Below are 66,257 nucleotides of genomic sequence, written 5' to 3'. Positions count from 1 at the left end.
TGGGAGACGCGTGCCCCTGCTTTGCCTTCCGCGTGACTGGAAACATCTGGGGCTCCCCAGAAGCAGAAGCCACTGTGCTTCCAGCAGAGGCTGCGAACCCTGAGCCAGTGACACCTTCTCAGCCTCAGGTATTTCTTTACAGCAATTCGAGGATGCGCTGATGCAGACAGGGGAGGGGTGGTGCTGAGGAGGGGCTGGCTCTAAAACGTGCGCTGGGCAGAGGTTGCCAGGAGGGCCAGGTCCTGGACACGGCAAGACCCTCCTGAGGACAGGGCACACACAGCTGCTCCCGGCAGGTGCGATCCAGAACGCTCTCTCCGGCCAGAGCCTGGCCAGTGCCTGGCTGAGTTAATGCCACCTCCAGCCTCCTGACCACTGGGGCCTTCCTCAAACAGCCCCTGGGACTCTGAAGTGGCACTGGGTGGAGTCCACCCCACTCCACCGGGTCTTGTGTGAAATTCTCAAACTCAGCTCGGCGGCGTGGACCTGCCTGCCATGTTCTGCCTATGCTTGGCAGCCCGTGTTGGCACAGGAGTGGGGACATTCTCCACCTGGGGCCCAGGGCTTTGGGGGCAGGGGTCCGGGGGCGGGGACCTGACTGAGGAAAAACGGCTCCTAAGAAGCAGCGTTTGAGAAAATCTGACCTCGACCCAGCTGTCTCTGCTCTCGGCCCAGCAGCGTGGGAAACTGAAGGTTTTTCTCATTGCATCTTAACGAACACCACCCACGCCCTGCCCGGCCTTCTGCCCGCCAGTGGGAGAGCCACAGACGAGGGGTTCCCCTGAAAGCTGAGCCCCCTGTTAGGGCTGAACTGTGGTGGGAGAGCCACAGACGAGGGGTTCCCCCTGAAAGCTGAGTCCCCCGTTAGGGCTGAACTGTGGTGGGAGAGCCACAGACGAGGGGTTCCCCTGAAAGCTGAGCCCCCCGTTAGGGCTGAACTGTGATGGGAGAGCCACAGACGAGGGGCTCCCCTGAAAGCTGAGCCCCCCCTCCATTAGGGCTGAACTGTGATGGGAGAGCCACAGACGAGGGGTTCCCCTGAAAGCTGAGCCCCCCGTTAGGGCTGAACTGTGATGGGAGAGCCACAGACGAGGGGTTCCCCTGAAAGCTGAGCCCCCCGTTAGGGCTGAACTGTGATGGGAGAGCCACAGACGAGGGGTTCCCCTGAAAGCTGAGCCCCCCCTCCATTAGGGCTGAACTGTGATGGGAGAGCCACAGACGAGGGGTTCCCCTGAAAGCTGAGCCCCCCGTTAGGGCTGAACTGTGATGGGAGAGCCACAGACGAGGGGTTCCCCTGAAAGCTGAGCCCCCTGTTAGGGCTGAACTGTGGTGGGAGAGCCACAGACGAGGGGTTCCCCTGAAAGCTGAGCCCCCCATTAGGGCTGAACTGTAATGGGAGAGCCACAGACGAGGGGTTCCCCTGAAGGCTGAGCCCCCCATTAGGGCTGAACTGTGGTGGGAGAGCCACAGACGAGGGGCTCCCCTGAAAGCTGAGTCCCCTCTCTGTTAGGGCTGAACCATGGCCCTGTGTTAGAAAGGTGGCTTGGGTGAAAGGACGTCATACGGGTGGGTCGTAATCCAAGTGTCCTTACAGGAGGAGGCGAGGACTGACACACGGAGGGCCGCCCCTGTGAGGACACGGAGAGGTTGGGGAGGTGCCAGCCCTGCTCCTGGACTTCCAGCCTGCAGGGCCGGGGGAAGCCCTGTGTCGTGAAAGCGCCCAGGCTGCGGTTCCCTGCTATGGAAGTCCCCGTAAACCGACCCCACTCCACTGCTGCTTTGTGGCTTGAAACAAACAGAAATGTTTGCAAGCTCCGTCCCCAGATGGTAACAGTCAGGCGTTGTGCTGAGCTTGGACGGCGTCCTGAGGCAGAGCCCTGAGGGTGGCGCCGGCTGCAGGGGGTCGTACCGCAGCCCGACTGGGGATCTTCTCCGGCGTCGCCCGGAGCCCGCTGCCATGTAAGTCGGCCCTTTTCTCCCTCCATCCAGGGAAGGCGCTACATTCTACCCTTTTTACCGATGGGGACCCTAGTCCCCAGCCTTCTCTAGAGCCTGACTTTGACCTGCCCTCCAGCAGTCCAGTCTGCCCTGGAAAGCAAATCCTCACCCCCACAGAGCTGCACATGATGGATGCAGAACAGAGGACCCAAGTTGAAGCAGGTGACTGCACAGGTGACCCCCACAGTCGGAGACACCCAGGGACCACAGAGGCTCCCCTTCCCCAGGGAAGGTGCTATCAGGTATGCCCTCACCCAGCCCCTGCCCCGGGGAGCTTCAGACAGAGGGACCAAGCTGCCTGGTGGGAGGCAAAGACCCCTCCCCCCACCAGCCCAGAGGGGCAGCCTGCGACCCTTTCCCAGGTCCTGGGGACAGAGTCCTCTCCCCACCTCCTTCCTGCACCCCTGCACTTGCCGACCCCTCAACCAACATGCACCGAGAGGCTCTTTGGGCAGAATAAGCCCCAGGTGACCTCAGAACACCTGGACAAGGGGCAGAGGGAGGAGGGGCAGTCAGGACTCGCACGGCAGCAGTGGCTCCAGGGCCACCCCAAACCAAGGTGGTGTCATGAGGACATCTGTCCCCACCCACATCCCATGTGGAAATGAAGTCCCCGTGCTGAAGGTGGGGCACAGCGGGAGGTGCTCGGATGGGGCAGAGCCCACCTGGTTTGGTGCTGTCTGGTCGTTTAAAATGTGTGTGGCACCTCCCCCCCACTGCGTCCCTGTGGCCTTCCGCTGTGACTGGAAGCCTCCCGAGGCCTCCCCGGACGCAGATGCCACCATGCCTCCTGCGCAGCCTGCAGAACCGTGACCTCTTCCCGTCGGTCACGCAGCCTCGGGCGTTTCTCCACAGCAGTGTGAGAGCCGCCTAATGCCCACGGCTGGCGGGCAGCAGCTCCTGGGGCATCTGCCTCCCCTGAGGCTGGGATGCGCCACCTACCTTGAACTTCCTCATTAGAGCAGAAGCCGAAAATCCCAACATGTCCAAAGAAGGAAGGTGGTCAGCCGAAACCTCGGCACCCAGAGGGGCCCTGGGAGCTCGCGGAGCATGTGCCTCTGGGTTGCTGGGCCGTGTTCTCACGTGGGCATGATGGTGCCGTCTGCCCCATCTGTGGTCAGCTGAAGGACGGTCCCCACAGATGCCCGTGTCCCAGTCCCTGAACCTTACCTGAAAGATGCGTCAGGACTCTCCAGGGAAACAGAGCCAGCAGGCTGCGTCGGGGGAAAAGAGCTCGTGGGATCGGGGAAGGCCGACAGATCCGGCCTTCTGCCACCTGCAGCCTCCAGACCCGGAGGAGCTCCTGGTTCCTTTAGCGCTGAAGGCAGAGTGAATTCCTTCTTGACTCGGGGGGGTCACCCCTTTAATTATCTGCATGACTCCAGCTGATTGGGTGAGGCCACCCGCATAGCAGAGGGAGGCCTTCTTTGCCCTGTCTACCCATTCAAATGTCAGTCTCACCCAGAAACAGCCTCACAGACACACCCAGGGTCACACTGACCAAGTGTCTGGGAACCCCACGGGCCAGTCAAGTTAACTCATAAAAGTAACCATCACTCCTGGCAAAGGGAACGGCGCAGAGGGGTAAATTGAGGCCCTTGAGGAAGTTCTCTGGGATTACCCAAGGGGGTCCCCATGTGATCACGGGGCTCTCCTAAGAGGGAGATTCTCCCCTCAGCCCCCAGGAGGACCGCGCCCTGCCACACCTTCATTTCAGTACTCAGATTTCCAGAAATCTATCATAAGGAATGTGTGGCTCTAAGCACTACGTTTCCTTCCATGTTTATGGCAGCCAGACGAAAGCACACGTGTCCCATGTTCTTCTTCATGTTATAAGTCATGTCGTTAGTGAATAACGTTCATCTGATGACTGCAACGATTTCTCAGCTGTTCCGGTTCCAGCACTAAATAACACGGCGGCGGACATCTTTGTTTCTGTGGGTTTCCGGAGGCCCAGCCCCACCCCCACCCTGTCCACTGCGGCTGGGGGCTGGCGAGGGAAGGGGGCTGGAGACAGTGCTCATTTGCAGCCTTTCAAGGTGGCCTTGTCGTCTTGAAGGACAGCTTGCCTCAGTCCTGGCCTGGCGTGGGGGTGGGGCTCCATTCTCCCCCCGGGCCTGAGGGGCAAACCCTCCCTCGGGAGCGGTCCTTGTCCTACAGCGAGCCCCCTGAGGTCCCAGAGAACTCTGCTACGTGAAAGGCTCTTCCGTCCGTCTGGGAGCAGCACCTGCTCAGGGCACAGGGGCCAGACACTCCCCTCCTGTCCTGGGGCCACCTCCCAGCCTCCGTCCACTCTGAGTCCCCAGACAGGAGAATGGGCTGCAGCAACCACGTCCTGTGGGTCACCCGAGCAGGGGGCCAGCCCCTCCCCCAGGCATGATTCAACGCTTGTCGGGTGGAAGGGAGACCCCTGTGAGGACGCGCAGAGGGGAAGGTTCAGCCAGAAGGCGCTGATGAAACTTGTGCAGGGGTCAGAGCAGGACCCCTCTGCCCTCCACGGCCCAACATGGCTGGAAGCTGGATGGGGGCTGCTAACTTGGACTCCAGACCACAACCCCCGTGGCCACAGGCTGTGCAGCCTGAGCGTCTCCTGCCTAGTGGCCCTGTCTCCTCACGGCCTGGAGAAGCCCGGGATGGCTGCGCCCTCCAGCACCCCCAAGCCCAAGCCCAGTATGTGGGCCAGGAGGAGGCTCAGTGCAGGCCTAGCTCCAAGGGCGCAGGTCCGGCCTCCACCACCCCCTTCCTACCCCAGGCCCAGGACCCTGTGGCCTGAGCCCTCCCCAGCCTCCCCCGACTCGCACCCAGAGAGGAGAGGGGGTTCCGGCCTGGACAGCCCAGCTGTGCGCGGTGCGCGGCCGCCCTCTGCTGGTGCCCACGAGCAGCGACCTCGGGAGAAGGCCAAGCAGCGACCGCCCCACTGTGGACTCTGGGTACCCCAAGATGCCACCAAGAGGGGCAGGGCCAGGACTCAGGAGCAGTGAGGGTGGGCTCTGGAGGGGCCCCCGATCCCTCCCCCAACAGCCTCGGCAGAGGCATCGCTAGCCTCACTGCACTGAGAAGGAAACTGAGGCACGGCCGGAGACGGCCGTCCAGAGGTGGAGCTGCTCAGTCCCCACGTGCCCACCTCGGGCTGCCCACCTCGGGCTGCCCACCTCTCACGACCGCCTCTCTCCAGAGGGCACCTCTCGCCCTGGACGGGGAGCCACACGAGCATCAGCGCCCTCCCCCGCCACTTGCCCAGTTGGAGACACAGACCTGGAGCCTCAGGCCCCACGTCCCGGCCGGCCCCGGTGGAGGGCTCTTCCTCCCACAGGCCAGTGGTCCGGGGGCTGCCTCGGGCAGGGACGCTCTGGAGGGAGGCCCGGAGGTAGGCATCTGGGGCAGGGGAGGTAGAGGGCTGAGCAGGGCCTCGGTCGGTGGGGCTGGGACCGCCCTTGGACCCGAAAAGACCTCTTCCCCAAATCGGCTAGGAGGTGGGCTGTGGACTTCAATGAACGTAGGCTCTGTCTGCAAGAAAGGTGAGTGTGAGGACCGGTGGCTTCAGGGGCATCGCCCTAGAAGCTGGTTCCCCTGGGCCCATTCACCCATGACCCCTTCCCTGGGGGCCGCATCTGAGCATGTGCGGCAGTGGGGCTCGGCAGATTCAGGTGATCTGCGCTCAGGGCCTGACTCCACCAGTGTCCAGCAGCCACCCCCAAGCCTGCAGACTCTTTCCCAGACTGACATTCCCAGAAGCCAGGAGAGACCTGGCACTGGCCATGGGACCCTCCTTGCCCCCTGAGGCCTGGCTGTGCTGGTCTGGAGCTGAATGCCAACCCTGGCTTGGAGGTTCTGACTTCTGTGGGCCACCCTGGTGCCACCCCCAGCCGCAGCCCCTCCAGGATGCCAGGGTTCCGCAGGTGGCCAGCAGAACTTGCCAGCCAGTGTAGCTGATAGGCTTCTGGCTCCAGAGATAGGGGCTGGTGATCTTGGCGGGAAAAACATCAGGGCCAACTGTTTATCTGTCTTGATGGCAATAGCTGGGCCATTTCCGTCCCCGAACCATCACTCCTGGAACGTCCGTGCAGTTGGACGCTGGCCAGAGCGCAGGCAGGACTCAGAGCCAAGGCTGGGCTCACCTCCACCCCTCACCAGAGGCCTGGTTGCTAAGAATGCAGGGCCACCACCCCACAGGCCCCTTGGCTCCCAGTGCCCTAAAGCTCCCACCTGCTGTTCCCTGACCCCCAGCCTCTCAACCCCTGGTCCCCCAAGATCCTGGACCCCTGGCCTGGCACTTCAGCCCTGCCTGGGACCCATGTGCACAGGGTAGGAGCATGGAGGACGCTAGGCCAGGCCCACTCCTCACAGCTAGGACTCTTAGGACAGCCTACGTGACACTTTGAGCCTCCTAGCTGACTTGGAGTCACTCTGGGGAGAAACTGAATCCCCTGAGGTGAAGGCAGGTCCCGGAGCTGGTGCAGGTCAGGGATAATTAGGGGCGATCAGTCAGAGTTTTTCTCACTTCACTCACTCATTTGTCCTTCTGGGAGGGAGATCGTCATGCTCCCACTTTCACACTTGGGGAATCGGTCATGGGGCAGCAAAGGGACAGGGAAGTAGTGCAGTCAGTCCTGGACGCAGATGCGCTGACTCCAGAGCGCTGTGGGCACGGGCGTGGGCACTGCACCCAGGGAAGAGGCAAGGGTGGGTGGGGCAGGGGAGCTGAGTCCCAGGGACAGGGCCCAGCACAGTCAGACGCAGGAGGAGGGAAGGAGCTGCTGTTTCTGGAACAGAAAGGAGGGGCCGCATCTATCTTGGGGTTCACAGGGTATCCCCAGAAAACATAGCTGTGTGGCAGAGCCAGGCAAGTGTGCCCACCAGGTGTGCTTCTATGTGTGATGGTAGTAGGCGTAGGGGTGTGCAGATGTGTGCATGCAGGTGTGTGTAGCTGTTCAGGTGTGTGCATGCAGGTGTGTGTGTGTAGATGTGTGTGGATGTGCATGTGTGTTCATACAGGTGTGTGTGTGCCGATGTGTGGGGTGAGCATGTGTGTGCAGCAGGTGTGTGAGCAGGTGTGTGCAGGTGTATGTGCAGGTGTGTGCATGCAGGTGTGTGTAGGTGGGTGTGTGCAGGTATGTGCAGGTGTGTGTAGGTGGGTGTGTGCATGTGCAGGTGGGTGTGTGCAGGTGTGTGCATGCAGGTGTGTGTAGGTGGTTGTGTGCAGGTGTGTGCATGTGCAGGTGGGTGTGTGCAGGTATGTGTGTTCAGGTGTATGTGTGCAGGTGTGTGCATGCAGGTGTGTGTGCAGGTGTGTGGGGTGTTCAGGTGTGTGGGGGTGTGCAGGGATGTGTGTGCAGTTGTGTGGGGGTGTGCAGGTATGTGAATAGAAGTGTAGCTTTCAGGCATGTGCATACAGGTATGTGCAGATGTTTGTGGGTGTGTATGTGTGTGCATGCAGGTGTGTGTGGGTGTAGAGATGTGTGTGCAGGTGCCTGCATGCAGGTGTGTGTAGGAAGAGAGGCTGCAATGGTTGGACCACAGAACATCGGTGCTGGTCACATGACCCTGCACAAATTCTTGGACTTCTCTGTGCCTGTTTCCTTCATTTTAAAATGAGAATATTTTAAACCTGGCAGATCGAGGGGAGCCCACTTTGACAGATAGGATGTAAAATTAGGCCTAGTGCCTTGAAGAGGCCCAGGCAAATGAGGACCCTGAAGTCAGCTTTTAATGAATGTGTCCAAATGGGGAAACGGTAGCTCCCCTTGGCGAGTGCCTCAAGATCAGAGGTGCTGCAGGACAGGACTGTGGGATCCCCTGCCTAGGACTGGAGCTGTACAGGGGTTGTGTTTCACTAGCGGGCTGGGGTATACACATGCATATGTACACACATGTGCACACATGCACACTCATGTGTCTAACATGCACCCGAGGCACATATACACATGTATGTATATGCACATATGCTTATGTACATATGTGTATTGCACTTTTGCACACACATGGGCACATGCATGCATGTATATGTGTGTGTGCTCACACCTGAGCACATGAACAGATGTACCTCTGTGCACAGGCACACACACACAGACTCATGAGTATGGCACATACACACAATAGTCATACTTGCACACTCACATGCAGACACAAGCACACAGATGTGCACACACACGTACACACACACACATGCAGAAAGGGCCTTTGTGTTTCTGGTGTCTTGAGAAAGTTTGGGGCTTCCTGGCGAGGAGAACATGAAGAGAACACTTGAAGCCGGAGCTCGGGGAAGGCTCAAGAGCTGGGGTGGGGGAGGAGAGGGCCAGCACAGCAGGGTCTATTTCCCCTGAGCCCCCCACAGAGCAGGCAGCAGGGAGAGCCTGGGGTGCACCCGGTTCCCATAGTGATTAGTTGTGGTGGTCCCACCCACCAACACCAGAAGCCAGGGCCCAGGCTGACACCCTTAGCCCAGTGGGAGCAGGGGCGGGAGGAGCATGGGTTCCAGCCCAGGGCCCTCAGCCAGCTCTGAGCCCTAGAGGGCCTGGTGGCTTCTACAAAATCCGTGGAGGGATGGCGAGCCTGGAAAAGATGGACACTGAACCCCTCACCAGCCAAGGGAGGACAAAGAGGTGGGTGTGTTTGAGATGATTCAGCACACACCAGTGTCACGGGGTCACGGTCGAGACCACCACAGCAGCCCCAGCCAGACCCGAGGCCTCCATGGGCACTGTGGGCCTCGTCCTGGGGCGTGGGAAGGCACAGGAAGGGCTTGGCAGGGGAGCAGCATCCTCGGAACAGGGAATCCTGCTGACTGGCAGACAGAGAACGCAGGGCGCAGCCCAGGCAAGGCGGCCCACTTCCAAGGACACCTGTGTCCTGGCGTGCCGCAATACCATGCTGCCTAGAAGAACCGAGGTCCTAGAGCGTTTGCTGGAATACTGCCGTGATTTCAGAATTTTTAAGAAATCAAAATCCAATCCTTTATATCATGAAACTAGGATCAATAATTCAATTGCTCAATTTATTCAAAAAGACGAACCCATGCAGAGCCTAGAAGCCTAGAGGGTTCCCATCCACAGGAGCCAGAACAAGGGCCCAGGGCGCGGCAGAGATTCCAGCTTCTTCCGAAACAGTGAAATGTGCGCCCAATGGAAGCGGGGTTGATACGGTAATAAATGCACTGGAACCTCCACGCAGACGGCGGAAGCCTCGGACGAAGACAACAGGAGACGTCCTCTAAACGGCGATAGCTTGATGCCAAGAGGGAGACAGCAGTACCTTAAGAATAGTCCATTTTCCTGCTTAGAAAAGAGAAAGTTCAGCTGGGTGCCAGCACTCATTTCATTTTACATAAGCATGCTCTTTAAGGCCGAAACAAATCTGACTGATTTTCAATGTGAAAATAGAATATAAAAGCTGTTCTTGGAGTTATGTCTAAACAGAACTGACATCAGAATCGTCTGAATCATCAGAATCATCTATTTTGGAAAAATCGGATTCATCCAATGACTCTTTGGCCACCAACTGTTTGAGAGCGAAGTCACCGTCACGCATGGGAATGCCACGGCGTTTTCGGCGATCGGAAATTACGACATTCTGTAAATGGAAATGCCACTACTAGAAACAGAATAATACAAACAGAATTTTGTTTCCAAAGTCGATATTCTGGAGAGATGCAAAAATAATTATAAAAGCGAGATATTTTGTGGCAAAGCTGTCTCAGTAAACGCTGCAGCCGTGAGCACTGCTGGCGGGTATTCTCAGGGCAAACTGGAAGAGGGTTAAAAGAATGTCTCCAAGTCCAAAACGCAGCGGCACCTCGGAGCGGCTGAATCTCCATCCTTCCCGTCGGGGCATCGTCTGCAAGGTGGGGTGGCTGCTTTTCCTGCAGGAGATGCAGGCTGACCCCACCTGCTTTGAGTCCGGGCTGAGCACTGGGATACATGAACGTGGCAGCTGACGACTTCACAGCAGCCCCGGGGCTTCCTCCATCCATCTTTTCCCCACCCCCAAAAAACCTGCTTCTGCTCTGAGGACAAGCTCAAGCTAGCCTGTTGGAGGATGAGAGGCCATGCAGAGGAGGCTTGAGGAGCCTCGGCACACAGCCAGTCCAGCCTCAGCCATGGAGAGAGCCAGCCTGGGCCTGCAGCGTCAAAAAACACGGGAACAATGATTGCTATGGATTGTTCCAAGCCACTGACTGTTGGGTGATTTGTTGAGCATCGATCACTGACTGATTTCTGCCACCCAGGCTGGCGTGCAGTGGCACAGTCATGGCTCACGGCAGCCTTGACCTCCCAGGCTCAAGCAGTCCTCCGTATCAGCCTCCTGATTAGCTGGGACTACAGATGCATGCCGCCACTCCCGAATAATTTTTGTATTTTTTGTAAAGACAAGGTTTCTTCAGGTTGCCCAGGCTGGTCTTGAACTCCTGGGCTCAAGCAATCTGCCCGCCTCGACCTCTCACAGTGCTAGGACGACAGGTGTGAGGGCGCCAGCTTTTCTCTTATTACGTGATGTTTAATTTTTTATGACACACTTTGCCTTCATTCATTTATCTGCTAAAACCTTCCTTTAGAATAGTAAATGTTTGATGTCTATAGTTTTATAAACATTTATTTTTGGTTAATGTCATATACTTAAGAACTTTACATCTCAAACGTGGCAAATATTTAGTTGATTTGATTTTTTAAATGACATTTGAATACTTTAAAAATAATATGCTGTTCCAATATCGTGAGAATAGAGAGCAGAACAGAACCATGCGTCAGCTCTGTAGCCACCACGCCACAGCCTAGGCGACACTCAAAAATGTGACAAATTGGGGAGCACTACACACTGGGGTCTGTCGGGGGGAAATAGGGGAGGGACAGCAGGGGTGGGGAGTTGTGGAGAGATAGCATGGGGAGAAATGCCAGATATAGGTGAATGGGAGGAAGGCAGCAAATCACACTGCCACGCATGCACCTATGCAACAGTCTTGCATGTTCTTCACGTGTACCCCAAAACCTAAAATGCAATTAAAATATATATATATATATATATATATATATATAATCTGAGATATGAAAATTTAAAAAAAAATGTGACAAATCCCAGGTCAGCGCCGCCTGACCCAGATCCTCGGGTCCTCGTCCTCCTGCCCAGCATGGGGCGGAGCTGGCTGTGCGAAGGCCAGGGCCAGGATTACAGGGACTGAGCTGTGTGATTAGGCGCATTCCCAGATGACCTCTGGGCAGAGGCTGCAGCTCCAAACGGGAGGTACAGGGACAGACCAGCCTCACCCTTCAGGCCGGGGAGCCAGGGAGTAACCAGGCTCCAGGTGGAGACCCCTGCCTCCTTCCACCGGGGTCCTCCGCCTGGTCCTCCTGCTCCCTGCCCCCAAGCCCCAGCTGCCACCCCACAGGGGTCTTAAAAAGTTAAAAACCCAGTTCTTCCTAAGTTCCTGAGTTGCAAACAGAAATCTTACTATGATTTTATTTTATTTTAAAGTTGCAATGATCATTTTCAGGCCAGGTACAGTGGCTCACGCCTGTGATCCCAGCACTTTGGGAGGCCAAGGCAGGTGGATTGCTTGAGCTCAGGAGTTTGAGATCAGCCTGGGCAACATGGCAAAACTCCATCTCCACAGCAAAATACAAGAATTAGCCGGGTGTGGTGGTGAGTGCCTGTGGTCCCAGCTACTCAGGAGGCTGAGGCGGGAGAATCACTTGAGTCCAGGAGGCGGAGGTGGCAGGGAGCCCAGATCACGCCACTGCACTCCAGCCTGGGCGACAGAGTAAGACTCTATCTCAAAAAAATAAAAAGTTAATTTAATTAAAATGCAATCATTATTAATGGGGGAATAGCTAAATTCCTTTAAACATTTTAGATCCGTATACCTAGAATACAGTTCCATTTTTTTAAATATATATTTTATTGCATTTTAGGTTCTGGGGTACATGTGCAGAACATGCAGGATTGTTGCATAGGTACATACATGGCAATGTGGTTTGCTGCTTCCTCCCCATCACCTATATCTGGCATTTCTCCCCATGTTATCCCTCCCCAACTCCCCACCCCCCTGCCCCTCCCCTAGATCCCCCCCACAGACCCCAGTGTGTAGTGCTTCCCTCCCTGTGTCCATGTGTTCCCATTGTTCAACACCTGCCTATGAGTGAGAACATGCGGTGTTTGATTTTCTGTTCTTGTGTCAGTTTGCTGAGAATGATGGTTTCCAGGTTCATCCATGTCCCTACAAAGGACACAAACTCATCGTTTTTTATGGCTGCATAATATTCCATGGTGTATATGTGCCACATTTTCCCTGTCCAGTCTGTCATCAATGGGCATTTGCGTTGGTTCCAGGTCTTTGCTATTGTAAACTGTGCTGCGATGGACATTCATGACAGTTCAATTTTTTTAAGTACTTCCATCACCTCATAAACAAACCTTCTCAGGTACTTATTAAATACCTCTCAGAATTTTACTGAATTAAATTGATAAACATAAAAGAATCTTTAAATTCCCTTAAAATTCCGAAACAATTTATATGCTTAGTAAAGTTACAAATCTGAGTCAATTCTCTATTACAAATCTTAAACTAGAATTAAAAGGCTAACCTATTGGCTAATGTAACATGCCCCATTCTCTTAAACATTGCAAGTGCTAAAATACCAGAGAGACATGAATTCTAAATTTGTCAGCAATATCTGAACACGATCGTTTGGCCTCCCTGTGCCAATTCTGTGCGTGCGCCTCTTCTCCCAGGGACGGGGCAGTGGCTCCCCGGGCAGATGATGGCGTGGGTCCAAGCTGCCTTTCTCACAGTCCACACAGTGAAGCTCTTCCCAACCACTGTGAAACAGCTCCAGAACTCAACTGGGTTGGTCTCACAGTCCAAGCCAGTGAGTTTAGATCCAGTCATCTCTCAGTGCCCCAGAGGAGTCTGCCACCCTGGCACCAAACTGATATGAATCAAGACTAGATGAGCCCAGCAAAGTCCAGCAGACCACAGTCAACCAGAGGTCCTCATCGAATGTGATCCATAAACAGTCATCATAAGCCACCAAGATGCAGGGCCTGTCAGTGCGATTTCACACCACCGTGAAGAAATGCCTGAGACTGGGTAATTTATGAAGGAAAGAGGTTTAATTGACTCAGAGTTCCCCGTGGCTGGGGACGCCTCAGGAGATTTGCAGTCATGGCCGAAGGGGAAGCAAACACGTCCTTCTGCACGGGGTGGCAGGAAGGAGTGCAGAGCAAAAGCCCCTTATAAAACCATCAGATCTCGTGAGAACTCAGTCACCACCACGAGAACAGCATGGGGGGAACTGCCCCCATGATCTAATCACCTCCCACGAGGTTCCTCCCCCAACATGCTGGGATTACAGTTCAGATTACAATTCAAGATGAGATCTGGGTGGGGACACAGAGCCAGGCAATATCACAACGCTGGTCTGCTGAGGCAGCAAACGCTGGCAGATGTCCTTTTGCTGCTTCTCTTAAAACAAAAATGTCTTGTCAGCCGGTTTTGCAGACACTTGAATGCCACCTGCCACAGCCTTCAGTCCCTCTGTAACTCCGACTGAAGTCCGTTGAACTCGGATTCTTTTGCTCTGCCCTTGTAGAATAGGACAACTCCCTCGGGTGACCAAGTGGCTTCCGGGTGAATTCTGCCTGTCTCTCTCTGCTTGGAATCATGCTACACACAGCTCTCCAAAATACTAGGGGTAATCACGTCAGTCACTAGGCACACAATTCCAGAACTTCATGGCACCCCACCTGGGTGTGAGAACAGCACCTCCCCACCTGGCTCTGTGACATGGGCGTGGGTTCTCTGGGACAGGGCAGTGCCTCCTGGGTAAAGGCATTTGGGCGAGGCTCTGTGCTAGACTTCCCAGGCCCTGGCGAAGGGTCTGTTCCCTACCCTACCTTGCCAGGCCTCCCTGTGGGCAGGTCTTTCCTCTGCTGATCCTGCCCAGCCACCTCCCTTGCTTCAGCGGATAGCATGGGAGTGACCGTGCTGTCTGCCAGTGGGAGTGAGTGTCTCTGCTGTGGCTTGGCTGTGCCCTTCTTGCCCCTGCCCTCACTCTCAGAGACAGCTGGCAGTCCCCACGGAAGGTGACCAAGGAGTGAACTGTTGTAAGCCACCAAGACACTGGGCCCATTTGTTACAGCAGCAAAAGCTGACCGATACAGGAAAAATCACAACTAGAAGTGGGGGCGCAGCCACAGCACCAGCCACAGCCTTGTGCCACTGGCTTCAGTGGCGATAAAACCTGCATGAGGCTGGAAGCTCCACGAAGTGGTCACGAAGTTCAGGCAGCAGCTAGAGGCTGGACCATCATCCCTCCTGCTAAAGCCTGGACCATCATCCCTCCTGCTAGAGCCTGGACCATCATCCCTCCTGCTAGAGCCTGGGCCATCATCCCTCCTGCTACAGACTGAGCCACCATTCCTGCTAGAGCCTGGACCACCATCTCTCCTGCTAGAGCCTGAGCCATCATCCCTCCTGCTAGAGCCTGGACCATCATCCCTCCTGCCAGAGCCTGAGCCACCATCCCTCCTGCTAGAGCCTGGACCACCATCCCTCCTGCTAGAGCCTGGACCATCATCCCTCCTTCTACAGCGTGGACCACCATCCCTCCTGCTAGAGTCTGAGCCACCATCCCTCCTGCTAGAGCTTGAGCTATCATCCCGCCTGCAAGAGCCTGGGTCTGATTTTCGGCCAGGTCTGCCCTGCAGCTTCAGGAGAAGTTTCCAAGAATCTCATCAAGCCCCACAAAGCCCCCAGTGGGCCCCTCGTGCCTCGTCAGACGGGAACCCCAAAACAGTGGCTTTGTCTCAAGGCTTCTGCTGCGGAAAGCAGAAGGCAGCCCTCCCACCGCCCTCGCGTGGTGCAATGGCCACTATCCCTGTGTGTCCCAGGTCCCATCTCCAGCCTCACAGCAGCCCAGTCAGCCCAGTGAAGCCAGGACACTGTGGAGCTGCCTGTCAGGGCCCCGCCTCCCCCACTTTTCACCAGGGCCCGGGTGCGGAGTGGCAGTCTCGTCTGATTTCATCAACCTCACACTGGTTCACGTGTCTAAGTGCACAGGATCTCTTGGAGCGAGTGACCCGGCTCCAAAATCCCACCCTAAGGGGCTGCTTTCCGAGACCACCTTGATCGGGGCTCCCCGGAAAGCAGCCTAATGAGCGGGGGCCTTGGGGCCATTGTCCTAACAGGAAGAACAATCCCAGGAGCAGTGTGACTGACAGAGAGAGGGAAGCCATAGGAGGTGGCCTCAGGGAAGATCAATCACCAGGTGTCCCCCGCACGTGGCCCAGGGAACCCCACGCAGAGATCTGTGCCCAGGACCTTCTTTTGTGCAGCAGAAAAGGAGAGGCACTCACGCTCCCCCGCTCTGCCGGGCTCCTGGGCGCTGACTGCCCTGCGGGCTCTGGGCACCACCCTGCAGCTGCATCCTCAGGGACCCGGGCAGGAGGCAAGAGATAGCCCTACTGTGTCAGATGCTGCTGTCCAAAATTGCCCAGAGCCCACATCAAACGGAGAGAAGGGCAGGTGAGGCTCAGACGGTCTAAGACGGAGTGTGGCAGGTGTCTCAGGTGGCAGGTAGCCGGCCAGATATCTGGTTTTAGGATGCCAACGTCGGATGCCATGGGCGCAGGGCTGGCCCGGTATCTGCATGCTGTCCTCCCGTGGCTACTTTTGTGCTACCACGGCTGAGTCGAAGGTAAACTTTGAGATCCGAGCCTTTTCAAAAAACATCTTCAGCCCCCACTCTGGGGTGATTCACGGCCAGCCTCGCCCCCACTCCACAGCGCTGGGGAGGTGCTGCACGTCGGGCTGATCGAGGCGCTGGGGAGGGGGTGGTCAACAGGCCGCATCCTGCCCCGGCGGCCGGCACTCTCACCAGGGAGACACGCAGGACCACGCCGACGCCAGGCAAGAGCCTGAGCAAAATTCTGTGGGAAAGGATGGGATGGAGGTTGAATGGTGCAGTCAGGGTGGACGCCAGCCTGTGCAGGGCTCTGTGATGCAAAGGCCCTGGGGCAGGAACTGCCTGGCGTGTCCAGGGGCAGCAGGGAGGCTGCATGCGGCATCAGGGTCCAGGGCTCAGCAGCTGCCAGGGCTGCAGGCCTGGGGTAGGTCCCCATCTCTCCGTCCCTGGGCTTCCTGCTTGCTGAAATGGTGACGGTTCCCACCCCCACAGGGCTGCTCTGAAGGTGGGGGAGGGTGGGGCACACGTGTCTGGTTGGATAAATGGCGTCTCTTGGGAGAAGCAAAGCCCCGGTTGACCGAGAGGCTCAGGGCCCAGAAGAGGGCACCGGCACAAAAGCAGACGACCTGGGCTTTGGGATGGGAAACCCAACGGGCTGCCGAGTGCTCTTCTCAATCGGCCTCATCTGGGCCGCTTCAGCCTGTGGGGTCCAGCTGTCTCAAGAGTCCCACTAAGGCAGCTTCGAGCCAATCCCCACCCTGGATATGGGATCACTCTGCCTTGAGCAAGAATCTATGAAGTCAGTTTAGCAACCATCTCCCTGCCCTGATGCCTCCCCTTTGTAATTTCCCATCCATCCACCAAGCCCCTACCCGGCTCCTGGGCTACGAACCCCACTTGTCCTGGCATCCGGGATGGAACCGTCTCTCTCCCCTATGCAATAGTCTTGAATAAAGTCTTCCTTGCCAAGGGTCAGAATAATTTTTCTTTATCAGGGCCCCACCTTTCCTGGTCACACCAACTCAAGCCCCTGGGAAGCCACAGCCCCACCATTCAGGGGCCAGCCTGAGGTCATCGGCTGTCACCTCCTAACAGCACCCTGCTGATGGGCGTCCCAGAGACCACCAAGGCCACCCCACCCCACCCCCACCTCGCAGGAGGGGCAGCCTCGCCTGAATTCATTAATCTCACACTGGTTCACGTGTCAAAGTGCACGCGATCTCTTGTAAAAATGATCCGGCTGCTAATTAGGCTGTTTATAACTTGTTTCCCTGGTCGCTAATGATAATTAACATGCAAATTAGCTCAGGGAGGGGAGGCTCTGGGGTCCCCGGTTCATTACCACGTTAATTACTGTTTGCATACTTAAGTATCACAGATATAAATGGCGGCATTTAGTGTAACGGGCCAGACGATAATTATACCAATGGCATTTTGGAAAGTCACTTCGCTGTGTTATTTTTCTGTGTGATTAATGATTCCGGGTTGCCTGGTTAATAAACTTCGTCAGTTCACACCAGCACCGGCTGTGTACACAACCCGGCCCCCAGCTCCCGCCCCACTCTCATCAGTCTCTCCCCGGGCGAGGCCTGTTGGTTGGGAAGTTTCAGGGAAAGGAAAAGACGAAGGAGAACATGGAGCTTCCCGGGCTTCTCCGCGTGACGGAAGCAGAACCCTGCCCGGCCCAGTTGAGTCCGGGAGGCCTGTGACTCTCGGCCGACCTCGTCCCAGGGAAGCCGGGCTCTCCCCTGCCCGGTGTAACGCAGAGGTCGGAGAAGATGCCCCCATTCAGCCTCCCTCCCTCGTTCCTTCCTTCACTCCTTCCCTTACTTCTCTTCTACCCGCCAGGCACCTGCCGGGGGGCGGCACCCCCTGCCCTCCTCACCCACACACCAAGGAGGAAACGCCACCGATGCAAACAGGAGTGTGGGTGGCAGAGGGGGCGGAGCCAGGGAGCAGCAGGGGGGCTGCGTGAGGCGGGGAAGTCGGCCAAGGTCTGCTGAAGGAAGAAGGACTGAGCCCAGACCTCCAGGCTGTGGGGGCAGCAGCCAGCAGTGCAAAGGCCCTGGGGCAGGAACAGGCTGTGGGGAACAGGATGGGGTCCAGCCCAGGAAGGGGTCGGTGTGGCTGGGCTGAGTGGCCAGGCACTGGGAGATGAGGGCGCAGATCCCGAGTGTGGGAGCCTCGCAGGGGTGGGAGGTGAGAAGCCATCACGCCCAGGGTATGCCTTGGCAGGGAGGCTGGAGGCCTGCGGATGGGCAGGTGTGGGTGTGAGGACAGACGAGGTCTGGGAGGGGCTGTGGGGTTGTGGCCCATTCCTTGTCCTGGCCCTTCCTCTAGGGCTGCGTGGTCAGAGTCCCTGCAGGCCAGGCAGGATGCTGCCGGGCTGAGTGTCCCCCTCGGCCTCAAAAACCAGCCACATGGTTCGGCAAAGCTCCTCCCTACTCAGAGTGCCGGCCCCGAGAGAGCCTTTTCCTCCAGCGTCCCCCAAAGGCACTCTCCAGTCCACGACTGAGCTGTGAGTCCACAAGAACCCCCGAGCCTCCACGGTGCCAGGATGTGAATATGGCAAACCTGCTCCTCCATAAAACAGGCACCTGGCCCTCGGCCTCACCCACAGCAGCCCCAGAATGCAAAGGGGCCCTCAGAGGCCACCCTGCAGCTGAGATGGCAGCAGTGGGAGCAGCTGGCGGGTGGGGGCAGGAAGGATGGGGGCTCCTCCCTCCACTGCATTATTGATCAAGGATGGAACAGGAGCCCCAGGGAATGAGAGGAGCCGGCTCAGGGGTGGAGACGGGCCCTGCCCCTCCTGCCGGCCGGCTGCCAGACCTGCAAGAAGCTTAGCTCGAGAGGGAGGGCGTGGAGCCGAGAGGCCTCCCTGACCCCAGGCTCCGCCAGGGAGGGCTGTGCACTTCTCCGCCTGGCTGTCCACCTGCAGGTCCTGCCTGTGTGGCCCAGGGTCAAGAGGCGAAAATTTCATCTGGTGACAGCCATGTCCCCCAGCCCCACCCTGGTCTCCTGAAGCTGCCCAGGTCTCCCGGACGACACCCCAGGTAAACGCCAGGGCCGAAGGGGCTCCCCTGAGCTGAAGTGCTCCAAGTCATGGGGAGTGTCCTAAGCCCCGATGGCCAGGGCTCTGAGGGGCTCACACACCCTGGGAAGGCAATCTGGGGCACGTGGGCTGGAGGTGCCCGTTGGGTGAGGTGGGCACCTAGCCAGGGAAATGACCAGAGTTGCACCTGCTCCCAGGTCAGTAGAGCAGGGGAGCACCCCGAGAGAGCCCAGGCCAGAGCCGTACTTTTGGGGTTTGGGGTGCAGCCTGGAGCTGTTGCTAAGGCTTCCCCTCTCTAACCGGGGCTGGCTTAGCCAAATTCATCTCCTTCCCCAGGTGAGCGCCTACTGGGGAAGAGGCGCAGGAGGGTGGGGAGGCTGCAGCCCTGGGGAAGCTGCAGGGAAGCCGTGCCTCGCAGAAGGGCATGAAGGCCTGGCTGGGCCCTGGGCCTGGGCTGTGGGGACCCCCTGCTTTGTGCTGTGATGGTCGGGGGACAAGGACACGTGCCCCACCACCCAGAGGTTGCCAAGGCCCCGGATCCTTGCCGCCCACGCTGGCAGCCCCTGGCAGCAGGAGCGTGTGGCCCTCCCCTCAGGCTGCTGGCACTGGCAGGATCTCCAGGGTCCTGCAGGAAGGGGCTTGGCGGCAGCAGCAGCTCACAGCTGGGCCTGCCTCCCAGTTGCCGGCCTGACCTTCGAGGGCACTCAGGTGTCTGGAGGACAGGGGTTCCGCTGACTATGGTGAATGAAGTGCACCTGTTTGCATAAAGACCACGCGCCCTGGATTCCTCCTTCCCGTCCCTCTCAGGGAGCCTCTGAGGCGGCCCTGGAAAGGGTTCCTGAAGATTCCCTTGCCCGATGGGCACACCCGTGCCCGCTCTGGGGGAGCAGAAGAGGAGCTCCAGACAGGTGGGAGAGCCCAGCCCCGGGGCGGGCACCTCGCTGCTGTGGCACCTGCAGAAAGGGCAGAGCGAGTGCCGCCTGCAGCCCACACACGCCCCGTGAGCCAGTGTGAGGTCAGCCGGCTCCCCCAAGTCAGCTGCTCTCACTGCCAGCAGAACATTCTGGAAATGGCCCACAGCTCCTCCCAGAGGGTGGCGACTTTAGCCCAGGCCTTCAGTGTGACTGCGATGGGTCCTGCCAGCGGCGGGCCCTCCGGAGGGCGTCTCTGGTGGGGACTGTGTGCTCCTGCTCAGCACGGTGTGGCAGCCAGGCCCTTTCATTTCTGCAAGTCTGAGTGTGGGGCGTGAGGGGGACCTTGCTAGGGGCTGACGCAGTGTCCTGCCCCTCCTCCCACCCAGCCAGGTCCGACCACGTAAACTGGGGCAGCCGAGCAGGCTCAGAGCAGGAGGCGCGGCCCCCAGGATGTTGGGAGCAGCTCCTGAGTGCTTTTCAGGAGTCTAAGGACTAATGGTTGTTGCAGGTGGGGGCTGATTCCTGTGGGTGGGGCCTGATTCCTGCGGGTGGGGGCCGATTCCTGCGGGTGGGGGCCGATTCCTGCAGGTGGGGGCCAATTCCCACCGGTGGGGGCCGATTCCTGCGGGTGGGGCCTGATTCCTGCGGGTGGGAGCCGATTCCCGCAGGTGGGGGCCGATTCCTGCGGGTGGGGGCCGATTCCTGCGGGTGGGGCCTGATTCCCGCGGGTGGGGGCCGATTCTTGCGGGTGGGGGCCGATTCCTGCGGGTGGGGCCTGATTCCCGCGGGTGGGGGCCGATTCTTGCGGGTGGGGGCCGATTCCTGCGGGTGGGGGCCGATCCCGCAGGTGGGGGCCGATTCCTGCAGGTGGGGGCCGATTCCTGCGCTTGGGGGCTGATTCTGCGTGGAGCTGCTCAGTCCTGGCACCCAGGGTGTCAGTGCAAGAGCGTCCAGTCAGGGCCGAATGCTTCCATCACCCTCAAACCCTGTTTCCCCCAAAGTATCAGATGAGCCAGCTCCCCACACTGTCAGTCCCCAGTGGTCTTGAGCGGGACAGTGTGCCCTCTGCCAGCCTTGAGTTGGAAATGGCGGAAATCTTTTTGACTCACGTACTAAAGGAACACAAGCCTGAACACAAGACCCCGAAAGTGCCAGGCACCGGCCTCGGCCTCCCTGCCCAGCTCCGACGCCAGCTTTTGTCTGCGGCCGAATCAGAATCGAGAATGTGAAGTGGGGGGTGGCCTGGAGGAGGCCCTGGGGTTACCTGCGTCCAGGTGTGCTGCCCTCAGGCGGGGGCTGTGATCACGGCTGGAGACCCTCCGAGACCGCCAGGCTCATCCAGCCGGTGCCCGTGGGCCCAGGGCAGGGCACTGTGTGCAGGGCAAAGACGCAGGGGCCTATCGGCGCTGCTGTGATCACAACTGTCGCGCAGACCTGCCACCTCTGCGCCCCAGGCCTTCCACAGCCCTGGTGACAGCCCCACTCCATTACAGCTCCCGCCTAATTAGGGCAATTAAAATGAAAGTAATCAACACGGAGTAATGGGAAATCTCTTAATAAACCTCCCCCACTGCGTTACCCACACAGCCCCTGGGCCCTGGTGAAAGTCAGGGAGCTGAAGAACTAGGCCAGGCAGCCCCGGCCCTGCTGACCCCCTGCCCTGTACCCTCAGACCTGACCCTGACTGTTCTGCCTACACTGCAGGGGCTCCACACCCTCCCCAAAGGGCGGGCGGGGCACATCCCAAGAGGCTCAGCCAATGAGGAAATCAGGGACGCTGCCCCCCTCCCAAGGTCCCCACCCCCAGCAGGCACCCCCACCCCCACTTCCTTGAGCCCCACAGAGGAGCCAGCGTTGGCCTGGTGTCCGGGCACCTGGGTATCCTGAACTGGGAGGGACCTCTCTCAGGGATGCGCCTCCCATCCCCCCACCCGTGCCTGCCCTCCAGGGCAGCTGCTGGTGCTGGGGTCTCAGCTTTGGGGACCCCAGACTGCCTCCAGCCACCCCACTCAGGCTTTCTGCTCCTGGGGCATGGGCTGAGGGCAGGGTTTCCTAAAATAGTCCAGATGCTGCCACCCCTTCCTCAGCAACAAGCAGGTTGTCCCTGGGCAGCAGGCTCTGGTCTCAGCTCCCGGAGCTGCCTCTGGGCCTCAACCCAGTGATGGGGAGGGGTGTGCCCTTGGCTCATGTGCCCTCCACTGCCCAGGGCACTGATGGCTCAGCTGGTGCAGGCAGGACAGGGCTGCCGGGGCCTCTGGGAAGAAGGAAGGCCAAGGGGAACGGGCTGGCCGTGCACAAAAGGTCCAGGCCCAGCTGCCAACGCAGGGAGCAGCCTGTGGGGAGGCGCCCCAGGACCAGGTGACAGGAACCTGCAGGGAGAGCAGTGAGGCTGGACCGTGAGGGGCCCGGGAGCAACCAGAGCCTGAGTGCACTGGTGGGCAGGCAGCCCCCACCTGCCTCCAGGAAGCGCCCTCCTCACCTGTGGGGAGAGGAGGCTGAGGGCACCTTGGCAGGGCAGGCAGGATGGAGGCTGGCCTGGGTGTGGAGGGCTCCACCCCACAGGCGCCCAGAGGCGCCCTCTCCCCCAAGACCCCCATGACCTCAGGGTTCTCTGCTCTCAGGCGGCCCATTGGAGGCCGGCAGGGGCGGGGCGGGGGGACGGGGGCGGGGCAGGGGGACGGGACCGAGGCCTGGTCACTTCCGGCCACAGTAGGGCGCTGCAGGACAGCCAGACCTGCAGGTGTTGACGCTCTCCCGGGAAACCGTGGGCTGTGCCTTCCCCAACCCGCACGCAGCGGTCTCCGGAGCCCCACCCAGGCCTGGGTCGTCCAGCCGGCCACATCCCTCCGTCCCCTACCACCCACAAGGGAACCTGGGTCCGCAGGGCACGGCCGGCTCAGCCTCCGAGCTGCAGGCCAGCGTGAGTGTGTCTGTGGGTCCGAGAGGGGATGCTGGGGCTGCGTGTTTCACGAGGGAAGAAAGGGCCACTCAGAGCTGGCTCTTCAGGTCAGGAGGCCTCGAGAGGGGGAACAGGGACTGTCCCTGGAGCCTCAACCTCAGAACTGAAACCCCCGTGGGCCAGGGTGGCTCCCCCGACCCAAGGGCCTGGCAGGCGCACTGGGCATCCCTGTCGAATGGCCCAGTGTGAGAGAGTGAGCAGGGTGTGGCCCTGAGTCCAGCTGACAGGAGGTGCGCCTTCCTGAGGGGCTCAGGTTGGGAGGGGCCGAGGGTGGGGCTGGCCCTGACCCCTCAGGCCACCGTAACCCTCCCACCATGGGCACTCAGGGATCAGAAATTCTGAGAGGGTATGAGCTGGGCAGGGCTGCTGTCCCATTCCTCAGCAGAGGAGGAGGCTGAGGCCCCAGACGTGAACAGTGGGAGGCAGGCCCAGCCCAGGACCCCCGAGTTTTCACCCCGTGGGGTCTGCAGTGACCCGGGGGCTCAGTGGGAAGGGGCGGAGGTGGCCACAGGGAGGTGAACTGGCTGCCTTCTGCGTACTCACCATGCTCCCTCACCCCCAGGTACGGTGAGGACTGGACATGGGCCCGTCGGGGACCCAGGCATGATGTCGGCCCAGGAGCTGGTGGCCTGCCTCTGCCGGGAGGGGGAGCAGCACCTGGCGCTGGGGGAGCCGCCCCTGGCCACCGCTTTCTACCTGGCTGCCTTCAGCTGCCACGCCCCCTCGGCCGTGCGGAGCGTGCGCACTGCCCTGGCCCAGGCTCGGGGGGCGGCGGTGCTGGCCACCCTGGAGGCCTGGTGCCGCGGGGACAGCCAGATCCCCGCCATCCACTGGGACGGCATGGCAGTGGTCTCCCTGACGGGGTCGCTGGCCTCCGCCTTCCTGGGCGCCCTCTGCCCGGACCACCCGGCCGCCGTCCTGCACCTGCTGGCCGGTCTGCTGGCCCGCGGGCACCACGAGGAAGTGGTGCAGCGCTGCAGCGCCCTGCTGGACTCTCACTCCCAGCAAGTCCTGGAGCTGCGGCTGACGCGCGCCCTGGCCTGGGTCCTGTCCGGGGCGCAGGCTGCAGACGGCGTGGCCGCCTACCTCCAGGCCTTCGCCTCCAGCGCCGACAGGACAGTGGCTTTCATTCGCACCCACCAGCAGCCCTACCTCCCCGTGCTGCTCAGCGCCCTCCGGGACTACCTGTCGGGGCACCTGGGCGCTGGGCACAGTGCCAGCCAGCAGGAGACCGGCGGCCAGCGACTCCTGGCAGCTCTGGACCCCAGGGGCACCCGGAGTGACACCCTGTCCCCTGAAGCTCTGCTCCACAGTGGCAGGTATGAGGACTGCCTGGCGGCCTGCAGCCGGACCCTGGAGGCCCACCCCACCAGCAGCGGACCCCAAGGTAGGAGAACGGCGTGGCCCTGCATAGCCAGGGTGAAAGCTGCTCCACTACCCCTCCCCACGTGGTTATGTCCTGCCGTGATGGGGTGAGGCTGGGCTGGGGCTGGGGCACCTGGGTGACAGGATAGTCAGGCCCTGCCCCTTTGGTGTACCCAAAGATGCAAACAAAATGTTCCCTTTAAGAAATGGGGCATGCAAGATACTGCTCCAGCCAGCGATCGGGGAAAGCTTCTCAGAGGAGGGGTCACTCAGGCTGAGACTGAGGGTTCCAGGCAGCAGAAGCAAATGTGCCCTTCCTGAAGGGAGCAAGAGCTTGGGGCTGTCCCTGCCACTGCGGAGGCCAGGGTGGCTGTCGGAGGGAAGGGGACGGGGATGGGCTGCTGAACATGGCAGCCATGGGGCTCCATGCTCCTGGCCTCCCAAGGCCCTCGGACGTCGCCCTCAGCGCAGTGAGGCCAAGCTGTGGAGCCAGGTGCTCTGAGCTGCACTGTTTTAAATTTATTTACTTATTTATTTATTTTTGAGACAAAGTTTCGCTCTTGCTGCCCAGGCTGGAGTACAGTGTCGCGATCTCAGGTCACTGAAACCTCCACCTCCCGGGTTCAAGAGATTGTCCTGCCTCAGCCTCCCAAGTAGCTGGGACTACAGGCACCCGCCACCACGTCCAGCTAATTTTTGTATTTTTAGTAGAGACGGGGTTTCACCATGTTGGCCAGGCTGGTCTCAAACTCCTGACCACAGGTGATCCCCCCCACCTTAGCCCCACAAAGTGCTGGGATTACTGGCCTCTGAGCTGCATTTTTAAACTTTCCTCTGGCTGCTGTGTGTAGAATGTGCCAGAGGAGACAGAGTAAGGACAGGACCTGCTGGAAGGCTGAGAGGCTGAGAGGCTGGGAGGCTGGGGGTCTGGGAGGCTGGGAGGCTGGGGGACTGAGGGGCTAAGAGGTTTGGAGGCTGGGTGGCTGAGAGGCTGGGAGGCCGGGAGGCTGGGACAGTGGTTCAGGAGAGAGATGACGGAATTTAGATGAGGGAGAAAGAGCTGCAGAGAAAGCATGGGTCTGCGAGTTAGAAGTGGCCGGACTGTGGGTAGATTTGATGGTGGAGGGAGGCATAGAGAAGGGGGGTCAGGAATGTGTTCTAAGAGTTCATCCTGAGGCACTGAACTGCGGAGGGACGCGTAGGTGGGAAAAGGGGTGTCGGAGGTAGACTCCCCCAGATTGAGACACTGCTCCTGCCCGGTCCCTTCACTGGCTCCTCCTTCGGGAGGAGCACCCAGGACCACAGCCCAGCCTCCCACCAGCACCCTCCGGGGAGGCCACTGGAAGCTCGTCCGTGTCTGCCGTGGCTCTGGTGTGTAGGGGGACACCTGCCCTAAGTATCGTGCATCCACTAAACCCAGGTCAAGGGAGTCCCCGTATCGCCACCACCAGCACAGGCATGGCTTACGACAAGAAGTGAACAAATGAATTTTCCTATAACAGACTTTTTACAAATGTAGTTTCCTGCAACAAATGACCTTCCATCTGGAGGTTACTTTCCAAAGTCCTTGGGAACATCGCACAGACCAGTGGTTCCATTTGCGCGGCTGTGACAGATGCCATGGGCTGGGTGCCCCATAACGAGGAGAAATGAATGAGCTCCAGTTCTGGAGGCTGGAAGTCCAAGACCAAGCCCCAGCAGGCTTGCGGATTCGGATTCCGAGATGGCACCTTGAATGCTCGCATCCTCACTTGGCAGAAGGCAGAAGAGCAAACAGGCGAAAGGGGCCGAACTTGCGTTGATCCCACCCACAGGGGCAGAGCCCTCCTGGCCTATCACCTTCAAAGCTCCCACCTGTCAATACCGTTACAATGGCGGTTAGACTTCAGCATGAGTTTTGGAGGGGACAAACATTCAAACCGTAGCAAAACCCTTCTGTAATTTGGGAGATTTCCCGTTTTAGTAAGTAGACACACAGGGACACAGGATGTGTGAGGACAAGATACAGAATAAATGCCACCTGCACTCAGGGCAGCTGCTGTCTGCATCCGGATACCAGGGCTCCCTGCACGCTTGTCTCCTAAGGGACTGGCAGCCACTTCCAACTTGTTGAAGTTCTTCATTAAGAGCTGCTGGGAAAGGTGGGAAGGCACAACCACGATTCCTGTGTTCCTCCCAGCAAGAGCCAGGGTCTGTTCTCTATACAGAATCCAGCATGGCCTTGTGCCTTGCTAGGACTAGTAGCATGTGGTAGAAGTGATGGCTTCTGGAGCTCAAGCCTCAGAGGATCCACAGCTTCCGCCTTCACCTTGGAATGATCCCAGGGCCATGTAAGGAGGCTGGAATCATGACCAGTGAGGAAACAGACAGAGGCTCAGCTGACAGGCATCGCCATGGCCCCAGACACTTAGATTCTCTCATCCAGTAAAGTCACTGCATGGCTGCAGCCACGAGTGACCCCAGGTGAGACCAACGGAACTGTCCAGCTTAGCCCAGCCCAAACCAAAGGATAATTATGGCCAAATATAAATGGTTGGATTTTCCTTCTTGAGACAGGGTCTCACTCTGTCTCCCAGCCTGGATTGCGGTGGTGTGATCATGGCTCACTGCAGCCTCAGTCTCCCAGGCTCAAGCGATCCTCCTGCCTCAGCATCCCAAGTAGCTGGGACTATAGGTACGTGCCACCACAATCGGCTAATTTTTTTATTTATTTGTTTGTAGAGACGGGGTGTCGCTACGTTGCCCAGTCTTAATTGTTGTTTTAAGCCACTTAGTTTTACGATGGATGGTTACGCCGCAATAGTTAGCTGAAATAACTGCTGACTAGGTCAAAACATCCGTTTTTGATGCATGTTTTAGCCAAAATCTGGCCAAATATTATAACACGAGACTTAAACTTTTATGTTTCCATAAGTTTATAATTCACCACATTAATTAGTGGAATAAGGAAGAACATATTATCACTGCAGTAGATTCAGAAAAAGTGTTTTATAATATTTAACATTCCCAGAATTTTAGCAATCAAGAAACAGAACTAAACTTACTTAATTGAAAAAGATAGTATCTGTCCGAAACCTACCATAAATATCACACTTGATGGTGGCAATTCAGAAGCCTTCCATTGAAAATCAATAGTGGGAGGCTGTGCCGTCTCCCGGTTACTTGTCATTGTGCTAGAGATCCTGGCCAATGCAATAAGATAAGAAAACAAGACAGAACATGTAAGACCAGAAAGGAAGCCACAACTTGTCATTATTCCAGGTAGTAGGATGAGCTACGTAGACAGAAACTGCAAAAGCAGCAAGGAAAAGGTATTAAACGTAGCAGAAAAATTTAACTAGATATGCAAACATTGTTTATAAATACCAGCAACAAATGGATGCTCTGTGGCTTTAAAATACACCATTTACCACAGCAACAGAAAAATGATTAAGTTCAAAGAGTCACATGACTTTATGGAAAACGTATAAAACTTTATTAAAAGATAATAAAGAATACCTACAGCCATGCCTCAGTGGCTCACGCCTGTAATCCCAGCACTTTGGGAGGCTGAGACAGGAAGATCCCTTGAGCTCAGAGGTCTGAGACCAGTCTGGGCAACATAGTGGGACGTGGTCTCTATAAAAATTTTTAAAAATACAAAAAAAAAAAAAATTATTCAGGCATGTGGTGCATACCTGTGATCCCAGCCACTTAGGAGGCTGAGGTGGGGGGATCTCTTGAGCTTGGGAGATGAAGGCTGCAGTGAGCTATAATCACATCACTGCACTCCAGCCCGGGCAACAGCAAGACCCTGTATCAAAAAAGAAAGACTATCTATGTAAATGGAGAGATATTCACTGTCCACAGAAGAAAAAGGAGGAGGAGGAGGGGAAGGGAGAGGTAGGGGAGTGGGGAGGTGAGACGGGGAAGAAGAGGAGAAGGAGAACTTGGAGAAAGAAGAGGTGGCGGTAGGAGGATTTGCTCTGCCAGTTAATACGAAGCTATACTAATCAATATAGAAGTTTACTGACTTCAGGGACAGATGGAAGGACCAGTCAAATGAATTAGAGAGCTCAGAAGTGGACCCGCATCTCTCTAAAACTTAATGGGCGACAGAATGAGTGTAGCAAATCTATAGGGAAGGAAAAGGAGCGTTATTCAACGCAGGGTACTGATTTCCTGCCTCCCACCTTGAGAAAAAGTGAATTCCAGGCGGAAACTGCTGCCCTTTACAGTTTCTACAAGGAAATATCTGAGAATGACATTAAGATTTCTACACACAGGTGGGCGTCCTAAGATACAAAACAGGGAATCAATAAAGGAAAAATTGGCACATCTGATTAAATTAAATTTTAAAACCTCTATTTTGCCCATAACTATGGAAACTGAAAGGATAGCCCACAAAAGGAGAAAAATGCTTGCAAAATGTACAATGAGCAAATAAATTAGTATGCAGAGTATTTGAAGAACTCCTACATATCAATAAGAAAAAAAAATTCAATACAAGACTTGGCAAAAGCATTCCCCAAAAGAGGGAACACAGATGGCTAATAAAACATGTGAACAATATTCAGCACCGTCATAATGAGAGAAATGCAGAATTGAAACAATGAGAAACCATTTTCCACCCACCAGATTGGAGAAAAATTTTAATAAGTGAACCTCGCTAGTCATCAGGAAAATGGAAATTAAAGCGATAATGTGATAGCATTCACATTCCCCACCAGCTAGTCAAACATTTTCTGTCTAACAATAGATCTGGCTTCGAGTCACTGTGGAATAGCTTGCCTACATGTCCCACAGTTGACAATTATAATTCAAAGTGACTATTTGAAGGCATGGTTAGTAACCACATGCAGGCAGAAGCCAGCAGCTGACCCTTGAACAATGGTGGTGTGTGAGGCGAGATGTGAAACCCCGAAGCTCTTTGCCTAAGGGGATTCCTCAATCTGTGAGTCATGGTTCAGCATTTGCTGAAGTTCTCATAGCTTGAGGTATCATAGGACAGTTCAGGGCTGAGAAAAGTGAATGAAAAGTTGGACGAGAAATCCTGAAAAGGAGGGAGCCACAGAGGGGGTGCGGCCCCGAATCTGTGTATTAAATCTACTTAAATCTTCAGCCCACTGAACTGCACATATAGGGGAAAGGCTAGGTGGGCTGCAAGAGCAGCCACTGGAAGCTGCTAAATCCAAATGGAGACTTTGGTGCTGCTCGCCAAAAAGCAACAGAATTTGGAGTTTAAACCCAGCCAATTTCACTGCCACTAAGAGAAAACTCAGCCCTCTTCAGAGGAACGTAACTGAATCCAGAGTCTCTACAAAGTGTCCATCATGCATGCTGTGCGGGAAGAAGCTACTATTCACGCAAAGAGACGGGAAAATAAAATGTGAGCTACAGTCGGGAGAAAAAGAAATCCCTAGAAACTGACTTCAGCACGATCCACATGCTGGAACTAGCAGACTAAGGACATGAAAGGGACCATGTAAATATATTCGAGGACTAAAGGAAAATACAGTCCTAATGACTGAACTGATGTGGAATCTTCATAGACAAATGGAAAGTATTAAAAGGAACAGGCTGGGCATGGTTTTTCATAAAAAGGAGTCTCAGCACTTTGGGAGGCTGAGGCGGGAGGATCACGTAAGCCCAGGAGTTCAAGACCACCCTGGGTGACAAAGTAAGACTCCATCTCTACAAAAAATTCAGAAGTTAGCTGGGTATGGTGGTGCTTGCCTGTAGTCCCAGCTACACAGGAGACTGAGCCCAGGAGGTCAAGGTTACAGTGAGCCATGTTTGCACCAATGCACTCCAGCCTGAATGACAAAGCAAAACTCCGTCTCAAAAAAAAAAAAAAAAAATCTAGAGTTGAAAAGTGCAGTAGTTGAAATGAAAATATTAGAGACAGCAGAAGGGTCGGTGAGCTTGAAGACAGAATGGAAATTACTCCATATGAAGAACAGAAGAAAAATGAACTGAGGCTGGGTGACCTGCAGACAGTATCAAGAGGCCTGGTGTGTAACTGGAATCTCGGAAAGAGAGGAGAGACCACCCTTTCACGTGGGAAAGTAAAGAGCCCCCCATCACCCCTGGGCCCCAAGTGCTCTCCCCTGGTTGCCGCTCCCTGGGATCCATGAGCTACTCTGCAAAGGGTCAGTAACTGACAGGAAAGGCTCAAAGTGTCTTTTACTTTGGCCACCAGGACTAGGCAGGGTGACCTGTGGCTGCTTGCCTGGCTGGCCTCCAGGCCCGAGACACCTTCTGTGCTGGACTCTGCGCTTACCTCCACAGCAGCAGGGCAGGGACAGCAGCGGCTTTGCTTCCGCACCTGTGTGGTATTTTGCCCTCTCCAGGATCCTGTTCGGATGCAATGGATTGTTGCTCTTGTAGCTATCACATGCGGTTATAAGGAAAAGCTGTTGGAAAATTCTGAAGGACTCGGTGCAAAAAGCACTGGAGCAGAGGTTGGGAGATCTGGGATGCACCCTGAGAACCTCCCTCCCCTGCAGCACTTTGAAAACCTGTGAAAATAAGGGTGGGGCCACGACCTGAAGCTCCGCCCAGCACCGAGTGTTCCCCGACTCTCTCAGTGGCCTGTGAGCCCTGCCTGGGGTCCTTTTTGGGATGTGGCGGCTCCACTTCCTTTACCAATCGGAAAGCCCCATTCGCGTTTGCTCAGACACGAACTGTAACAAGGGGGTGGGGGTGGGGGCGGGTGTGCAACGAGGGTCCTGGGAGAGTTGAGGTGGAGATGCTGCTGCCCCGGACCTCACTGACCCACGGGATGCACCAGGCCCCTCCAGGCACTGGATGTGGGTGAAACCGTTTAATCCTTCCTGCGTGTGTATCATTATAACCCAGTATGGTGCAGACCAGGGAACAGACGCATGAGATTCCATAAATGCTAGGTCCACCTCAGTAAGTGCCAGTGCTGGGTCCCCGCTTGGCCCAAAGAAGGCAAGAAACAAAGTGCCCAGGGGTCAATGGTCACTGCAAAGGTCATCGAGTCAGAGCCTCAGCTCCGGCGGGGGAGTGAAGAGGCACCGATTCCCAGAAAAGGAAGCTCAATCCTAAAACTCATTATTTAAAAGTCAGGCGGGGGAAGGCGTTGTGACTAAATTTGGTTTGCCCTGAGCGGTAGGAGTGACTCCGAGCCCACCCTGAGAGCAGTGCCGCTGGCAGGCGGGGCAGCGGCCCCCTTGCCGCTTGCCCAGCACCTGCTCCGTCACTAACGGGCCTCGGGCCTCCTGCCAACTCGTGTCCCGGCAGTGCCATGCCCAGGGCCACCCGGAGACTGGAGGGAGACGCCAGGGGCAGGAGGACTCACGGACCCCGGAGTCTAAGGCCCGGACCTGGTAGGGGCCTGCAGGTGGCACCCCGGGAAGCCGGCCCCCCAGGCGGGACCCACACCTCTGCTTCTCTCTGCAGGTGAGCTCCGGGCCGCCCTGCTGGTCACCCGCGCCGCCTCGGCCTTCTTCCTGCACGGCCGTGCCCAGGAAGCGCTTCGGGACCTGCAGGAGGCCTTCTGCGAAAGCCCTTCCGCGGCGCGCAGGCAGCTCCAGACCGTGTTCTCCGCCCGGGACCAGGAGCGCGTCCGGGCTCAAGCGCAGGAGGCCGCAGACGTGGGCTTCGCCCGCTTCCAGGAAGCCGTGCGGAACCATCCCGAGCTCCGCGAGGACGCGGGCCGGGAGCTGCTGGCCCCGGTGATCCGCGCGCTCCGCGTCCTGCTTCGCCTGGCGCCTGCCGGGGCGCGACCCGCGCTGGGAATCCGCCTCGCCGAGTGCCTGCTGCTGGCGGGGGACGCGGCGAGCGCCCGGGCGCTGTGCGAGCTCTTGCTACGGCCCCCGCGCCCCGAGGACCCTGCTGGGGACTGTACGGGGGACCGCGCGCCCCTCCTGGCCCTGCGCGGCTTCTGCGCGCTACACACCGGCGACTCGCGGCGCGCCCTGGAGGACTTCCAGGCGGTGGTGGAGCAGGGCGCGCCGCACCTGGGTGGCTGCGTGCGCGCGCTGTGCGGCCGCGGGCTGCTGCGGGTGCTGGCGGGCAGCGCCTTCCTGGGCACGCTGGACTATGTCACCGCCTGCAGGCTGCGGCCCGAGGACGCGCTGCTGGCCGCCAAGGCCTTGGTGCCCTGGAACCAGCGGGGGCTGCTGCTGGCCGTGCTGCGGGAGGAGGCGCGCGGGATGCTGCAGCGATCGCGGGGCCGCCGCCAGAGGGAGGCCGTGGAGACCCGCGGTCCCGCCGCGCAGGAGGGGTGAGGACCCGTCCGGCGGGCGCGCTGGGGCTGCCGTTTCTTGTTGGTCTCCTTCGAGGCAGCGAGGGATGTTTTTCCTCCCGTTTTACACGGGAATAAACGGAGGCAGAGTGGCGGTGACCTCCGGGCACCCGAGGCAGGGCCAGCTCCGCGCGTCCACGCAGGGGCCGCAGTCCCGAAATGCAAAAGGAACATTCGAACCCGCGGCCCACATTTCCTTCCAGGCGCTGCGTTTCGTGCATGTAAATAGCTCAACAGCCCGAGTCTGGCGGGACACGCAGTTCCCGCGCTTTTTCTGCGCAGTAGGTCGGGACAATTCCCTTCGTGACTGAATGTGCTTCGGGCAGCACCGCCCCGACCTGCACCCTGGCCGCGACTCCTGCCAGCAGCCTGGGGATTGTGCGTGTGTGTGTGTTTTGGTTTTTGAGATGGAGCCTCGCTCTGTCGCCCAGGCTGGAGTGCAGCGGTGCCATCTTGCTCACTGCCACCTCCTCCTCCTGGGTTCGAGCCATTCTCCTGCCTCAGTGTCCCAAGTAGCTGGGGCCGCAGGCGCCCACCACCACGCCCAGCTAATTTTTGTGTTTCTCGGACGGGGTTTCACCACGTTGGCCAGGATGGTCTGGAACTCCTGACCCCAAGTGGTCCTCCCGCCAGGGCCTCCCAAAGCGCAGGGATTACACGCGGTAGCCCCGCGCCGGCCCTTGTTCTTGGCGGTGCTCCAACGTGGGTCACGTCCTGTCTCCAGGAAGTCCTGTCCTGAGGATGGAGACGGGCGCGCGGCTCCTGAGTCAGGGAGTGGCCCCTGTAGGATCCCTGACTTCAGGAGCTGCCATCCCCCTCACCCCAACAATCTGGCCCCGCCCATCCCCCCACCCCTGATACCCATTTTGTAAATTCTTTTTCTTTTTTAATTTTACTTTAGGTTCTGGGGTACATGCGCAGGTGATGCAGGGTTGTTCACAGGTGCATACATAACCCGGTGGTTTGCTGCCTCTATTCCCCCTTTGACTATATCCGGCATTTCTCCCCATTTTATCCCTCCCCACCCTCCCCCAATTTTGCAAATTCTTTGCCAGCAAAGCCCAGCAGGTGACCCCCAGCTGCTCTGACTTCACCTTCTAACTGCTGGCAAGTGGCAGGAGGGGATTCAGGAAAGTTAAAAGCACTGACACTGGGGTTCTTGGGGGGCAGCATGGATGTCAGCCTCCACCCCAAGGCGTGTTTGTGCACGTGCGCATATACACACACCACACACACTACACACACCACACACACCACACACATCCCACACACCAGACACACACTAGACAACACAAAACACACAACACACACCAAAGACACACCACACACACCACAGATATACCACACACCACACACACATCCCACACACGAGACACACACTAGACAACACAAAACAACACAAACAACACACACCACAGACATACCACACACACCACACACACCACACACCATGCACGCCACACACACACCACACACACACATACACCAGACACACCACACACACCACAGACACACCACACACAACGCACACACCACACACTAGACAACACAAAACACAAAACACACACCACAGACACAACACACACAACACACACAACACACACTAGACAACACAAAACAACACACACAGACACACCACACACAACACAACACACACCATACACATCACACACACACCACACACACCCCATACACACACCACACACCACACACCACTCACAACACAGACACACCACATGCACACCACACACACCACACACACACTACACACACACACCAAAGACACACCACACACACGTCCCACACACATCCCACACACCAGACACACACTAGACAACACAAAACAACACAAACACACACCACAAACACACCACACACACCACAGACATACCATACACGCCACACACACCACACCACACACACAACATACACCAGACACACCTCAGACACACCACACACACCACAGACACACCACACACATCCCACACACCACACACTAGACAACACAAAACACAAAACACACACCACAGACACAACACACACAACACACACTAGACAACACAAAACAACACACACAGACACACCACACACAACACACAACACACACCATACACACCACACACACCCATACACACACCACACACAACACACAACACCACTCACAACAGACACACCACATGCACACCACACACACCACACACACACCACACACACACCAGACACACCACACACAACACACACAACATGACACACACAAAAATACACAACACACAAAAAACACACACAACACACACACACAACACATACAACATACACACACAGTTCCTCTGCCTCCCGGGTGTTTAATTTGCTTGGCTTTGGTTTGCTGGTGGTGAGGAACTTTGATTATGTGCTGGCATTTATATTCGTTCTCTGGGAATTGTTGAATTTGAGGCTCTGGCCCCACTTCCAGTGAGCATTCATTAACATTCCCATGTGGACACAGGAGCATGCCTCATGCAGCTGCGTGTTCTCTTGTTCTGCCTACACACACACCCCTGGGCCCAGCAAGGCCAGATTGTTGTCTGTGTTTTTGCAGAAAAGGAAACTGAGGCAGGGTCCACTCAGGGACAGCCTTGCCACTGCCTGTCTACACCACCTCAATCCCGCCTCCCACAGGGTGGGGGGACGGTGAGGGAGAGGGTGAGGGCCGCGTGCTGGGAAGGGCATCTTTGGCTTCTGGGGATGGCATGGAGTGAGGGTCCCCCCAGAGGGAGCTGCCCAGGCCGGGTGCATGGAGATGGGATTTCTCCACATCCCAATCACCTGGGCAGGTGGAGGGACTGTCAAAAGGGGCAGCCCCCTGAGCCACTCTCCACACAGGGACGCCCGTGGCGTGCACCAGCTGGCCACACTGCTGATGGAGCTGGATGCAGAAGACGAGGCCTCTCGCCTCCTGGCGGCTGATGCCCTGTACCGCCTGGGCTGCCTGGAGGAGGCGCACAAGGCCCTGCTGGTGGCCCTTTCCCGGAGGCCCCAGGCGGCCCCCGTGCTGGCGCGGCTGGCCCTCCTGCAGTTGAGAAGGGGCTTCTTCTATGACGCCAACCAGGTGAGGAGGCCCAGGGGATCACAGAGGACAGGTGGAAACAGGCCCAGCTGGGAGGAGGCCACAGGCCTCCCGTGGCCCTCGCTTTGGAGCAGATGGAGGGCATGCAGCCCCAGCTCTGCACCCCAGAGCCCAGGCTTTGGAGCAAGTGATGCATTCACCCCAGCTCTGCACCCCAGAGCCCAGGCTTTGGAGCAGGTGATGCGTTCACCCCAGCTCTGCACCTGCTGCAGGCCCTCGCCTCGCTGACCTTCAGTCTCCTCGTCTGGGTCCTGGTCCCACGGGATGTCCGGGAAATTGGCTGGGGCAGGTCCCCACCACGCATAGCTGTTTTGTCGTCCTTGCTCCCACTGTGGTTATGAAGCAGGAGGGCCAGGAACCCGCCGCAGGCCGAGCTTCTTCCAAGTCTCTCACATAGACCAGGCTTGGACGCAAGCCCGCCTTGGGGGGGTAGCAGAGGGGCCCTTCCGCCTGCCTCCAAGACCCCCTGCTCCCAGGAAAGGCGGACCCTCACCTGCCTCGGGCTATCCCAGATTCCTGTTTGAACCGGGGTCTAAAGATTATGCTCTGGTGGGATTCAGGCCTTGGGGCCTGTGTTGAGGACCCTGTCCCATCTTCCTCCCCCGGGACCTGGTCTGGGTCCTGATCTCCTTGCCTTGCCCAGGTTCCAATGCCCTGAACCTGCATCCTCTTGCTCGGCTTGGGGAACCGTTGTGCCCACCAGCGGCCAGCAGGGGGCAGCATTGGGCCTCCTTCAGATGGAGCCGCGGAGAGGGGCGTTTGGGGGGTGGAGATCCCGCTTTGCCCAGAGACCTGGTCCTGCTTGGCCGTCCTGGGCTTTCGCTTGCATCGTCTGAAGAACTCCCTGATGCCTCCTGGCCCTTCATGACCTGAAAGCTCCTTCCTCTGCTTCTCATTTGGACCTTGCTCCAATGTGCCCACTGGAGCGGGGTCTCCACCTCCATGGGACTAGGGAACCCAGAGAGCCCCAGCCCACCAATGCCATGCAGCAGTCGGGAGCGGCTCAGGGCTCCCCATCCCAGCCTACGGCTCTGCACCAAGCTGGGGACACACAGTCCCTGCCCACTGTGGGACCCCCACCTATGGGAAGACAGAATGCCCCCAAAAGCTCAAATGGCCACGGCTGCAACACACGCCCAGCCTCCTAGTGCTCAGATAGGCAGAAGCCCCCAGGCTCACGGACACAGCCAAGGCTGCCGGAGGCAGCGAGGTGGGAGTGGGGCATATCCGGGTGACGGCACAGGGTGGACCCTGGACAGAGAGGATGGGCTGAGGAATCGCTGGGGCCGTTGGCACTGGGTGAGCCCTGGGGCAGAGAGGATGGGCTGAGGAATCGCCAGGGCCGTTGGCACTGGGTGAGCCCTGGGGCAGAGAGGATGGGCTGAGGAATCGCCGGGGCCGTTGGCACTGGGTGAGCCCTGGGGCAGCAAGGAGGTGGCTGGGGGCGTTGGCACCTGGTGGACCCTAGGGCAGTGAGGGTGGGTGGGGGTGGCAGGGACATCAGTATGGAGGGGTGCCCAGGGCGTTGGTGCCCAGGGCATGGGCAGTGACTGTGGCGCCCCTGCAGCTGGTGAAGAAGCTGGTCCAGTCCGGTGACACCGCCTGCCTCCAGCCCACCCTGGATGTCTTCTGCCTTGAGGACCGGCAGCTGCTTCGAGGCCACTGCCACACCAGGGCCCTGGCCATCCTGCGGGCACGGCCAGTCGGGGCCGACAGCAGGGCCCACACCAGGGAGGCCATTGCCTACCTCTCTCTGGCCATCTTTGCCGCAGGTAGGAGCTGCCCACATGCCCTTAGAGCCTAGTCCTGTGCCAGGCATGAGGGTCATGCTGGAAGGCGGGGACACGCACACTCCCCAGGTACAGGAGCCTCAGGAACACCCACAGGGTGGACTGGGCAGGGACCACTCACTGAGGGCATCTCACCATCAAGGTGTGTGCACCGAGGCCTGAGACCGGGCTCTGAGACCTGGGGCCTGAGCTGGGAACTGAGCTGTGCCCAGCACCCCCATCCCTGAAGGTAGAAGGGCCCCTTTCCTAGCTAATGAGGGGGAGGCGAGGTCCCTGATCCCCTCAGCCCTCCCTAGAAACAGTAACTGAGGCTCTGTCTGTGCATGCCTGGCCTCCCCACCCTGGGACACCAAGCACGGGGGTGCTGCCTGCTTCCCAGAGTCGGGGGTGCTGGGCGGGGGGCACCAGGCACCTGGAAGGAAGGGGAGGTTCCTCGGGACTCGCAGGGATCTCCCGGGGTGCAGGAGCATGAGGGCCTGGACCCAGATCAGGCTGCTGCGGAATCTGGCTGTGCACCTGGTGAGCACCGTCGCTCTCCTCTCTCAGAGGCGGGCGGCAGAGTAGTCCATGTGGGGTTGGAGTGGGGATTCGGTGAGCTCATTCGGGGACAGTGCCTGGCACAGAGCGCATGCCCTGCATGCGTCGGTGGGAAGGTACCGGCCTGGAGCAGCCCAGAGCGGCCCAGCATGTTGTCCCATGTCCATTACCCGACAGCACCCAGAGGGGTGAGGTAATGACAGCCTCTTTGGGGAGAGGTCTCTTATGCCCGAAATCCAGGGGGCTCCTCCCAGCCTGCCCCACATCCAAGCCCCCACCCTCCTGCTGCTGCCACTCCAGGCCCCGCCCCAGGACCCTGAACCCCTGCCCTTGCCCCCTCCTCTCGGCAGCCCCCCAGTTGTTGCCAGTCCTGGCGGGACTCCTCCTGCCCTACAGCCCATGCTCCCAAGTCCACCCCGACTATCTCGGTGTGTCTTGGCCTGGAGTTCCCCAAGGTGGGCCCTGAATCTCATGCACCCTCTGCCCTCCCCAGGTGGGTCAGGAGGGACACTGGTGGAGGGACCCAGCACAGTCTCGTCCTGACCCCATGCCCTCTTCCTGCAGGAAGCGAGGCAAGTGAGTCCCTCCTTGCCCGAGCCCGATGCTATGGGTTCCTGGGCCAGAAGAAGACGGCCATGTTCGACTTCAACGCAGTGCTGCGGGCTGAGCCAGGGAACGTGCAGGCGCTGTGTGGACGGGCATTGGTGCACCTGGCCCTGGACCAGCTGCAGGTGCCGCCCCACTCCCCACCTGGGCCTGGGCAAGCAGGGGTGGGGGACCCAGGGTGCTGCCTTCCTCTACCCCAAGGAGACAGGAAGCCGGGTAAGCCGTCCTGAACAGTGAGATGCCCATTGAAACTTGTGCTCCCATCCCCACCTGTACTGCGGCTCATGGGAGCCTGGCCCCCACAAAGCCAGTTTCTGGGAGTCCTGCCCTTTCGTCCTCCCAGCCTCAGTGTGCATGGATAGCCGTGCAAGCCTTCGGAGGTACTAGCGGTCCTCCCCAGCTTAAATAATGCTGAGTGCAGGCAGGGGTCCCTCTGGGGGTGTTGGCCAGGAGGGGTGCCCTCGGCTACATTGGTGGGGGCTGCCTGGCCCCTGTGTTGAGAGGGGTTTGGAGGACATGCACAGAGGGAGTAGCTGCTGGCCTCGGTCAGCCGTGTCTGCCACAGGCAGCCCCTGGACCCTGATCTGAGCTTCATTTACCTGCTCTGAAGTTCAGTATCTATGCATTTAAGACTTTCTTCTGCAGAAACTGCTCCAACTTAAACGTTGGGAGCGCAGCACTGGCAAGAAGGCAGACCCCGTTCAGCTGGGGAGGCCCGTGTGCCGGAAGATGGTGTCTGTTCTGTTTGTTTACGAGCATTCCTTTCTTGCAACTGCACTGAATTCCGTGTTGTCTGACTCTGAGGGACTCACACTGGACCTGTGTGCTCAGCCCAGGCCTGCTGCCCTGAGCACTGTCTCTGGAGCCCAGAAAAGTCTGATCCAGGCCCAGCTAAGCAACCGCAGCCAAATCACTGCACCTCCCCAGGCCTCAGTTTTCTCCACTGTAAAAGGAGGAGGGGGCTAAACAACCAATGAATTACAGAAGAAATCACAAAAGAAGTCAGGCAATGCTTAGAGACGAGTGAAAAGGAAAACAACACCCCCCACATTATGAGACACAGGGAAAGCAGTGCTGGGGGAATGTATAGCTCTAAATGCTTCCATTAAAAACAAGAAAGATCTCAAGTCAGCAACCTAATTTTATAACTTAAGAAACTAGAAAAAGAACAAGTGAACAGAAAGAAAGAAGAGAGAGAGAGAAAGAAAGAGAAAAAAGAAAGAAGAAAGAAAGAGAAAGAGAAAAGGAAGGAAGGAAAGAAAGGAAAGAAGGGAGGGAGGGAGGGAGAAAGGAGATTACAGCAGAGATCAACAAAACAGAGGAGAATAAATAGAGAAAATCAATGAAAACAAAAGTTGGTTCCTTGAAAAGATAAAATTTGACAAACCTTTGCCAGGTGGACTAAGAAAGAGAAAATTCAAATCATTGAAACCAGAAATGAAAATGAAGTCATTATTACCAATTCTACAGAAATAAAAATAATTATAAGATAGTAATAGGAACAATTCTAAGTCAGCAAATCAGCTAACCTGGATGAAGTGGACAAATCCCTAGAAACACAAAACCTACCAAGACTAAATCATGAAGAAATAGAAGATCTGAATAGACCTATAACTAGTAAAAAGATTGAGTCAGTAATCAACAATCTCCCAACAAAGGCCAGGACCTGATGGCTTCACTGGTGAATTCTACCAGACACTTAAAGAACTAACACCAATCCTCAATCCTCATTCATTCTTTGAGACCAGCATTACCCCGATACCATAGCCAAAGACACTACAAGAACCCACAGACCATTATCCCGTATGAATATTGAGGCAAAAATCCTCAACAAAATACTAACAAAACAGATTCAGCAATTGTTAAAAGGATGACACACCATGACCAAGTGAGATTTATTGCCAGAATGCAAAGGATGGTTCAACATACAAATGTCAATTAATGTAATATACCACATTAACAGAATGAAGGGGAAAAAATGATCATCTCAACTGACGCAGGAAAGCATTTGATAACATTCAACCCCCTTTTATGATAAGAACACTCAACAAACTAAGAATAGAAGGAAACTGCCTCAATATAAAATCCATATACACAAAACCCACAGCAAACATCATACTCATTGGTGAAAAAGAAAAGTTTCTCTAACGTCAGGAATAAGACAAGGATGATTGCTTTTGCACGTCTCCTCAACATTGCACTGGAAGTTACAGCCAGATAATTAGGCAAGAAAAAAATTACCAACCATCCAAATTTGAAAAGAAGTAAAATTATCTCTGTTCACAGATCTTATATGTAGAATTCCCTAAAGATTACACACACACACACATACACACACACACACACACACACAAAAGAACTGTTAGAACTAATAAATGAATTCAGCAAAGTAGCAGGATACAAAGGCAACACAAAAAATCAGTTGCATTTTTATACATTAATAATGAACAATCCAAAATGGGAATTAATAAAATAGAGTCATCTCTTGGTATCCACGTGGGACTGGTTCCAGGACAACCCTCAGATACTAAAATCCCTACATACTCAAGTCCTGCAGTCAGCCCTGTGGAACCTCCAACCCCTAAATACAAAAAGTTGGCCCTCCGTATACGTGGGTTTCACGTCCCAAGAATTGATCTGCATTTATTTGGCTGTGGATTCAGAACCCACCAATACAAAAGGCCAACTATATTTATTGGGAAAAAAATCACATATTAATGGACCCACATAGTTTTAACTGATGTTGTTCAAGGGTCAATTGTAATTCCATCTACAATAGCATCAAAAAGAATAAAATACTTAGAAATTAACCAATGAGGTGAAAACTACAAAACATTGCTGGAAGAAATTAAAGAAGATGTAAATAAATAGAAACATTCCGTGTTCATGGATTGGAAGACTTCATATTGGTAAGACGTCAGTATTATTCAAAGCGATCTACAGATTGAATGCAGTCCCTGTCAACATTTCAATGATTTTTTTACATAAATGAAAAAGCTAAATTCTAAAATTCCTATGGACTCTTAGGGGACCCCAAACAGCCAAAACAATCCTGAAAAAGAACCAACAAGCTGGAAGACTCACACTTCCTGATTTTAAAACTTACTACAAAGCAACAGTGATCAAAACAGTGTGGTACTGGCACAAAAACAGACACAGAGACCAATGGAACAGAATAGCGAGTCCAGAAATGAACCCTCCCATATATGGTCAAATGATTTGACCAAGACCATTCAATGGGGAAGGGACAGTCTTTTCCACAAATGTTGCAGGGAAAACGATGTAAAAGAATGAAATTGGACTCTTTCCTAACACCACATACAAAAATTAATTCAAAATAGATCAAAAAATCTAAAACTATAAATCTCTTAGAAGTAAACATGGTTGGGGGAAGCTTCACAGTGTTGGATTTGGCGATGACTTCTGGGCCACACCACCAAATGCACAGGCAGCAAAAGAAAAAATAAAGTTGGATTTCATGAAAATTAAAACTTTTATGCACCAAAGGACACCATTGTAACAGAGGAAAAAGACAACTGACAGGATAGAAGAAAATCACAATATTTGAAAGTCACAGATAAAGAATTAATACCCAGAATCCACAGAGAAGTCCTAAAGCTCAACAACAATAAAGCCAAAACCCACTTCAAAAATGAGCAAAGGACTTAAGTGGACATTTCCCTAAAAGAGATACAGACACGGGCAAGAAGCACATGAAAAGATGCTGGACCTCACCAACCATCAGGGAGCACAGATCAGAACAACGAGACACACCTCATTCCTGTCGGGATGGCTACTATCAAGTTTTGTTTGTTTGTTTGTTTTTTGGGGGTTTTTTTTGTTTTTTGGTTTTTTTTGAGGTGGAGTCTCGCTCTATCACCCAGGCTGGAGTGCAATGGCATGATCTTGGCTCACTGCAACCTCTGCCTCCCGGGTTCAAGCAATTCTCCTGCCTCAGCCTGGATTGCAGGTGCACACCACCACACCCAGCTATTTTGCATTTTTAGTAGAGGCAGGGTTTCACCGTGCTGGCCAGCATGGTCTCGATCTCTGGACCTCAGGTGATCGGCCCACCTCAGCCTCCCACAGTGCTGGGATTACAGGCGTGAGCCACCGCGCCCGGCCGTAAAGTTTTTCAAAAAGAAAATAACAGGTGTTGGTGGGGATGTGAAGAAACTGGAACTTTCTGCACTGTTGGTGGGCGGGTAAAATGGTGCAGCACTCTGGAAAAGGGGATGGCCATGTCCCAAAAAGTTAAAAATAGAACTACCGTATGACCGAGCAGTTCCACATCTGGGTCTGTACCCAAAAGAATGGAAGCAGGGTCTTTTAGAGACATTTGTACACCGATGTTCATAGATAACAGGCTTGCTCACAAGAGCCTGGATGAGGAAGGCGCCCAGGGTCCACTGATGGATGGGCGGATAAGCAAAACGGGGTCCGTCCATACAATGGGGAAGTATTCAGCCTTAAAAAGGAAGGAAATTCCAGTACACTCTATGACTCAGATGAACCTAGAGCGCATTATCTCAGTGAAATAAGCGGCCACCACAAAAGGACAAACACTGCGTGATTCCACTTCTATGAGGTCCCTGGAGTCATCGAATCAGAGCCAGGAAGTAGGATGCGGGGTGCCTGGGGTTGGGGGAGGTGAATGGAAAGTGTTTATCGGGGAGAGAGTTTCAGTTTGGGAAGATGAGCTGGTTCTGGAAAGGGCTGGTGGTGATGGCTGCACAACATTACGAATGTATTTAATGCCGCCCAACTGCACACATCAAAACAATTAAGATGGTAAGTTTCACGTTATGTATATTTTGCCGCAATAAAAACATGTTGGAGAAAGAGCAGGGCGGGTGCTGCCCCTCCTGGGGATGTGCTCAGGCGCTGCCTGCCCCCCGCTTCCTGTCTCCCGCACTGCGCTCCCATCAACCTCGGGTGAATGCGGGTGGGACGGAAGAGGGCATGTGGCTGAAGAGTGGTTCCTTTAGCCCGTAAACAGGCAGGACACAAGGAATGTCCCCTGTGGGACCACTGGTCACCCTCTTGGGTACTAGCCTGAGCTGTCTACACAATTGGATGCAGGGCAGGGGTGGGAGGGGTCCACTCCCAGGTCCATGACAAGAGGTTGTCACAAGAAAGACCTGCCCCCAGGCAGCCCCAGCCCAGAGGCCCTGCCCTTTCTTGCTGGAGGCTGTCAGAGACAAGGGTACTTCCCAGCCAAGAGTAGTGAAATGGGCTAGATGCTCACTGGGTAAAAGCACAGCACAGAGGCAGTGTGCCTGCCAGGGCATCTGATTTTCTTATGGGCCGGAGTTCTAGGAAGCAGGGAAAAGCAATCCTAGAGGCCAGGGGACGAGCGCCTCCAGAGGCCATGCTCACTGCTGCGGGGCAGGCTGCCAGACTGGGTCACCGAGCTTCCCCCAGGCCCGCTGGCAGGCCTGACTTCTGTGCATTTGGACAGGCATCGGTGGCCGGCAGGGACACGGCCACTTAACAGCTGGATGTGGCCACCAGGGATCCTTGGAAACCTGCCCACCGGTGTCAGCACCTCCTCCAAGGGGCACCACTGGGTCCTGCCCACTCCGCCCACTCTGTCCAGGGCTGCAGGACCAGACAGGGAAAGTCAGCCAGGACACCCGAGGGCCAGCACATGGGAGTGACAGCAGGAGCCGGAGCCCCTCACCCCATCATGCCTGGGAACTTCCGCCTCCAGGATGTGGGCTGATGCTGCACCACTCACATGCCCTCTGCCTCTTCACCCTGAGGAGGCACGGCACGGGCGTGGGGCTGTGAGCGCTGAGTCAGTGCTGGGACTCGGCAGCAGGCCTCTCCTCTTGGCCAACAACCCTGTCTTGTCTCTGAGCCTTGCTTTCACCACAGGTAACACACAGAGGTGCTTCTTCCAGGCTGCCAGATGCTCCCGTGGTGGAAAAGAACAGCACATATTCCAGGAATTCAGATGCTCACCTGGGGGCAGGGCTTGTCCACGCTGGCAGATGCTCACCTGGGGGTGGAGGGGGCTTTCCTAGGCTGGCAGATGCTCACCTGGGGTGCTGTGCCAGGCTCTCACATGCTCACCTGGGTATGGTGGATGCTGTTTTAGGCTGTAGGATGCTCCCTTTGGGTGGAGGTTGCTGTTCCAGGCTGTCAGATTCTCACTTCAGTCTGGTGGTGCTATTCTAGGTTGTCGGATGATCCCCTGGGGGTGGAGGGTGCTGTTTTACGCTGTTGGACGCTCACCTGTGGGTGTGGGGTTCTGTTTCAGATTGTCACAGGTTCACCTGGGGTTGAAGGATGCTGTTCCAGGCTGTCACACACTCCCCTGTAGGTGTGGGTGCAGTTTCAGGCTGACAGATGCTCCCCTGGGGGTGTGGGGTACTGCCCCAGGCTGTAAGACTGTCACCTGGGGCTGTGGGGTGCCACTCCAGGCTGTACAGTGCTTCCCTGGGGATGTGGGCTACTGTTCCAGGCTGTCAGATTCTCACCTGGGAGTGTGGGCTGCTGTTCCAGCCTGTCAGATTCTCACCTGGGAGTGTGGGGTGCTCTTCCGGCCTGTCAGATGCTCACCTGGGAGTGTGGGCTGCTGTTCCAGCCTGTCAGATGCTCAACTGAGGGTGTGCAGTGCTGTTCCAGGCTGTCAGATGCTCACCTGGGAGTGTGGGCTGCTGTTCCAGCCTGTCAGATTCTCACCTGGGGGTGTGGGCTGCTGTTCCAGCCTGTCAGATTCTCACCTGGGAGTGTGGGGTGCTCTTCCAGCCTGTCAGATTCTCACCTGGGAGTGTGGGCTGCTGTTCCAGCCTGTCAGATTCTCACCTGGGGGTGTGGGCTGCTGTTCCAGCCTGTCAGATTCTCACCTGGGAGTGTGGGGTGCTGTTCCAGGCTGTCAGATGCTCACCTGGGAGTGTGGGCTGCTGTTCCAGCCTGTCAGATTCTCACCTGGGAGTGTGGGGTGCTCTTCCGGCCTGTCAGATGCTCACCTGGGAGTGTGGGCTGCTGTTCCAGCCTGTCAGATGCTCAACTGAGGGTGTGCAGTGCTGTTCCAGGCTGTCAGATGCGCACCTGGGGTTAGAGAATGCTGTCCCAGGCTGTCCGATGCTGACCTGAGGGTGTAGGCTGCTGTTTAAAACTGTCAGATGCTCACCTGGGGCTGGGGGTTCTGTTACAGATTGTCACAAATTCATCTGGGGTTGGAGAATGCCGTTTCAGTCTCTTACACACTTGCCTGGGGGTGTGGGGAGATGTTTCAGGCTGTCCTCTGTTCACTTGCAAGTGGGGTGCGGTTCCAGCCTGTCAGATACTCACTTGGGTTTGTGGAATGCCCTTCCAGGCTATCAGATGCCCACATGGGAGTGTGGGGTGCCATTCCAGGCTGTCAGAGGCTCACCTGGGGGTGGGTTTGTTTCAGACTGTGAGATGCTCACCTGAAGATGGCGACTGCTCTTCCAGGCTGTCACCTGAGGGGAAGTGCTCTTCCAGGCAGTCAGATGCTCACCTGTGGGTGGGGGTGTTGTTCCACGCTGTCAGATGCTCACCTGGTGGTGGAGGGTGCTGTTTCAGGCTGACAGATGCATGCCTAGGGTAGGGGAGCCATTCCAGGCTGTCAGATGCTCACATGGGGATGTGGCGTTCTGTTCCACACTATCAAATGCTTATTTTGGGGTGTGAGGTGCCATTCAATGCTGTCAGATGCTCACCTTGGGATGTAGAGTGCTGTTTTATGCTGTCAGATCCTCACCTGGTAGAGTGAGATTCTGTTCCAGGTTGTCAGATACTCACCCGGGGTTGGTGAATGCTGTTCCAGGCTGTCACAGTCACTTGGGGGTGGGCTGCTGTTCCAGGCTATCAGACGCTCACCTGGGTGTGTGGAGTGCTACTGCAGACTGTCTGATATTCACCTGGAACTGCGGGGTGGTGCTCCAGGCCATCAGATGCTTGCCTTTAAGTGTGTGTTACCATTCCAAGCTGTCACCTGCTTACCTGTGGGTGGGCTGCTGTTCCAGGCTGTCAGATGCTCACCTGGGAGTGTGGGGTGCTGGAAAGGCTGTCAGATTTTCACCTGGGGGTGTCGGGTACTGTTTATGCTGTCAGTTGAACACTGAGCTGGGAGTGTGAGGTCTCGTTCCACGTTGTCAGATGCTCACCTGGGGTTGGAGAATGCTGTTCCAGGCTGCCACACACTCACCTGAGGATTTTGGTATTGTTTTAGGCTGTAAGACACTCACCAGAGGGTGCTGGTGCTGTTTCACGCTGTAAGACACTCACTTGAGGGTGTTGGGGGCTGTTCCAGGCTGTAACACTCACTTAAGGGTGTTGGGGGCTGTTCCAGGCTATAAGACACTCACTTGAGGGTGTTGGGGGCTGTTCCAGGCTGTAAGACACTCACCTGAGAATGTTGGGTGCTGTTCCAGGCTGTGAGACACTCACTTGAAGGTGTTGGGGGCTGTTCTAGGCTGTAAGACACTCACTTGAGGGTGTTGGGTGCTGTTCCAGGCTGTAAGACACTCACTTGACGGTGTTGGGGGCTGTTCCAGGCTGTAAGACACTCACCTGAGGGTGTTGGGGGCTGTTTCAGGCTGTAAGACACTCACCTGAGAATGTTGGGTGCTGTTCCAGGCTGTAAGACATTCACTTGAGGGTGTTGGGGGCTGTTCCAGGCTGTAACACTCACCTGAGGGTGTTGGGGGCTGTTCCAGGCTGTGAGACACTCACTTGAAGGTGTTGGGGGCTGTTCCAGGCTGTAAGACACTCACTTGAGGGTGTTGGGGGCTGTTCCAGGCTGCAACACTCACTTGAGGGTGTTGGGGGCTGTTCCAGGCTGTAAGACACTCACCTGAGAATGTTGGGTGCTGTTCCAGGCTGTGAGACACTCACTTGAAGGTGTTGGGGGCTGTTCCAGGCTGTAAGACACTCACTTGAGGGTGTTGGGTGCTGTTTCAGGCCGTAAGACACGCACTTGAGGGTGTTGGGTGCTGTTCCAGGCCGTAAGACACACACTTGAGGGTGTTGGGGGCTGCTCCAGGCTGTAAGACACTCACCTGAGGGTGTTGGGGGCTGTTCCAGGCTGTAAGACACTCACTTGAGGGTGTTGGGGGCTGTTCCAGGCTGTAAGACACTCACTTGAGGGTGTCGGGGGTTGTTCCGGGCTGTAAGACACTCACCTGAGAATGTTGGGTGCTGTTTCGGGATGTAAGACACTCACCTGAGTGTGTTGGGTGCTCTTTCAGGCTGTAAGACACTCACTTGAGGGTGTTGGGTGCTGCTTCAGGCTGTAAGACACTCACCTGAGGGTGTTGGCGGCTGTTCCGGGCTGTAAGACACTCACTTGAGGGTGTTGGGTGCTGTTTCAGGCTGTAAGACACTCACTTGAGGGTGTTGGGTGCTGTTCCAGGCTGTAAGACACTCATCTGAGGGTGTTGGGGGCTGTTCCAGGCTGTAAGACACTCACCTGAGAATGTTGGGTGCTGTTCCAGGCTGTAAGACACTCACTCGAGGGTGTTGGGGGCTGTTCCAGGCTGTAACACTCATTTGAGGGTGTTGGGGGCTGTTCCAGGTGGTAAGACACTCACCTGAGAATGTTGGGTGCTGTTCCAGGCTGTGAGACACTCACTTGAAGGTGTTGGGGGCTGTTCCAGGCTGTAAGACACTCACTTGAGGGTGTTGGGTGCTGTTCCAGGCCGTAAGACACTCACTTGAGGGTGTTGGGGGCTGTTCCAGGCTGTAAGACACTCACCTGAGAATGTTGGGTGCTGTTCCAGGCTGTAAGACACTCACTCGAGGGTGTTGGGGGCTGTTCCAGGCTGTAAGACACTCACTTGAGGGTGTCGGGGGTTGTTCCGGGCTGTAAGACACTCACCTGAGTGTGTTGGGTGCTCTTTCAGGCTGTAAGACACTCACTTGAGGGTGTTGGGTGCTGCTTCAGGCTGTAAGACACTCACCTGAGGGTGTTGGGTGCTGTTCCAGGCTGTAAGACACTCATCTGAGGGTGTTGGGTGCTGTTCCGGGCTGTAAGACACTCACTTGAGGGTGTTGGGTGCTGTTTCAGGCTGTAAGACACTCACTTGAGGGTGTTGGGTGCTGTTCCAGGCTGTAAGACACTCATCTGAGGGTGTTGGGGGCTGTTCCAGGCTGTAAGACACTCACTTGAGGGTGTCGGGGGTTGTTCCGGGCTGTAAGACACTCACCTGAGTGTGTTGGGTGCTCTTTCAGGCTGTAAGACACTCACTTGAGGGTGTTGGGTGCTGCTTCAGGCTGTAAGACACTCACCTGAGGGTGTTGGGTGCTGTTCCAGGCTGTAAGACACTCACCTGAGGGTGTTGGGTGCTGTTCCGGGCTGTAAGACACTCACTTGAGGGTGTTGGGTGCTGTTTCAGGCTGTAAGACACTCACTTGAGGGTGTTGGGTGCTGTTCCAGGCTGTAAGACACTCATCTGAGGGTGTTGGGGGCTGTTCCAGGCTGTAAGACACTCACCTGAGAATGTTGGGTGCTGTTCCAGGCTGTAAGACACTCACTCGAGGGTGTTGGGGGCTGTTCCAGGCTGTAACACTCATTTGAGGGTGTTGGGGGCTGTTCCAGGTGGTAAGACACTCACCTGAGAATGTTGGGTGCTGTTCCAGGCTGTGAGACACTCACTTGAAGGTGTTGGGGGCTGTTCCAGGCTGTAAGACACTCACTTGAGGGTGTTGGGTGCTGTTCCAGGCCGTAAGACACTCACTTGAGGGTGTTGGGTACTGTTCCAGGCCGTAAGATACACACTTGAGGGTGTTGGGGGCTGTTCCAGGCTGTAAGACACTCACCTGAGGGTGTTGGGGGGCTGTTCCAGGCTTTAAGACACTCACTTGATGGTGTTGGGGCTGTTCCGGGCTGTAAGACACTCACTTGAGGGTGTTGGGGGTTCTTCCGGGCTGTAAGACACTCACCTGAGAATGTTGGGTGCTGTTCCGGGATGTAAGACACTCACCTGAGGGTGTTGGGGGCTGTTCCAGGCTTTAAGACACTCACTTGATGGTGTTCGGCGCTGTTCCGGGCTGTAAGACACTCACTTGAGGGTGTTGGGGGCTGTTCCGGGCTGTAAGACACTCACCTGAGAATGTTGGGTGCTGTTCCGGGATGTAAGACACTCACTTGAGGGTGGTTGGGTGCTGTTTCGTGCTGTAAGACACACACCTGAGCGTGTTGGGTGCTGTTTCAGGCTGTAAGACACTCACTTGAGGGTGTTGGGGGCTGTTCCAGGCTGTAACACACTCACCTGAGAATGTTGGGTGCAGTTCCGGGCTGTAAGACACTCACTTGAGGGTGTTGGGGGCTGTTCTGGGCCGTAAGACACTCACTTGAGAATGTTGGGTGCTGTTCCGGGATGTAAGACACTCACTTGAGGGTGTTGGGTGCTGTTTCAGGCTGTAAGACACTCACTTGAGGGTGTTGGGTGCTGTTTCAGGCTGTAAGACACTCACTTGAGGGTGTTCGGGGCTGTTTCGGGCTGTACGACATTCACGTGAGGGTGTTGGGTGCTGTTTCAGGCTGTAAGACACTCACGTGAGGGTGTTGGGGGCTGTTTCAGGCTGTAAGACACTCACTTGAGGGTGTTGGGTGCTGTTTCAGGCTGTAAGACACTCACTTGAGGGTGTTGGGGGCTGTTTCAGGCTGTAAGACACTCACTTGAGAATGTTGGGTGCTGTTCCACGCTGTAAGACACTCACTTGAGGGTGTTGGGGGCTGTTCCAGGCTGTAACACTCACTTGAGGGTGTTGGGGCTATTCCAGGCTGTAAGACACTCACTTGAGTGTGTTTGGGGCTGTTCCAGGCTGTAACACTCAGTTAAGGGTGTTGGGTGCTGTTTCAGACTGTAAGACACTCACCTAAGAATGTTGTGTGCTGTTTCGGGCTGTAAGACTCTCACTTGAGGGTGTTGGGGGCTGTTTCGGGCTGCAAGACACTCACTTAAGGGTGTTGGGGGCTGTTCCAGGCTTTAAGACACTCACTTGAGTGTGTTGGGGGCTGTTCCAGGCTGTAAGACACTCAGTTGAGGGTGTTGGGGGCTGTTCCAGGCTGTAACACTCACTTGAGGGTGTTGGGGGCTGTTCCAGGCTGTAAGACACTCACATGAGGGTGTCGGTGCTGTTTCAGGCGGTAAGACACTCATCTGAAGGTGTCGGTGCTGTTCCACGCTGTCACACACTAACCTGAAGGTGCTGGATGCTGTTTGAGGTTCTACGACACTCACCTGAGGGTGTTGGGTGCTGCTCCAGGCTGTCACACACTCACCTGAGCATGTCAGTGCTGTTCCAGGCTGTAAGACTCACCTGAGGCTTTCGGTGATGTTTCTGGCTGTAAGGCACTCACCTGTGGGTTTTGGGTGCTGTTCCAGGCTGTAAGAAACTCACCTGAGGGTGTTCCGTGCTGTTGAAGGCTGTAGGACACTCACATGAGGGTGTCCGTGCTATTCTGTGCTGTAACACACTCACCTGAGGGTGTCGGTGATGTTTCAGGCTGTAACCTGAGGGTGCTGGGTGCTGGGGTGTCGGTGATGGCAGGAGGCTGCAGCCACAGGGAAGCGGGAAGGGGCAGGAAGCCAGGTGTTCAGACCCTCTAGGACCCCAACGAGAAGACCAGGGAATGAGAAAGACGGAGCCAGCCCTCCTGCTCTGCCCTCTGCCCAGTCTCTCCACCTAGGCTGACTCTGCACCCGCCCCACCCTCCCTCCTTGCAGGAAGCCCTGGACGACTTCGTCTCTGCTCTGAAGCTTGGCCCTGAGACAGCGGTCCCCGAGCTCCGCTCTCTGAAGCCAGAGGCCCGGGCCCTCATCACGCAGGGCCTCTACTCCCGCTGCCGGGCTCTTCTGAGCCAGCTGCCGGACCCTGGGGCCCCTCTCGAGGACAAGGACTCCCAAGGCCTCCTTGCTGTGGGGGAGGCGCTGATCAGAATCGATGCACAGCAACCGCACTGGCACCTCCTCGTCGCAGACATTCTCATGGCACGGGGTATGCGGCGGCCCCAAAGGGGAACACGGGGTCTGGGCTTCCGTCCCCGCTCCACTGACCTCTGTATCCTTTTCTGTGAAATGGGAGAAAGAGACCTGGACCACACCTGCTTCCGAGGTCCCTTCCAGCCCAATCCCATGACCTCTGGCCCTGCCCCCTGTGAGGCCTGGTGCGTAAAGAGGCTCTTTGCTTGCACGGAGGAGAAACTGAGAGATGATCTTGGTCCATAAAAGGCCTCAGATACTTCGCCCCCTCATTCATTCACGAACCTCCAGCCATTGTTTCCCGGGTGCCCACAGGATGTCAGGCCCTGTTCCAGGAGGAACTGTCATAAGCCCCGTGTGCCAACATGTAGGTCTTTCCTGCAGGTTTCTACATCCCCTGGTCATGTGGAAATCTTTCTCCACTAATTCCAAAGGGAGCTCTCTCTGCAGTCTGCATTTGCCCCCCCAAGGGTTTTGGGGGCCACAGGGCTGCTCCCTCCATGCCACTCTGCTCCAGTAGGCCCAGAGTTTGCCTCTAGTTGCCCAGAAGAGAAAGCAGCCCCTTCTCGTGCACATGGTGAGGGGCTCAGCACCATGGAGTGGGGTCAGCGGTGAGTCCGTGTGATCTGCCTGGAATCACGGTGCACCTCTGCTCCCAGCTCCTTCTGGGGCTGAAGTGAGTCTCACCTCTCTTGCACCTCTGCCCCACCCCACGCACTGACTGTGATCCTGAATCCCTGACAGGCAGCTACGAGGAGGCTGGCACCCACCTGCAAAACACCCTGCACTCTACCCCAGCGTCAGAGGCAGCCCGGGCCCGGCTGGGCCTGCTCCGGCTCAAGAAGGGAGACGTGCCAGGGGCTGCACGGGACCTGCAGGGCCTGGCCGAGGCAGATGCCTCGGACCTCAGCCGCCTACTGCGTCTCCTGGAGGCCTCGGAGCGGCAGAGCCTTGCCCAGGTGCGCAAAAGAACCCCACACATCGCCCACCCCAACCTTCCCCAGCACACAGTCCTGAGACCCCTGGGCCCACCGCTCCAGCAGCCCTTCTTCACTCTGCAGTTGGGTTGATTTTAGTTGGGTTTGGGGTGGGGTGAGAGGCACCCAGTTCTGGCCCAGGAAGACCGTCTCTGGCCACCTTAGCCCTACAATCCCACCGACCTGTCGGCCTCTTTATATGGGGTGTATAAGCCACAGGTGACTTGAGTGCAAGACAGGGGAGGGGACCCTGCCCTCAGAGCCAGACTGAGCCAGCCAGGGGCACCTTGCCTGGCAGGAAGCCCACCCCAAGCCCAGTGCAGGCGGGGAGAGGGCAGGCGGGGAGGCCAGGAGCACAGCGGGCTTTGGGGTCCCAGGGACTCAGAACCACACCCCGGTGGGGCCTGGGCAGGATTTCACCTCCTAATGCTTTCTGACACCAGCGGGTTCTAGCACTCGGGGGCCACGCAGGAAAACAGAAACCACACTGGGACGAACAGAGGGATCTCATGGAGGAGTCGGGGCCGCACCAGTGTGAGGGGCAGCTGGGTGATGCGGAGGGAGAGCAGCAGCCCTGCGCCGAGGGGCAAGGCTGAGGTCGGGTTATCCGGACCCAGAGGAGGAGGCCGGGCTGGGGGTCTCAGAGCTCCCAGGAGGGACTGGGGGTTCCGGGGCTGCGCCGGGGTCAAGTGGGGAGGAGGGCCTGGTGGGGGCGGGAAGCCTGGCTGGGGCCATGGTCCCGGAGCCCAGAGGAGGCGGCTAGATGCGGTCTCCTGAGCGGGGGTCGCCGAGCCCGGAGGCGGGGCCGGGCGGGGTTTCCAGGCCGCAGACTGGGACCAGGCAGCGGCGGCTTCCGGCGGGGGCAAGAATCTACGGGACGCGGACGGTTGCCTGGAGACAGAGGCCGAGCGGAAAGTGAGCCGGAAGTGGCGTCGCCCCGCTTCCTGCGCCCCGCCCAGGCCGCCCCCTCCGGGTGGCACTGCGCCTGCGCGGTCCGCGGCCCTTCCCCGCGCGCCGGATCAGCGGCCCCTGGGGTCTGATCGAGCCCCCGTGGGCCCAAATGCGCGGGGCCTGCGTGGGCCGAGGCTTCGCCACCACCCCGGGCCGTGGGCTGAGCGTCAGGGTCGGTCGCCTCGGCCGGGAGAGGGGCGGTCCCGCGGGCCGCGCAGGAGGCGAGGGACGGGGGTTCGAGCCCCTGCCCTGCTTGGTGCCGCTCACAGCTGGCAGAAGAGACCACACTGTGCCCCGCGGGAGCCCAGCTGCAAAGCCGGGACCCTGGAACCCCCTGGCTCCTCGCACGGACACCGGGCATAGGCCTGGGCTTCGTTCGCCCCTTGCGGCCGTGCCCGGCAGGGTCCTGAGTGCGCTGCGCCCCAAGTGGGGAGGGAACGTCGAGGACTGCCCGGCTGCTGGAAGAGAGAAGCAGGGCCAGCGAGAAAGGCGGGGCCTGCACCGTGCGGTGTTCCGCAGGCAGTGGGGAGCCCTTGCAGGTTCTTGAGCAGAGGAGGAACCCAGTGAGGCAGGCGGATTTCTGTTGACTGTGAAGAAACTGGGTCAGAGATGAGACGATTGGGTCTGGGTGGGCTCAGGAAAGTGCTTGGGAGGAGTTGGGGGACGGCCAGGCCTGGCGAGCAGGAGCCCACAGCAGAGGCTATACCCTCCGTCCGGCAGCCCCAGGGAGAGGGACCAGGGTGCATGTGATCTGAGACCGGGCAAGGGCCATGTCTGCCACTGTCCTGAGGACTGGGGCAGCCTTCAGAAGCTGGGCAGAGTGGAGGGGCTGGGCAGCAGCTCTGTCAGCCTGTTGGAGAGGTAGCTTGGCCTAGAGGGGCGGAGGCAGGAGGCCTCTGTGGTCACCGCTAGGGAAGCTGGGCCCAGCGGGTGGGGCCATGAGAGAGGGAAATCCAGGTGCCTGACCTGAGGCCCAGGGAGGGGGGCGGTGGGCAAGGATGCCAGGCCTTGAGCTGCTGCTGGGCCTCTAAGGGTCTGAACAGCAGTTTGCAGCTTCCAGGGCAGTGGGAATTACAGAGAGGGGTCCTCTGCCATGCCTGCCCCCCACCTCCCACCCTTGCCCATGGTCAGCCAGCCCCTCCAGAAGCAGTGGGCAGCTCCTGTGCAGCCCAGGGGCCCCCCTCCCCAGGGAGCCGGCAGAGGCTGGCTGTGCAGAGGAGCTCTGCAGGGCAGGGGCCACCGGGCTTTTAGGGCTGACCCCGCACTCCCCGCCTCTCTGTGTCCCCTGTGCAGGCTGCAGCCCAGGAAGCCGGCACCCTCCTGGACACAGGGCAACCCGGGCAGGCGCTGGGCTACTGCTCACTGTCTGTCCTGGCCGGTGGTGGCAGTGCGTGTCACCTGCGTCTGCGGGCCACCTGCCTGGCCGAGCTGCAGGAGTTTGGCCGGGCCCTCAGGGACCTGGACCATGTGCTACAGGAGGCTGCGGGGGATGATGACCTTGCAAGGCGGGCAGAGGACTTCTGCTGTCAAGGCCGCCTGCTGCTCAGCCTGGGGGATGAGGCAGGGGCCACGGGGGCCTTTGCCCAGGCCCTGAAGTTGGCACCCACCTTGGCCCAGAACAGCCTGTGTGAGCGGCCAGGCCGGGGCCCCACTGCACACATGTTCCTCCTCCTCGGCCAGTGCTGCCTGGAGGAGCGGCGTCACTCGGAGGCCTGGACAGCGGCCGAGAGTGGCCTCCTGGTGGACCCCAACCACCGCGGCCTGAAGAGGCTGAAGGCCAGAATCCGGAGGGAGGCATCCTCAGGCTGCTGGCTCCAGTGACGGGGCTCGACCCTCTCCCAGCCCCGATTACGGGGCCACCCTAGCACTTGCACCCAATGTCCAGGCCCTGGAGTGCATCCAGCTCCCCAAATTGGGGAGGTACCCACCGTGCCCTCCCCACAACCCCTTCCTGGCCCTCTCCCATTCTCCTTCCCAGCCCTCCCCACTGCAGGGTCTAGCCCGGCAGGGTCTCATGGGTGTTCTTTTGTGTGAGGAGATGATAGATCATAGAAAACAAAGACACAAGACACAGGAATAATAATTCAGCTGGGCCGGGGTCCAGTGCTACCAAGGCGTGGAGTCCAGCAGTGGCCCCAATGCCTGGACACGCTGATATTTATTGTATACAAGGCAGGGAGGCAGGGCCAGAGAGTGACTCATCTGACGTGATTGGCAGGGGCCAAGCAAATCACATACTGATAATACGGGGGGGGGGGCACGTGGGTACAGTTCAGGGGGTCACATGGGTATACTACGGGGGTCACATGGGTCCAGTACAGAGGGCCCCTCCCTCTCAGGCAGCCACTGCAGAGGGGAGGCACATACGTCAGTATCTCTATGCACTTATCAGAGAGATCAAAGGCTTTTAGGATTCCTCTATTCTTACTTCTAAGAATTTACAAGGGAGCATCGGTGGGAAAGTGGAACGTGAAAGTGGACGAGGATGGTGACCGTCGGAGCACAGCACCACGGAGAGGTGTTTAAGCCCCTGGATGTCTGTGGGTCGGCCTGGCTGGTGTCAGACCTTCCTCTATAGCCGGATGGAGCAGTGTTCATTGAACTTCCCAGTGAAAGGGAAACTCCCCTTCACAGCCTGTTAAGCAACAGGCTCTGGCGTTACTGCAAGGCCTGCCCGTAACGGGCATCTTACCCGGCGCTACCGCGAGGCATTTACTCGCCTCCTGAGCACTTCTCACAACGTCCCTTCTGTTCCGAATTACATTTCACCCGATTATTTCTATACTGAGGCTAAAAATGTTCCTACATTGTAATACTAATGCAAAGGTTAATAACCTCTGTAATGTAACGTAATAAGACTGAGCATGTAATTGGTGTCCTTGCTAGAAGTAATCATTTATTATGCTATAACTAAGTAATCAGTAAATCTATTTGGTATAATTGCTATATATGAGTAATCATTTGTTACACTGGGACAGATTGTGCCTGCAGTCTCTTGCCATGGCACCTGGGCAACCTTCTTCCCACATCCCCCTTCCTGGCCCTCCCCACAGCCCGCTTCCCGGCCCTCCCCACACCCCACTTCTCGGCCCTCCCCACACCCCGCTTCCCGGCCCTCCCCACACCCCGCTTCCGGGCCCTCCCCACACCCCGCTTCCCGGCCCTCCCCACACCCCGCTTCCCGGCCCTCCCCACACCCCGCTTCCCAGCCCTCCCCACACCCCGCTTCCCGGCCCTCCCCACACCCCACTTCCCAGCCCCAGCATGAGTCAGGGTTGGGCAGCCAGCCTCACACCTTTTTGCCTTGGGAAGGAGGGGACAGCTTCCTACTCGCATTAAGGGAGCATCCTGGAAGCTTCACAGTCCTTCCACCACTAACAACCTTGCCCCTGAAGTTGGGGCGCCCGCACCTGGGGTTCAGACCTTGAAGAAGCAGGCCCAGGTCTTGTCCATGGCCTGGGGTCCTACAGTTTGGACAGGATTGATGCCGGACCCCTGGGGCTCTCGGGGAGGTGGTGCCAGCCCCAGAAGCCCCTCCTTGGGTGTGAAGCTGCCTTTTGCTCAGACCCCGGCCTGAGCCTTGCGCCAGCCTCCAGTAGAGCCTGGGCCCTCCCCATTCACAGAGCTCCCAAATGGGCCCAGCCAGCCCATATCCCAAGCTGACCGTTCAGGGTGCTTTCATGGGGGTCCCTTGGGGGTGCCCTTCCCCCAACCTTCAGTGCTCCTCCCAGCCTCCTCACCTGGGACGTCCTGTCCTGTCTCCCCATGCAAGGCTGAGGGCAGATGCCGGCCCCTCTGAGGCTCCTCCAGGGCCTCAGGACCATTGTTTCTCCCTCCCCAGGGGCTTCTCCCTCCCCAGGGGCTGCCCCCTCCGCCACTGGCTCACCCGGAGGGTCTCTCTCATCAGCCTTTGCCTGGCCTGGCTCCTTGCTGTGCTCTGAGTGTCTGCGTCCCCCCAAATTTCATGTGTTGAAGGTGATAGTATCAGAAGCGGGGACTTCGGGAAGGTGATCAGGGTGGAACCTCATGAGTGGAATTCGTGTTCTTATAAAAGAGACCCCAGAGTGCTCCTGAGCCCCTCCGCCGTGCGGAGACACAGCGAGAAGCCGTCTGTGAACCAGGAGGGACCCTCCCCAGAGAGCAAGCTGGCACCTTCTTCTTGGGCTTCCAGCCTCCAGAACTGAGAGAAATAAACGTCTGTTGATGAACCACCTGTCTCTGCCATTCTGCTGGGGCAGCCCAGACGGACAAAGACATGCTGTTTCCCTGGCCCGCCACCTCTGCCCTGACACTGGCCCTGAGCACAGGGGGTGAGTCTCGGTTCCCCTTATCCCATCCCTGCTGGGATCCAGCCCGGCTTTGCCTGAGGGAGCTGCTCCAGGACTCAGCAGACACCCACACTCAGCAGTGCCTCGGCGTGCTCCGTGCTCAGTGGGGATCCCTTCAGGTGCTCGAAGCCGGGTTCCAGGAAGGCGTGGATGTGCTTGTCCCCGAGGCCTGGGTATGGCACCTGCAGGGGCGTGTCCACGGCTGCTCTGGCCACTTCCCTGGGCAGTCCCCGGCCTGCCTCTTCCTCCGTGCTCAGCTGGAGGCAGAGAGAGATCGGGCCTGGACGGAAGGAATTGTGCCCTTGCCTTGCACAATTCCTGCCTCGACATGACACTAGGGACATTCCGGCATCTCCCCTTCAGTAACCGCAGACCGCCAGCAAATCCAGATTCCATTCAACCACGTAAACTGGTAGAGTCATTTTCAGCCGCTAATGTGAGCCAGCGCATTAAATTCAGAATCTCTAGTCAGTGGACCTGTATCAATAACGCCAAGCCATCCAGCTGCGTCAATACGCTCCGTCCATTCCCATGCGGTTCCCGGGAATCGGCGTGTGAATTTGAGACATCTCACACGCATTTGGTGTGAAAATGGTTTCCTCCTGAGTCAGGCTTTGTACTTGACCCTTCCGCTCCCTGGGAGCAGGGTGAGGTTAGAGGCAACAGGGTGGCTCTGGCGGTTCATGACAACGAGCGTCATTTCTTATCACAGAGATTTCCAGCGAAAAATAAAAAATCAAAAAGGCCACTCTCAGACTCCGGAGGACAAGCTGCTTCTCCTGGAAGGAGAGGCTCAGAGAACCAGGGGGTTCACAATTCCCAGCTTCATCTGAGCCCAAAGGGACATCCCCATTCCGAGCTTCAGCGTCCAGTTCCTTCCAACTCAGTGCCCAGGTGTCAGTGGTGACGCCGTGAGTGTGAGGCACACTGCAGTCACACGCTCAGAATTAAACTGTGTCCGAGTCTCAGTGCCCAGGTGTCGGTGGTGAGGCGTGAGTGTGAGGCACACTGCAGTCACACGCTCAGAATTAAACTGTGTGTCCGAGTCTCAGTGCCCAGGTGTCGGTGGTGAGGCGTGAGTGTGAGGCACACTGCAGTCACACGCTCAGAATTAAACTGTGTCCGAGTCTCAACGCCCAGGTGTCCGTGGTGAGGCGTGAGTGTGAGGCACACTGCAGTCACACGCTCAGAATTAACTGTGCATCCGAGTCTCAGCGCCCAGGTGTCGGTGGTGACGCTGTGAGTGTGAGGCACACTGCAGTCACACGCTCAGAATTAACTGCATGTCCGAGTCTCAGTGCCCAGGTGTCAGTGGTGAGGCGTGAGTGTGAGGCACACTGCAGTCACACGCTCAGAATTAAACTGCGTGTCCGAGTCTCAGTGCCCTGGTGTCAGTGGTGAGGCGTGAGTGTGAGGCACACTGCAGTCACACGCTCAGAATTAACTGCATGTCCGAGTCTCAGTGCCCAGGTGTCAGTGGTGAGGCGTGAGTGTGAGGCACACTGCAGTCACACGCTCAGAATTAATCTGCGTGTCCAAGTCTCAGCGCCCAGGTGTCAGTGGTGAGGCGTGAGTGTGAGGCACACTGCAGTCACACGCTCAGAATTAAACTGCGTGTCCGAGTCTCAGCAGCAGCAGCCCCGAGCCTGTAAGGAACAAGGGACTCTTCTGTGGCCATTTGCAGTCCTCATGCTCCGGCTGTGACTTAAGCTAAGTTTAGAGACCTGAACATGTGGCTCCTTCCTGTTAGTGCTGCTGAACTCCCAGGGGACCTCTGCAGCCCTCACGGTGGTGGCCCTTCTCCTGGCTGCGACAGCCTCGTGCAGCAGCACCTGGGCTCCCAAGGCCCTCAATTCTGCTGGTGCCTCGTGGCCAGCACAGGGGACAGCTCGGTTAACCGTGAAGCTCCCGCACGCTGTGGGCAAAGAGCCTCCCCTTCCCCCTGGCCAGGAGCTCAGGCCCGCCGCCCAGCCCGAGCAACCAGCACACTAACCTACCCCCCAGACCTCACCTTTCGATAGGGACAGGAGACAGACGAATCCTAGGCAGACAGGCGTGTTCCCAGCGAAACTCCACACCCACGCCAAAGACAGTTTAAAGCCTGAAAGTCAAAGTGATAAGTAAACTTTCGATGCCACAAAAGAAGCAGCAGTCGGAGGTGTGTCCTCTCAGCAAGGCATGTTACTTCTACAGAAGGGCGCAGGGCGCACGGACGGAGCAACGGTGGCTGCCACAGGCTTGGACAAGCGGGGAGGGTACTTACGCCTGACCGGGGGTCATTCCTACTGCCATGGCATCCCCTATTGGCTAGGGTTAGACCGCACAAACTAATCTGATTGGCTATTTGGAAAAGAGCAGGGGTCCAAGCTGGAGGGGCAGGGTGGGTGTTTTGGTGGGAAGGACGGTGACGGGCACATCAGGCAGCAGGTAGCCAGCGGTGACCGGGTGACCGGGATAATTCAGGACAGAGCCGGGGGGAGGGGGAGCAGTTGTGAACATTCAGTTTGGAGAAGGTTGTTTACTGGAATTACAAGGAAGTTAAACTTTAAAACAGAGATTTAAAGAATAAGAGAGCTGAACATACTGATGTACTGATTCTCTGAAGAGAAACTTGGGGTTCACCATAACACCAGGCTACAAATTAAATCCTCAGACCAGACCGAGAAGCTGTCCAGCACTGAGCACGCGTTCCTCCGACTGACCCCACGCTCCCCTGTTTCACGTGGCCCCACCCCTTCCCGGCTGGTTTTCTGCACTGTCGTGCCCACCTGTGAGTGGTGCTTTTGTCTAAGACTTCTTCTGCATTAACAAGCCACTCAGCACATACTCCCCCATTCCGAGCCCGTAAAAGTCCCAGACCCAGCCACCCTGGGAGAGAGACCAGCAGTGCGGGGTCCAGCCCTGCTGGGTCTCGAGGGTATTCTCTACGGGTGCAGAGACGAGAGACCATAGAAATAAAGAGAGATGCGCTGAGATCGAGAGAAGAAGAGCTGGGCGCAGGGGGCCACTACCACCGGCACGCAGAGACCGTAGAGGCCCCAGTGCCTGGACACTCTGACTTTTATTGGGTACAAAACAGGGGGGCAGGGTAAGTTGGGTGAGTCCTCCACAGTTACTGACGGGGTCAAGCAAATCACATGTCAAAGGAACAAGCGGCCCAGGGCAGCGGGATGTGTCAGCGCTTTACGTTATGTGCACCGAGTAAGAACAAAGACTTTAAGAACTACGCGACTTCTTACTGTCTACAAAAGGGGAACCGGGTGCAGAAGTAGGGAGTGAAAGCAGACACAGATTGTAACCACAGACACAGCACCACACAGAGATGGTTAAGCCCCGGGAAGCTGCGGTCAGGCTGACTGACCCTTCCACGAGAGCCTGGGGGAGTGGAGTGTTCTCCAACTTACCCGAGGACAGGGATGTTCCCTTCCAAGGTCTGCTGAGCAGCGGTTGCCTCCCCAAGCACTGGCACTGACGTGGAGATTTTAGATGCCCTCCAGCAACCCTGATGTGGGTGTGACAGGGCTGGCCTTTGGCATCAACAGGTTATCTCCGCTGGGCACCACCAGTCAATGTTTACAGGTATTAATGCTCTTGCCTCGTGCCACATTCCAGAGTGTCCCCATCAGTCCCTGACCACAGCAACTCGAAGTTCCTCGATGATCATGGATGAAGTCCAAGAAGGCTTTAATCAAGGCTTAATGTTAGTACGACTGGTATCTAATCACTCACGCTACTTATTCCTAACTAGACTCTTCTTTCTACGTTGCATTTATCAAACAGGAACCTGCCGAGGCTTCAGTCTCGTGCTTCGGCACTTATGAGACTTTCCACCCATAACCTGAGTTCAGGTGAGGGACCACCCCTACATCGCCTCTCTGCTGAGAGCTGTTCCGTCACTCAGTAAAATTCTTCTCTGCCCTCCTCACCCTTCGATTGGCAGCATCTCCTCATTCTTCCTGGACACGGGACAAGAACGTGGGAACCACTGTTCATGGGTACAAACTGTAACACAAGCAGGCTGGGGCACACCCAGCCCAGCCACAAGCTGAGCTGGTGCACAAGCCAGGTGTGGCCCAGGCAGGCTGCATGGGCGGGTCACCTCCTGCTGCAGGCAGCGTGGTCGAGTGAGGCCCCGGCGGAGGCATCACCAGCCAGAGGTACCTGACTGTGTCACTCTGAGGGTCTGTCTCCTGTGTCACTTTGAGGGGCTGTCTCCGGGTACCCCTCTAAGTACAAGTTTATGTGTCACTTGGGATCCACTTGTGAGACGGAAGCCACAACAGTGGTTCTACTAGCATGAATTCAATGTGCAGAATTGTTCACTAGCTCTGGGTAAAAACAGCTCTAGGGAATCATGGAGGCTGCAACCACAAAATTCAGACAAGTGACCTGGCCGGGGCACCAGTGACAACGGCCACCTGCCACACAGCCTCTCGGCTCAGGTGGCCACACTCCTCTGCACCTGCCCCCTTCCTCTCCCAGCTGAATCTTGACCACAGCTTTGTCTGGCACTGTGCACACATTCGCACGCATTCAACTCTGCAATAAATCTACAAAAAAAAAAAAAAGAAGAAGAAGAAGAAAAAAAACCGTTTTTAGGAGAGTGAAAGGAAAATAAATCTTGAGGCCCCAACAATCACTAAGCCAAAGAGAAAAATCAAGCTGAGAACTGCTTAAGGCAAAGCTGCCCCCTTGCTGTTCGACTGAGATAGAGGCGTGTCTGACTGCCTGCTTTGGAAAGGCTAATCAGAAACTCAGAAGAATGTACTTCATCTTATATGTGTTGATGGATGTCTCGGGTCTCCATAACGTATAAAACCAAGCTGTGCTCTGACCACCTTGGGCACACGTCACCAGGACCTCCCGAGGCTGTGTCACAGGTGCACATCCTTAATTTTGGCAAAATAAACTTCCTAAATTGACTGAGACCTGTCTCAGACCTTTGGAGTTGACAGGCTCCAGCTACTGGGGATGGGCTGGTGGCTCAATGACACAGATTTTGGGGCAGCAGAGCCACCAGGCCCCTTCCCTCCTGTCCCAGATCCCCAGGGCCTGACTTCAGGAGGCAGCTGGCAAGGAAGGTGGGGGACCCCAGAGGCCTGGCTCTGGTCCCAGCACCCTGCGTGTCTCAGAAACGTCGGTGACCTTTTTCCAACCTGTTCGTCTTCTCTAAGTGGGGCACCTCATGCCTCCCCAGAGTGTAGCTGGGCAGACCTGGGGGAGAGGCTCTGCTCCCACTGGGCATGGCTGGGCTGCAGCAGAGCACAGGACCTGCCACCAGTAGCCCAGCCCGAGTGTGGGGCAGTCACAGGCAGGTGTGCAGGGCCTGAGGGCAGCCCCCACAGCAGTGTGGACAAAGGCTGGTGCCCTCGAGGCACACCCTGGCCCCGGGGCTGCTACAGGAAGAACTTCGCCAACCCCCGTCCCACCTGCTTCCTTAAACCCCTGAGCTGGGGCTGCTCCCCAGATCTCCACATCCCACAGCTATGCCGAGAGCAAGACAGGCAGGGAACACCCACTTTCCCCCAAGCCCCCCTAGAGATAGGATGAATGTCCACCTCTCAGGTGCTGAGCTCTGGCTATGCGAGTGTCTGGGGGGATGATGTGGGTATTTGCGGGGCACGGTCTGTGCCGGTGTCTGGGGGGGACAGTCTGTGCGGGTGTCTGGGGGGATGGTCTGGCAGGCATCTCTGTGTGGGTGTCTGGGGCGATGGTCTGTGTGGGTGTTTGGGAGGACAGTTGTCTGTATGGGTTTGGGGTGACAGCCATCTGTGCGGGTGTTTGGGGGACAGTCATTGTAAGGTTTGTTCTTGCCGAGTTTAAAAAGAAGAAACTGAGGCCAACACAAGAAGATCCAATATGAAGGAATTTATTCAGGCTCCCGGGTGAGGTTCTACGGTCCGACAGGAGGGACCAGAGAAGTTGCACGGACTCCTCTCCGACGTGGGGTTTTATAGGGAGTGGAGGAGCTCGATTGGTTGTGGGAGAGCAGGACTGCTATTGGGTAAGGTTACAAGCCTTTGTTTGCATACAGGACTTGGCTGCTATTGGTTAGAATTACTCGGCTGCTATTGGCTAGAAAGACTTGGTTGCTATTGGCTAGAATCACAAGACCCCACTTGCATGCTGGGTTCTTTAAGGGAAGGCCAGGCTGTGCGAGAAGGGGAGAAGGGAACATGCCCGAGCATGTCTGAGCTTTCGGACAAAGGCGGGGGGTGTGCATCCGAGCTCCCGGCGAGGCAGCCAGCCTTCTCAGCCTTACAGTCGTCTGTATGGGTTTTGGGGACAGCCATCTGTGCGGGCGTTTGGGGAACAGTTGTCTGTGTGGGTTTTGGGGGACAGCCATCTGTACGGGTTTTGGGGGACAGTTGTCTGTGTGGGTTTTGGGGGACAGCCATCTGTATGGGTTTTGGGGGACAGTTGTCTGTACGGGTTTTGGGGGACAGCCATCTGTGCGGGTTTTGGGGGCTGGGTTTGCACTGCTCTGGCACCGGCCAGTCCATGAATGTCAGGTGACCAGGTCTCAGGCTCTGCAGCCCCTTGGCCTGTCACCTCCTTTCCCAGTCTCTCTCGGCTGGCAGGTGCCAGGCCAGGACCCGAGCCTCCTGCTCTCACCTAGAAGCAGGAAGAAACTGGGAATAAGGGATCCCAAGTTTGGCAGCCCAGGTCACCAGGTGGCCTTGGGTCAAGGTGGGGGCTGCTGGCCTGGGACAGGCCTGGGGTTCAGGAAGGAGGAGCGTGCGCAGGGCTGGCCTTGTGGGGTCCAGGGTCCAGGGAGCCCCTCCTGAGAGTAGGCCAGACTCCTGAGTCTGTTTCTCCCTCTGCGGCTTTGTACCTTGGAGACAAGGGACACTGTGACATCCAGAAAGGGCCTGCCGGCACCAGGGCTGTCAGGCAGGTGGGCTCGGAAGGGCTCTGGCCTCTCCCCAGGGCAGGAGCCTCCATCCAGGCTGGACCCTGGCCCACTCCCAGCTCCCCAGAAAGGGCAGCCCCAGCTGCTTGCTTGGTCCCCTTGACCTTGTTTCCATGTGGGCCGGCAGCCCAGGGAGCCTCCAGGCTAGACTGCAGCTCCTGGGAGGGTTGCTGGGCTTAAGGGCAGGGGCTACCAGGAGAGCCAGCGGGCCCCAGGGAGCGCCTTCCGGGGCTCAGGGGTAGTGTCTGGGATGGGATCCCAGCCTGACTGCAGCTCAAAGCCTTTCTCCCCCGCCAGACTAAGGGGCTAGGGACAAAGCTTCCAGCAGCACCAACGTGACCGACCAGGGTCTGGGCAGGAGGACTCATTCTGGAGATTCTGAAACAGAAGCTGGGAACCTCATCAGGCCTGGAGAATCAGAAAGGGCCTGCTCTGCCTGGAACCCCCGTCCGCAAGCAGGGCTGGGTACGGGGCTCACACTCTGATCACTGGGGACCCCTCCCAGGCCACAAAGCCCTTCTGCCAGCTCCTCGGTCAGGGCTGCCTGCCCTCTGTACCTTGAGGTCTGAACCTCACTAATTTTCCATACACAGAGGGAGGCAGCCAAGCCCAGGCGTGGGAAATGCCCTGGCAGCCGGCGCCCGCCCCCATCAGGACCACCCCTTTCCCTTGCAGGCTTCCAGGCAAGGCCCCCAGAACCCAAAATCCTCCTTGGAGATTGAAGGGAAAGCACACGCAGGGTGGGGCCTTTGCAACCCCCTCACTGGGTAGTCGGGGCATAGCAGAGGGTGTGGAGGGGGAGAAGGGCCTGGCCTTCCTCCCAGCAGCCCCTGGGACCCCTTTGGACTGACAGATCAAAATATAAAAGCAAGGGAGGAGGAAGGCTTGGGAGGCAGGGCCCAGAAGCCCTGAGTAGGGCACCCATGAGGCAGGGCAGCCCGGTGCCAGGAAGCTGCCCTCTGCCCCTCCCCCCACTCCACAGCTGCAGCGGAACCTGACTGTGAGGAGTCACGCCTCCAGGAAGCCCATGCCTGCATCACAAAGGAGGCCTGGAAACCTGCAGGCAGCCTCAACCCAGCCCCGAGCCACTGCCCTCCCATCTGGGTCCCTGGAAATCCACACGCTTGGCCCAGCTCACCCTAACTCCAAGCCACCGGGACCCAGTCTCCAGGGGCCTGCCTGCAGGCAGCAGCACTCCTGAGTGAGCAAAGGTGAGTTGTGCGAAGGAGGGTGCCCGTCCCACTGTCCTGGGCCTTGAAACCCTCTCCAAGCACCCAGCCCCTCTCACGAGGCCACAGGGACATCCTGCATGTGCCAGGCAGGCAGCCCCCTCTGGCATATGGTTTCCCTTACCCAATGGACCCGCCGTCCCCCATCCTTAGTAACGTGGAGAGGCCACGAGTGTCCCCAGGCAGCCGCAGGGACTTCGCCCCAGCGGACACTCCACACCTGCCCCCGGACCCTCGGCTCAATCTGAAAGTGTTTATTTCGTGTGTGCGTTTGGGGCACATGGAGATGCCGGTGGTTGCCTGCAGGACAGAATGAACTCAGAATGCACAGCAGCTTCATTAATTCCGATCAAAGTAAGACGTGCGTGGAAGCGCAGCTCAGACTTGTCCAAATGATTGACCCACTCATTCATCATTCATTCATTCAGACACCCGACAGAGGCTGACTGAGGTCTCTGGGGTGGGGGTGCCAGCCTAGGTGAGGCAGCCCCACAGAGGGAGCCCCCGCCCCCATGGAGCTGATATTCCCAGGGAGCAACAGAAGTAGAGAGGAGACGCAGAGGCGGAGCCAGGAGTCCCTAGAGAGACAGAGCAGGGGAGGGGCTGAGACTCCTCGAGTTGAACCCGAGGCCGGGCCAGG

The 66,257-nt window shown here is 57.2% G+C and overlaps 1 protein-coding gene across 1 annotated transcript; it reads left to right on the top strand.

Annotated features, from left to right (window-relative positions):
* Nucleotides 1-23,202: 23,202 nt before the first annotated feature.
* TTC34 (tetratricopeptide repeat domain 34) lies at nucleotides 23,203-55,386 on the top strand. Its single transcript, XM_012460972.3, has 8 exons — nucleotides 23,203-23,986; nucleotides 31,372-32,197; nucleotides 35,081-35,306; nucleotides 36,892-37,096; nucleotides 38,216-38,382; nucleotides 50,965-51,235; nucleotides 51,964-52,178; nucleotides 54,441-55,386. Exons 1-8 carry the CDS (start codon nucleotides 23,203-23,205, stop codon nucleotides 54,966-54,968), a joined length of 3,222 nt encoding a protein of 1,073 aa, XP_012316395.2. The 3' UTR covers nucleotides 54,969-55,386.
* Nucleotides 55,387-66,257: the final 10,871 nt, after the last annotated feature.

The sequence above is a fragment of the Aotus nancymaae genome, unplaced genomic scaffold (genome assembly GCF_030222135.1).
Source record: "Aotus nancymaae isolate 86718 unplaced genomic scaffold, 86718_ANA_hifiasm-v0.15.2.pri h1tg000250l, whole genome shotgun sequence".
In the NCBI taxonomy this organism is placed as follows: Eukaryota; Metazoa; Chordata; class Mammalia; order Primates; family Aotidae; genus Aotus; species Aotus nancymaae.
Note: the sequence above shows the minus strand (reverse complement) of the source record. Positions and strands in the feature narration are given on the sequence as shown.

Excerpts from the sequence above, each read along its gene's own strand:
- TTC34 (XM_012460972.3), top strand. The coding sequence starts at position 23,203 with ATGATGTCGGCCCAGGAGCTGGTGGCCTGCCTCTGCCGGGAGGGGGAG. Across the intron at positions 35,307-36,891 it reads TCTTCTATGACGCCAACCAG|CTGGTGAAGAAGCTGGTCCA; the intron begins GTGAGGAGGCCC and ends GCGCCCCTGCAG. Across the intron at positions 51,236-51,963 it reads AGACATTCTCATGGCACGGG|GCAGCTACGAGGAGGCTGGC; the intron begins GTATGCGGCGGC and ends AATCCCTGACAG.